Source organism: Coregonus lavaretus (assembly GCF_964263955.1).
Source record: "Coregonus lavaretus genome assembly, chromosome: 16".
Classification (NCBI taxonomy): Eukaryota; Metazoa; Chordata; class Actinopteri; order Salmoniformes; family Salmonidae; genus Coregonus; species Coregonus lavaretus.
Genome location: NC_140003.1, coordinates 21,721,692 through 21,782,639, shown reverse-complemented (window position 1 = coordinate 21,782,639; position 60,948 = coordinate 21,721,692). Strand labels below are relative to the sequence as shown.

The 60,948-nt window shown below is 43.5% G+C and overlaps 3 protein-coding genes across 3 annotated transcripts; 1 reads left to right on the top strand and 2 right to left on the bottom strand.

Annotated features, from left to right (window-relative positions):
- The first annotated feature begins 804 nt into the window (after positions 1–804).
- On the top strand, positions 805–4,468 carry fzd5 (frizzled class receptor 5). Its single transcript, XM_084180135.1, has one exon. The coding sequence runs from the start codon at positions 924–926 to the stop codon at positions 2,673–2,675; it is 1,752 nt and encodes a 583-aa protein (XP_084036261.1). The 5' UTR covers positions 805–923; the 3' UTR covers positions 2,676–4,468.
- A 115-nt stretch (positions 4,469–4,583) lies between these two features.
- Positions 4,584–19,969, bottom strand: LOC311143661 (cyclin-Y-like protein 1). The gene is made up of 10 exons (XM_084179531.1): positions 19,130–19,969; positions 11,515–11,595; positions 10,305–10,348; positions 9,400–9,500; positions 9,268–9,303; positions 9,054–9,105; positions 8,440–8,559; positions 6,538–6,704; positions 5,177–5,339; positions 4,584–4,956 (listed from the first exon to the last, which is right to left on the bottom strand). The coding sequence occupies exons 1-10, from the start codon at positions 19,254–19,256 to the stop codon at positions 4,843–4,845; spliced, it is 1,005 nt and encodes a 334-aa protein (XP_084035657.1). The 5' UTR covers positions 19,257–19,969; the 3' UTR covers positions 4,584–4,842.
- A 19,293-nt stretch (positions 19,970–39,262) lies between these two features.
- creb1b (cAMP responsive element binding protein 1b) lies at positions 39,263–49,796 on the bottom strand. The gene is made up of 8 exons (XM_084179374.1): positions 49,697–49,796; positions 44,023–44,135; positions 43,237–43,383; positions 42,919–43,019; positions 42,649–42,797; positions 42,134–42,316; positions 41,735–41,891; positions 39,263–39,517 (listed from the first exon to the last, which is right to left on the bottom strand). Exons 2-8 carry the CDS (start codon positions 44,125–44,127, stop codon positions 39,373–39,375), a joined length of 987 nt encoding a protein of 328 aa, XP_084035500.1. The 5' UTR covers positions 44,128–44,135; positions 49,697–49,796; the 3' UTR covers positions 39,263–39,372.
- Between the last annotated feature and the right edge of the window lie 11,152 nt (positions 49,797–60,948).

Below are 60,948 nucleotides of genomic sequence, written 5' to 3'. Positions count from 1 at the left end.
GCAGAGTGAGATATTTCGACTCGAGCGCAGTGAGATGTGTAGCGCAACACAGTGATACCTGCTAATATCATTGGAGACAAGTTTGGAAAACAAGTGCTGAAGTTTGGAATAAAAGGTCTTTGTGGTTCTCCAAGTGATACATTTGGTCGGACAAAGGAAAGCGTAACGAGTTTCCCAAACTTTGGAGAGAGAGGAGTCTAAACCTGTTTTCTTCCCCGACATTAGGACCCTGAGAGAGGCTGCATGAAGAGTGGATAATGTTTTTATTGGATTTTAATCTGGACATTATTTTCCTAAAATGTCCTCAAATTATTTCGCTTCCAACTGCTTTTATTGTATAGAGAGACGCGGTGACCGAGGAACGGGCGACTTCACCTGTCATGCGGAATACAAACTGTAGGAATAGGAAATTGTTTCTGGATTAAGCCTGCGGTTACAGTTGTTACATTTATTGGCGCGTGACCTAACTGCAAGTGAAGGGGAAATTAATTTTCAACTCATGTAATTGTAAAGCTTGGTGAATGATTTACAATTCGACCTCTCTATAGCCTCGACTTGGTGCTTTAGTCGATCTTTCGAAATCCTCCCAAAGTTTTAATTGATTCGTTGGATAAAACAACAGTCAACGTTTATTTAGATTTTTTTCCGGACCTTTACTGCATTTATAATCACCATGGTTCATTCGAAAGGTGCTCATGCGGTTGGAACAGAAACTTGCGGTCTGGAATGACATTTGTCGGTGATTTGTAGAACAGAGGACTCTGGACATGCTGCTGGAGCAATTACGCTCTCCTGGGATTTCATATTTCCGAGATGCAGTCATAAATTATAGGAAGAACTGAGCTGAGAAAATACTCAAGTCTACAGCACAATTTCAGTAATATTTCTACCTATATTTATTTCCGGAAATATCCCACTTTCCAATGGCGACCACAGTAAAACCCCAGCTATGCGGTGTCGTCCGTTGGCTGCTCGCGTTGCTCCTCTCCCAGCTGCCCCGGCTCGCGCATGCTGCCTCCAAGGATATAGTGTGTGAGCCCATCACGGTGCCCATGTGTAAGGGCATCGGATACAACCTCACCTACATGCCCAACCAGTTCAACCACGACACCCAGGAGGAGGTGGGCTTGGAGGTCCATCAGTTCTGGCCCTTGGTCCGCATCCACTGTTCCCCAGACCTGCTATTCTTCCTGTGTTCCATGTACACCCCAATCTGTCTGCAGGACTACAAAAAGCCCCTGCCCCCCTGCCGCTCTGTGTGTGAGCGGGCCAAGCGAGGCTGCTCCCCACTCATGATCCAGTACGGTTTTGAGTGGCCAGAGAGGATGAGCTGTGAGCAGCTGCCTCAGCTGGGAGACGAGACTCTGTGTATGGACCAGAACAGTAGCGAGACCACGACCCTCTCCCCTCTCTTGCCCAAACCCACCCCCAAAGGCACCCGCCGCAGGCAGCCCGCCCCCAAGCCCCCTGTCCCCCAGGAGTGTGACCGGGACTGCCGCTGTCGGGATCCTCTGGTGCCCATCAAGAAAGACGCCCACCCCTTATACAACCGGGTCCACACTGGCCCTGTGGATAACTGTGCTCAGCCCTGCCACCACCCTTACTTCTCCCAGGACGAACGCACCTTCACCACCTTCTGGATCGGCCTGTGGTCCGTCCTGTGCTTCGTCTCCACCCTGACTACCGTGGCCACCTTCCTCATCGACATGGAGCGCTTCCAGTACCCTGAGAGACCCATCATCTTCCTGGCTGCCTGCTACCTCTTTGTTTCCCTGGGCTATATTATACGACTAGTGGCGGGTCACGAGAGGGTGGCGTGCGCTGGGAGTGGAGACCAGCAGCACATCCTGTATGACACCACGGGCCCCGCCCTGTGTACCCTGGTCTTCCTGCTCATCTACTTCTTCGGCATGGCCAGCTCCATCTGGTGGGTGGTGCTCTCCCTCACCTGGTTCCTGGCCGCGGGCATGAAGTGGGGGAACGAGGCCATCGCTGGTTACTCTCAGTACTTCCACCTGGCTGCCTGGCTGATCCCCAGCGTCAAGTCCATCGTGGTCCTCGCTCTGAGCTCTGTGGACGGAGACCCAGTGGCGGGTATCTGCTACGTGGGGAACCAGAGTCTGGAGAGCCTGCGGGGGTTTGTGTTAGCTCCCCTGGTGGTCTACCTCTTCACCGGCTCCCTGTTCCTCCTAGCGGGCTTTGTGTCTCTGTTCCGCATCCGCAGCATCATCAAACAGGGAGGGACCAAGACGGATAAACTGGAGAAGCTGATGATCAGAATCGGATTGTTCACGGTGCTCTACACGGTTCCTGCTACTATAGTTGTAGCCTGTCTGGTGTACGAGCAGCACTACAGGCCTGGCTGGGACCAGGCTCTATCCTGCTCCTGTCAGGCTGAGAGACAGAGGCTGGGTCTGGGGCCCGACTACGCCATCTTCATGTTGAAATACTTCATGTGTCTGGTGGTGGGGATTACATCCGGCGTGTGGATCTGGTCCGGGAAGACCCTGGAGTCGTGGAGGAGGTTCACCGCTCGCTGCTGCCCCTGCTGGGCATCCAAGCCCACCGCACCCCCCTCCATGTACAGTGAGGCCAGTACGGCCCTCACGGGACACCCCAGTGCGGCCCTGCCACCAGGGTCCTACCACAAACCTGCCCTGCCCTCACACGTGTGAATGGGACCCTTGAGGGTAGAGGAGCCACGAATGCACGTGTCCAACGATAGCCCCCCCCTGTCCTATGTGTGACTGTGAACATGCCTCACCTGGACATTGGACAAGATGGTGACTGTGATAAAGCACCATACAAATCTCTGGAAGGAAAAGGGACAGAGGACAAGGAGATAACCAAGTAATTCCACAGGTTGCAAATACAACATTTATCGACCAACCAGCCTCACTAGCTCTTCTTCTTGGAACACACAGAACAGACACAAATGTGTTTTAACAGGAAAGAAATGGGACGTTTGTATCATATGAACACTGTGGTACTTCTGGTGCGCCTTGCTGCTTTGGTAAAGTACCACTACTTCAAAAGACCCACTAGAACATTCTCTCAGAGCGGGAAAATTGAGATGTGTTTTTATGTGTATAAACCAGTACTCCTGTCGATCTCTCTGGACCATTAGAGATGACTCACTATTTATTCCTGTATATATATATATGATGCTCTATAAAAGACTATGGATTGAGCTGGCCCAGAATGCCCCCATTATCCAGGGTATTATTCATTGTGGACACTGGGTCCGTAATGGGTGAAAACAAAACAACTCGAGGAACACTGATGAAAATATGTAATTTTTATTTTCAGCACGATCCCCAGTGATTTGAATCACAATATTCTGTATGAATCAAGTACATGTGTGGTGTATCTGTGGTATGGATGCGTTTGTATGCTGCTCGAGTTGAATCAATCAGTATGTACCAATGCACACAATATTTGCCCTATTCTGCCTGGTAAAATCCAGCTTGGTTGACTGGCCGGTCTGTGAACAACCTAGCCGGTCAGTTCAATAGTAGGATGAGGATCTCTAGCCCAACTGTTGACCAGTTGCTGGACTGGATTTATGAGGTAATTTGAGTATGGATGTGTAGCAGTGTACCAGTAAACGACAGTTATAAAGTCTATACTTTTCTCAGAGTACTATTTTCGTTTAGAAATCAATGTCAAAGGTAGCCTCTAAAAACCACATACCCCATAATAGCAATTGCAGTGAATTTAGTGCTTTGGAATAGCCTTGATATAGAACATGTTGTAAGCGGTTTGGAGGGACTACTGTCTGTCTGTCAGATCAGTCTCCCAGGCCAGAAGAGAGTAGTCTCAAAGTGCACCTGGCTTTCGCTCCTATGCCATTGTTACTACCTACCCCTAGTGGTACACACAGGAACTGTTCACACCAACCCAATCGTGAATTTATGTATCCCCTACGGCTCTGTATACATTTTCAATGACCGTGTCAGTACTCATCTTGTGAGTTTTACAAGTCAGAGGTTTACAAAAAAGGGCAAAACATTTCTGTTCAATGGTATCCTGCAGACATCAAAAACTGTCTTCTCACAAGGGATATACTGTCATCTATAGGAATTGTGGTGGACAGCCAGAGCATGGTTAACTCTGGGTGAACCAAAACCTTGTCCAGTTGCCGTTTTCTGCCTTTCTACTGTTGTGCTTGTCCAAGTTGTGTCGTGTGCTTCATTGTTTTTCTAATCAGACCAATGTGTAAGTGGTCCAGTGTCTGTCTGTTTAATTTATTAGCATGTTTCATCTGTGTGTGAGTTATACCCCATCATTTGTACATTTGCTTTGGCATCCTTCCTTAGACAAGTCTGGACTGCAGCTTTGTGTCTACTTAATTCTTCAAGAATGAAATGTCAGATTTAAAAAAAAAATAGATATTTATGAAAATGCAGTTCTCTTACTCTTGTTTCATTTGTCTCTGACTGGTAGAGAATAAAACTGTGGACCAATCTGTTTCTGAGTATGTGTCATTTTATGTAAAAATGTATGTTTTACTTTAGACAATGCGCTGTGCCACTCTTGCATAGTCTTGTCTCCACTCCAATGAAAGTCACAATGATTTGTTTCATGATTAGTGTTTATTTAAAAATACTCCACCTGCAAATGATTACAGAAAAATGTCACAGCTAGCAGCCTACATAGTAAGCAAAAAAAAACTAAAAACTAAACAGAAAAAGACTCAAGTCTCTTTTCTTTTCTCTCTGTTGTGAATAAGTTATTTTGCACAGGGTCTGGGATCCGGCATCGGAGTATGGCTGTCCAATAAGAGAACAGCGTTCGAGTGACAGATTTCCAATGAGAGAACAGCGCTGTAGTGTGGCTGGCCTATGAGAGTACAGCATTGGAGCGGTGGATGCCCACCAGGTTGTCAGCGCTTAAGGACCTCATGGCTGCTCGGCTCAGATCCTTGTACTTGTCCTCACACAGTCTGGAGATGGCCTGAACACACACACACACACACACACACACACACAGGGATGAGTGACTAGTCACTGTGGCTTCATACCTAATGCACTGGTTAAATTCCATTTTTACAATTCCTATGTCTCGCTCTACCTGCTACTATCTTTGACGTATTCTCCAACCTCTACTAATACCTGTAAGCTCCATCATAGCCCTCTCCCACCCACCACCCTTTTACTACCCCTCATTGCTGTACCTCCAGTTTCTGTGCCCTCTCGTTGCCGAGTGGCTCCAGGGGGAAGCTGAGGTTGTTGTCGTCGGCCAGAGAACGCAGGTCGAAGTAGTACTTGGCGTAAACACTGGCTGGAACATTGATGTTGAACTGCAGCAGCTCCAGGAAATGGCGCTCCATCTCGTTCCTGACACACACACAGACAGACAAAGAAACATCGTTAATATACACATTCCTAGTAAAAGTTGCTCTTAGGCACAGCTTTAGGATCAACCTCCCCAAATGGACCTTAGATCAGTGATAGGGGTATCTTTATCCACAGGTCAGCCCTCATAGGGCATCAGTCTAATCAATAGCAAATGCCACTTGTCTTTCCCTGGAGCAGCAAGGAGAAGGGTGCATGAGGGCTATTCACTCTAACTGTCCTGCAGTGAAGACCATACTGGCTCTCTACAGGTTTATCATGTCTCTCCCTGTACAGATCCCCTTCATCATCCTCATCACCACGACAATGAATAAGAGCTGCAAGCCGCTCACCACGGAGACAGCATCCAGGATGCTTTGTGGGAAAGGTGACATGAGAGGGCCAGGGTGGCTGAAGGCTGGGGTGTGTGTGTGTGTGTGTTTGTGTGTATTGGAAGGATGGTCTCCCAGGGAAACTAATGGAGCGGGCGAGGGCTGGGGCCATTATGTAGGAGCGGTGAGAGCCACTCCAGACCCTCCCTCCCCTTTCCTGCCACCACCTCACCCCGCCAATCCCTGGCCCTCGGCCCAGCTCACAAAGAGCACTTCAATGGAGGAGATGAAACTAGACTGCAGACCAAGTACACACACACACAGAAAAACATAAACACGTACACAAGTGCACACACTTAAAAAAACAAGAGACATACAACACACTCCACCCCAACCCACTCTAAAACCTACTAGAATGATGACCAGTAGTATAGTGAGGAGCAGCCTACTGATTGCTTTGAGATTGCCTTCTGTATACAACCTCACTCAGCCTCCCTGCCTCTCTCCCTCTGTAGTCTCCTCTCATTCTGATCCTAAAGCAGGGGCCCACATCACACAGCCCTGATCAGAGCTAGAGACTAGACAGGACTACTGCACCAGTCTACAGACAACAGCCCAATTAATGATCATCAGACCAGGGAGGGAAGGCGGCGGCGGTCTACGTCTGTTCTCCACGTCTGTTCTCCACCTGACATGACGACTCAAAATAATGACTACCAATGAGCCGCCTCCTTCAATGTGAAAAGAAGATATCTGAACCAGCACAGTACGGTTCAGGTTGGCACAATAGTGAGAAAAGGGTGTCTCCCCCCCCCCACACACAGTATTGTAATGACTCTATATAAGTGATATAACTGTGGCAGACGTACATGTCCTCCACGGTGATGTCTTTGAGGATCTGGCAGTAATCTACGTTCCAGACAGCCTGGTCATCCCACACCTTGGAGGCCAGCAGGATGGCTCCCAGTACGATAAGCTTCCAGTTACACGGACAGATGTCCATCTCAGCGTAGGTCAGCAGACGCTCCAGGTACACCTGGTGAGGTAGAGGGGTCAGAGATGTTAAGGTATGCATGTGCTGATAAACCTGTGGTGGCTATTTCACTTCAGAAATGTGATTGGCACAACAAAGAAAATCAGTAGGCACAATCAGTGGGTAACGGCATGTTATTGATGATATGCAAATGTGAGTAATAGTACTAGACATGCTTGATTTATTAGGACCAATCACACTGTAATAATCAAATGCAGGTCTACTCTATTCATTGATATAAGGTTCTGTTCACTTGACTTGCATTGACGATAGCTCAGCCTTCAACACCATAGTACCCTCCAAGCTAATCATTAAGCTCGAGGCCCTGGGTCTGAACCCCGCCCTGTGAAACTGGGTCCTGGACTTCCTGACGGGCCGATCCTTCCTTCACTGATCCTCAACACAGGGGCCCCACAAGGGTGCGTGTTCAGCCCACTCCAGTACTCCCTGTTCACCTATGACTGCACGCCTCCAACTTAATCATCAAGTTTGCAGACGACACAACAGTAGTAGGCTTGATTACCAACAATGACAAGACAGCCTACAGGGTGGAGGTGAGGGCCCTGGCGGAGTGGTGCCAGGAAAATAACCTCTCCCTCAACAAAACAAAAGGAGCTGATCTTGGACTTCAGGAAACAGCAGAGGGAGCACGCCCCTATCCACATCGACGGGACCGCAGTGGAGAAGGTGGAAAGCTTCAAGTTCCTCTGCGTACACGTCACTGACAATCTGAAATGGTCCACCCACACAGACAGTGTGGTGAAGAAGGCACAACAGCGCCTCTTCAACCGCAGGAGGCTGAAGAAATTCAGCTTGGCCCCTAAGACCCTCACAAACTTTTACAGATGCACAATTGAGAGCATCATGACGGGCTGTATCACCGCCTGGTATGGCAACTGCACCGACCGCAACCGCAGGGCTCTCCAGAGGGTGGTGCGGTCTGCCCAACGCATCACCGGGGGCAAGCTACCTGCCCTCCAGGACACCTACAGCACCCGATGTCACAGGAAGGCCAAAACGATCATCAAGGACATCAACCACCCGAGCCACGGCCTGTTCACCCCGCTATCATCCAGAAGGCGAGGTCAGTACAGCTGCGTCAAAGCTGGGACCGAGAGACTGAAAAACAGCTTCTATCTCAAGGCCATCAGACTGTTAAATAACTACCACTAGCCGGCTACCACCCGGTTACTCAACCCTGCACCTTAGAGGCTGCTGCCCTATATACATAGACATGGAATCACTGGCCACTTTAATAATGGAACACTAGTCACTTTAATAATGTTTACATACTGCTTTACTCATCTCATATGTATATACTGTATTCTACTGTATTTTAGTCAATGCCACTCAGACATTGCTTGTCCTAATATTTATATATTTCTTAATTCCATTCTTTTACTTTTAGATTTGTGTGTATTGTTGTGAATTGTTAGATACTACTGCACTGTTGGAGCTAGGAACAAAAGCATTTCGCTACACCCACAATAACATCTGCTAAAAATGTGTATGTGACCAATAAAATTTGATTTGCTGTGCTTTGTCAATGGTTTCTATTATTCTGCTGCCCTCTGGTGGTACATTAGTGCAGATGCAGGTTAATACAACAATACCTAGTGGAATATATATCTACAGTATCCTTTCACATTTGTTGATTAATCATGTATTAGCTGCTGATACATGGGTGTATTATGGGTTTTGATTACGATTGTGTTGTTAATCACTGGACTGGACTCACCAAGGTGACGATGGCACACTCTGCAGTGAGCTGTGCAGCGCTGAACAGAGTTCTGACAAAGCGGTAGATGAGTTTGTGCTCGGGGTCTGTACGAGAGTAGTCATCTGGAACCTGCTCTCTCTGAAGGGAGAAGACAGTGTTAGACACAGATACAATATACACCAGTGGAGGCTGCTGAGGGGAGGACAACTCATAATAATGGCTGGAATGGAGTCAATGGAATGGCATCAAACCATGTGTTTGAAAATATTTAAGTAATTTCTCAATTTAGGTGAACTAACATCAAACCTAATGGGTTTATGCCGAGTTTCCTACTAGCTAAACTAAATCATATTCAATCCTCCTGCAGTGGTGTGTTATGCTGAAGTTGGAGCTAAAGGGGCACTGGTCTGGGCTATAGCATACAGTTGCAGTGTAAGGTCTAGAAGGGAGTGAGGAGACTAGCTGATGCGAGATATTGATGTAGACAAGGGCAGACACACCAGTACTGCCAACAGTACATCCACTGCAGACCTCTGTTTGGATGTAAACCTATATTAGAAGCTATTCTTTGGAATACATAAGATTCTGCAAACCCAGAGTGGATTATGGCAAAACTGGAACTGCCCACTCACCGATAAGGGGTGCATCTTCTCATCGAAAATGTCCAGTGACCTGTCGGAGTCCCTGAGAAAGACAGAGAAAGAGTGTGAACACCTCTACTATGAACCACACTGTCCCTAACCCCAATTCACAGACATTTTGCCAGGCCCAGAGACCACCAACGGATCCATAATACCTTCTACCCATGTACACTCAAACTGAACAAGTCATAACACGGCCACTCACCTGTTTTTAATGTGGTAGTATATCGCTAGTGTAACACTGGAAGAGGAGAAAGACAGAATTCATTAGAGCAGTGTTCAACTAGAAAAAGGTACATTTCCTGTATGTGCATATATGAAGGAAGTAGGTACCCACCATTTTATCGTGTTTTTCATGTTAGGCTGGCTGACCGTGCTGTCATCTATAAAGATGGTGGAACAGGAACTGTACTTCTTAGAGAGAGGGCCAGGAGAGGTCTGCAAAAGGAAATGTGACATTCAGTGGAAGTTGTCTTGGAAGTCAGACAATGCTCTATTGAACCCTATCCCTTTGAGGTAATTGATGCAAACACTAGCCTGTGGTGGCCATAGCCAAATAATTACATCACCAATTGGTTGCAGTCACTCCTGACAAACTACTTCCAAGGTAAAAGGTTTGGTTTGAAATGTGGGTGAACTAGGCTATGTAATCTTGGGTCAGGGTAGTCACTCTATAATACAGAGCTGTAGTTAAGGCAGGACAGTGGACACACATAAAACCTTCATACCAGGTCTCCTGTTTAATTGTGTTTGTCTTCTAGCTGACTGGACACCACAGCCACTTACTACAGGGGCTACAGTCTGTTCTGTTCACCACAAGCACATAGGCTACATGAACACACACACACACACAGAGTAGGGTATTTGACCAGGTCAAAAAGGCTTGGCACTTAGCTAGTTTCCACAGTGGGGGTATAATATTATAGAAGGCAGAGTAAACCAAGGTAAACAGGGAAGCCATAACACCAGCCAACCCTCTGCTCAAATCCTAGAAAAGCTGACCAATCAGAGTTACATTTGCATATGTATGAATTTGGTGTTGTCCTCCACAGAGTCGGGACACTAAATGTTTTGGTGTCTCATCTGCCAGAGCCACAGTGCATCCGATGACCCCAGGTGACAATGACAACATACAGCTAACTCTGGAGCATGTGATGAATGCAAGCTCACACACACACACACACACACTTCACATAATTGTCATTGGTTGACACAATCTCAACCTAACCATTAAATACTTACATGACCAACATGGTTTATGTGATTGCTTTTCCTCTTGTCTCGCACTGGAAGGAAAAAGAAAATAGGCCATGTCAGACAAAACAGTCAGGGAAAGCATGAGTAACAGTCACATTGAAAGGGAAAGCATGAGTAACAGTCACATTGAAAGGGAAAGCATGAGTAACAGTCACATTGAAAGGGAAAGCATGAGTAACAGTCACATTGAAAGGGAATGCATGAGTAACAGCCACATTGAAAGGGAAAGCATGAGTAACAGTCACATTGAAAGGGAAAGCATGAGTAACAGTCACATTGAAAGGGAAAGCATGAGTAACAGTCACATTGAAAGGGAATGCATGAGTAACAGCCACATTGAAAGGGAAAGCATGAGTAACAGTCACATTGAAAGGGAAAGCATGAGTAACAGTCACATTGAAAGGGAAAGCATGAGTAACAGTCACATTGAAAGGGAAAGCATGAGTAACAGTCACATTGAAAGGGAATGCATGAGTAACAGCCACATTGAAAGGGAAAGCATGAGTAACAGTCACATTGAAAGGGAAAGCATGAGTAACAGTCACATTGAAAGGGAATGCATGAGTAACAGCCACATTGAAAGGGAAAGCATGAGTAACAGCCACATTGAAAGGGAAAGCATGAGTAACAGTCACATTGAAAGGGAAAGCATGAGTAACAGTCACATTGAAAGGGAAAGCATGAGTAACAGTCACATTGAAAGGGAAAGCATGAGTAACAGTCACATTGAAAGGGAAAGCATGAATAACAGCCACATTGAAAGGGAAAGCATGAGTAACAGCCACATTGAAAGGGAAAGCATGAGTAACAGTCACATTGAAAGGGAAAGCATGAATAACAGTCACATTCAAAGGGAAAGCATGAGTAACAGTCACATTGAAAGGGAAAGGATAAGTAACAGTCACATTGAAAGGGAAAGCATGAGTAACAGTCACATTGAAAGGGAAAGGATAAGTAACAGTCACATTGTGCTTATGAGAGAGCAAAGGAGAGTCACTTACAGTAGCCTAAGTATCATCTCTCTACATAGCGTGCTAGAGCAGAGACATTGGTGGTGGAGAGGGCGAGTTACCGCCGTACCAAGTAGCTAAAGTGCATAAGACGAGAGTGTGAGACGTGTGCCGTATGGGCTCTCGTGACATCATGATCATGTCTCTTGTGTGATGATGTGATGCGAGCAGAGTAGATTACTTACACTCACAGTCTGTCTGGGACTTGCTGAGGAAGATGGTGCTGGCTCTGGCATGGTCCGATGGGTGGGACTCCTGGGCCAGTTCTGGAACACACAAATACACCATGGACCAATACAAAACAGAGTAGATAACTGCCTGTGTAAACTATCTTAGGTCACCTGAGGCCAGTGAGAGGAAAATGAGACCTGATGCTCCATAAATGACTAAAATGTAAATGTAATACAGACAGTACAGTGATCTGTACAGGACGTCACTGAAACAATTGAACCATTCCTGTACTGCCGTATCTGGGATGAATGCATGCCATTACCCAATTAGATGAATGCAAATGTGTGTAGGAAAGCCAGGCTATGTAACCAAACATACTCTTGGACAGCAGCATTGCATACTAAATGACGCAGATCGATTTCATGATCTCATTTGCAACCACACCACATAACGGGTTCACTACACACAGGTTCAACGGTTAGGCTTAGCAATTAGACACCCTGAACCAACCATAATGAATTAACAGCTGCCTCTCTGTCTGGGATTGTGAGCCCCTGGTCTGGAACGTGGCAGGCAGGGCCAGGGGGTATCAGGTCAGGTGGGTTGGCTTAGCAGAGCCAGCGTGACCCCTGCCCACTCAGGCTGTGGCTCTGTGGCTGTGGCAAGGGGATGGTGGTATGGGACTGGCAGGGAGGGGGCAACAATGAGGCCTTTGTCTGGGGTCGCTGGAGAACACTGGGTCCTCTCTCCTTAAGCTCCACCCACACTGGCCAGCATGCTGAGAACCAGAAGGGGGAGCAGAGAGGAGGGGTGCCCGTGCCAGTCATGCCTGCCCATCTGCAGACATGCTACCGAACAGAGTGTGTGCTTTGCAGAGCATAGAGAAGCATCATGGACAACTTGGACCAACCGGTAATATAAGCAATTTTACATTACAATAGGCCTTTAATCTGTTACATTCACTGATAAAATGGACTCAATTTGACCACTAAAAATTATATCTGCCACTCTGCAAATGGTGGCCCTCAAGAGCTTTTGACAGTGATTTGGTGGTCCCTGAAACAGAAAAGGTTGGGAACTGCCAAGGTAGACTAGGTTACAACACAAAACTTCTGCCACTACCTATCAGATAAATGGCACTCAGATTAGAGTATGTCAGACACCATCATGTGATTACTGCATCCTAGATAAGATCCCAGCCACACAGCTCCTCCCTCCACCAATCACACCCTGACCTCTGCATGGACTGGAGTCTTCCTGCCGGGGAATCCAATGCACGCTGAGCACTGTCTGTGCCCATCATGGTATTTCTGTACTGGCTCTACTGCTCCAGTTTAAGAGGTGTGCCACTGCCATGTGATGCCAGGGAATGGGATGTGGAGTGGAGTTGGAGCCAGGCGGGCATATCTCAACACTAAGGGGGGCAAGCCGTGGTTGGCATGTTACCCACTACTGCAGTAGTAAGCCTATATGAGAATCTGCCATGCCCCTGGACCTACTACTCTGCTGCAGTAGTGGGTATAGGTCTGGATCATAACCAGTTTTCATTCAAACTGGATACAGGATTACTTCACTCCCCCCCCAGGACACTTGTTCACGTTGTCTATAGGTTCTGCACGTGTGCTGCACAAAAAAAAAGTCCCTGATATTCACACCTCTACTCAATACAACACATTGAATTTAAACTTCACACTTAAGTGTTTCCCCTAGGATTTTTTTCAGCAGCAGTGGCAAAGTTAGCATGGGGGGTGGCAGGGCGTGGTAGTGGCCAATGGCGCAGTCTCCGAACGCAAATTTTAGAGGCCCTCCTCTTGGCCGCAGGCCCTCCTCTTGACCTCATGCGGTCTCTTAGACAAATTTCAGTCAGGTTTCCGACCTCACCACAGTACTGAAACGGCCCTGATTAAAGTTTTAAATGATATACGGCTGAATACTGATTCTGATAAAGTAACAGTTCTGGTTCTATTAGATCTCAGTGCAGCATTTGACACTGTCGATCATGGAACACTTATAGATAGGCTGGAAAAGTGGGTAGGACTCTCCGGGACAGTCCTTGATTGGTTTAGATCTTATCTAGATGGCCGGAGTTACTTTGTCACCATTGGTAATCATGAATCTGATAGGGTGGCTATGACATGCGGAGTTCCACAGGGATCAGTTCTCGGACCGATTCGGTTTAATCTCTATATGCTACCGCTGGGCCAAATTTTACAGAACAACAACATTAACTACCACAGCTATGCTGATGATACTCAAATATATATGGCTCTCGAACCGTATGACAACAGCTCAATAGACTCTATGTCACTGTATAGAGCACATAAATACCTGGATGAACCAAAATTGTCTACAATTAAACCAAGATAAAACTGAGATTATTGTGTTTGGCAACAAAAATAAACAAGTATTAGTAAAGAGCTGGATTCTAGGGTCCTTAAAACCAGCGATCAAGTGCGTGTTCTGATAGACTCAGACCTCACATTTAACAGTCATATCAAAGCGGTCACCAAAACAGAATTCTATCATCTAAAAAATATAGCCAGAATCAAAGGCTTGGTGTCCCAAAAAGATCAAGAGAAGCTCATCCATGCTTTTATCTCTAGTAGGGTTGACTACTGTAATGGCCTCTTAACAGGACTCGTGAAAAAGACTAAAAAAGCTGCAGCTCATTCAGAATGCAGCTGCTAGAATGTTAACCAGGACCAAGAGAACGGAGCACATCACTCCGGTTCTTAAATCTTTACATTGGCTTCCAGTCAGTTACAGAATTGATTTCAAAGTGGTGCTTTTAGTTTATTTATCTTTGAATGGTTTAGGACCCGAGTACATGTCTGATATGTTTGAAGAATATAAACCGAGCAGGGTTCTTAGATCCATGAACACAGGTCAGCTAGTAGAGCCCAGAGCCCAAACTAAACACGGAGAAGCTGCGTTTAGCACTGATGCTGTACACAACTGGAATAAACTACCAGAAGATCTTAGATGTGCCCCAAACGTATCCATTTTTAAATCCAGGTTAAAAACACTTATTTTCACGTGCCTACGACTGAGCACTTAAACTTAACCACACTGTTTAGCCTTATAGCTTCCTATGTTTTTATTCGATTTTTAATCTTTATATGTTTTTTTTATTATGATGTTTTCATTATTTTTGATAAACATCTTTGTAAAGCACATTGAATTGCTTCGATGTATGAATTGTGCTATATAAATAAACTTGCTTGCTTCAAATTGGTGAATATCGACGAAAAGTGGCGAGTTTGCATCCGTATCACTATACTTAGGTGCCGATACAATTTGTATTACGATTCTATAGGTATTATGATTCAATACTGTGATTTTATTGGTCCAAACATTGATCACCATATGTCTGCTGCAGAGAGACAAGAGAGAGCCATGAGAAAACAACGTACTGAAAACAAATTGGCTGCCTATTTAAAATGAAGATGAGAACAAGTTATGAACAAAAAAAAAATACTGGGAGCTTTGGTGAAGGTACAGTCAACTAGTGCAAAAATAATATTGCGATATGCAACTATCGATTTTTTCCCCCCCATCACTAGTAATCAGCCATCAAGTAAGAACGATTATAGGCTTCTTTACTGTCTCCTTGTGCAGAAATGTGCGTTGAGCCCTAGGCTCTAGGTGGAAGGGATAGCAGTAGTAGACAGGCAGGCAGAGCAGACAGCATTAATAAACGCTATATTGATTATTAGGGCCATTGCTGCAGCTGTAGAGGAAAGTCCTTGCTGTGAGATCAATGGCCTATTGGCCTTCACAGTCCAGACAGCAGGATGGGTGGGCTGCCTGAACCAGGGTGAGCCGGCTGTGATGGTGATGTAGTCTATTATGCTCCAACGTGTCTCCGGCGCTAGGCCGAAGATGAAGAGCGCAAGTCTCTGAACATGGTGACTGCGCTCTAAAACGTTTCATTTCCTGGCTCTCACAAGACAGACAACACTTTGGCATGAGTGGCCCTTATCAGGTGATCTCCCCTCAGTTCAGTCTACACCTCTTTATCCTCCACATACAGCTGGTCCTAGACCTGTGATGAAAAGCTGGAGGACTGCCTTTATAATAGTGCTGAGCGATTAGCGCTTTTTGAGGTCGGTTCGGTTATTAAAAAATAATCAAGATTTTTTATTTCGGTTTCGATAATTGTTTTTAAACATTAAATGCACTATGCATTATGTGTGTTGAATGCTGTAACACAGAATAAAACAATGAATACAAGTCCCATGATGGTAGTGACTGCCCTACCCATGACTGCTTATCACTTATTAACCATCAGTTATTCACATTTCTTTAATAAAATATTTCAGTTGTGTATATTACATTTGTTTTATTTGATAACTTTATTATTTCATTCCAAGTCATCATCTCATCTCTATAGAGCTGCTGCCTATGCTGTCTGACAAAATCCCTATTTTAGTAGTTCAAAGTAAATAAAGCATACTTTTATAACTGCTGAATACCAACTATCAATCACTTAGATAATGTATTTTCAGGTAAAGATACCTCACGAAAAAACTGCTCTCTTGATCAAACATTCTTCTGTCTCTTATGTAGCAGGCGTAAAAGAAACAGACCGGACAAGTTTAGCAGTGCATTGGATTATGGTCATTGTAGTTAATTATCACGTTTCCTGCACTAATCTATGTAGAACATTGGCCTGTTGGAAACCACAACTCCCTACTACATCACACCGTTTGAGCTTGATCTGATTTATCTCTAGAGAAACTGCAGCACACTAAGCTCACAGAAAAAAAGACGAACAAAATGGAATTCAAATAATTGAACCAAAGTCGGTCAATTAGTTATTTAAAAACCGAAAAATAACCAACATTTCGGTTAATCGCTCAGCACTACTTCATAAGGACACAAAGAGGGACTGACCATCTAACTCTGACCCAGGGTCAGCCTTACAACAGCTGGGTCCACCACACTAGGCTTAGTGCTAGTAGACTGGCAGGCCCTCTCTCTCTGGAGTCAGAAATAAACCAGGGGAGCTGGGGAGTGGGGAAAGTGCTCTCTCAAGGGAATACCTCCGTCTGTTACAGTAGGGTGGGTGAGGGGTTGCAGTGATCAGTGGATATATCAAGGATTCCTTCATCTGTTTATGGCAATGACTGCTAAAACAAGACATCCTTGTAACATTGCTGCAATTCTTCTTTCATGAGGAGGATATCCCAAGCTGAAAGGCAAGTAATGAAATCACATGGGTGTCATCCATAGACACAAGGGGTCTTACACTCACTGAGGCTTAAAATAGTTATACTGTAGCTACATAACACTGCTTCTCAGAGAACAGTGTTCATAGTATTGGTTTTAAACAGCTTTTCCACTTGTATCTGACGTGTGAGTGAGTGAGAGAGAGAGAGAGAGAGAAGCAGCTGTCCTGTGGTATTATGTCGTCTGGATGCAAGGGATATCTGGGAGATTTGGGGAATAGATTCTTGGGGGGTCTCTGCCATACTCCACCAGCCAGCCAGAACATTTTTTACATTTTAGTCATTTAGCAGACGCTCTTATCCAGAGCGACTTACAGTTAGTGAGTGCATACATTTTCATACTGGCCCCCCGTGGGAAACAAATCCACAACCCTGGTGTTGCAAGCGCCATGCTCTACCAACTGAGCTACAGGGGACTACACGCAAATGGCACCCTATGCCATAGTGCAGTACTTTTGACAAGGGCCCATAGGGCTCTGGTAGTACACTAAATGTGGTCCTTTGTAGCTCAGTTGGTAGAGCATGGAGCTTGTAACGCCAGGGTAGAGGGTTCAATTCCCGGGACCACCCATATGTAAAATGTATAAATGCATGACAAAGTCACTTTGGATAAAAGCATCTGGTAAATGGCATACACTCACTAGCCAGTATATTAGGTACCCTCATTTACTACTGGGTCAGACCCCCCCCCTTTACCTCCAGAACAGCCTGAATTCTTAGGGGCATGGACATGTTGCTCAATTGGTATCAAGGGACCTAACGTGTGCCAGGAAAAGATACCACACACCATTATATCAGCCTGTACCGTTGAGACCAGGCAGGATGGGGCCATGTTGTAGATACTGGAAGCAGCGCACCTGGCACAGACAACCATACCACACTCAAAGTTGCTTAGGTCACTCGTTTTGCCCATTCTAACGTTCAATTGAACAGTAACTGAATGCCTTGATGCCTGTCTGCCTGCTTTATATAGCAAGCCACGGCCACGTGACTCACTGTCTGTAGGAGCGAACCATTTTTGTGAACGGGGTAAACCTAATAAACTGGCCACTGAGTGTGTATTATAATAGGTTATGCATCCCAAATGACACCCTATCTATCGCCTGACTGGCTGAGCTAGCTGGGCTGTGGAATGCCCTCATCACTGGGATCAATGGTGGTGGCAACACCAAAGTTGAGCTCCTCTGCTCTCAACCAATGGGGGGCCTGAATGGATGAGTGCATAGTGCCTGATGTTGGCGCAACAGGAGGTGTGTGGCTGTGTGTGTTTACCCCAGGGGTGCAACACCATGCAGGGCCTAAATCAACAGTAGTAAAACAAAAACTGTAAACGACCAGTGTTTAGATCAAATACCCCTCCTTCACAGGCAGCCTCATCACACCTAATTTTATGTGCATGTAATTCAATTGGCTACAGATCTGAGGGAGGTGTATGAGAAATAGTGTGTTCAAAAGACTAAATGGGTGTAAAACTTAAACCGGAATATTGTACCTTTAGTATCTCTACGGCAGCAGCTAATGTAAATGTGCATTTGGAGGATGTAACCTGACAGGCGATGTATTGAAGTTACTGCAGGTAACAATTGAGAGCATCCTGTCGGGCTGTATCACCGCCTGGTACGGCAACTGCACCGCCCGCAACCACAGGACTCTCCAGAGGATGGTGCGGTCTGCCAAACGCATTACCGGGGGCAAACTACCCGCCCTCCAGGACACCTACAGCACCCGATGTCACAGGAAGGCCAAAAAGATTATTAAGGACATCAACCACCTGAGCCTCTGCCTGTTCACCCTGCTATCATCCAGAAGGAAAGGTCAGTACAGGCGCATCAAAGCTGGGACCGAGAGACTGAAAAACTGCTTCTATCTCAAGGCCATCAGAATTAAGTTGCCATCTCTAGCACATTAGAGGCTTCTGCTGCCTATTGAAATCACTGGCCACTTTAAGAAATTGAACACTAGTCACTTTAATAATATGTATATACTGTATTCTATAATATTCTACTGCATCCCAGTCCATGCCGCTCTGTCATTGCTCGTCCATATATGTATATATTCTTAATTCCATTCCTTACTTAGTTTTGTGTGTATTGGGTATATGTTGTGAAATTGTTAGATATTACTTGTTAGATATTACTGCACTGTTGGAGCTAGAAGCACAAGCATTTCGCTACACCTGCAATAACATCTGCTAAACACGTGTGTGTGACAAATAAAATGTGATTTGAGGTAAAGGCAGAAGACAGGAAGAGAAGAGGGCTAGGATCTCTTATCTCCTTGGAGGTGTTCAGATACAAAACAAGAACCTGTAGTGCTTTTGTATTTCTAGTAAGCACAGTCAGTCACAGTGACATTCTGTTAACATTTCCAATCCCACTTATGCGGGCGTGACACCTACCGTCAGGCACCTCTCTATCGCTAATGTGCTGCAGGTACGGGCCGGTGTCGTCACTCACGTCCGCCAATTGCCTTGGTAGTTTTGGGCTCCCCTCCGGGGACACGCAGCATGCTATCGTATTCCCCATTCCACACTAGGGATAACCTCAATACTATTTTACATCCAGCGTAGTGCAAAATTCCTTAAAAATCAAGGATGCTTGCTAGCCTTAACTACCAACATACGCTTATGATTCAGCTTTAAAAAAAAATAAAAAACGTCTAGAATGAAAACAGAGAAATGCTTAAATTATAAACAAAGTTGCTGCCAAGGAATATCAATAATTTGCACTTCTGCTCGCATGTGCTCCTTCCGCCCCATCCATTAATCAGATTGCTGGCTGTGCAACAAAAATAAAAATCGATGTTTGTTCAAGTATGCTACATTATTTACATAGAGTAAAAACAAGGTTGCTCGCTTAACTCCAGAAATAATTTGTAACACCGAGGTCATCAAGAAGCTGTTTAAACCCGAGCAATACAAGTGGTTGCCCATTCATCCATTGAACATTCCTTTACATACAAAGTCAGCTAGCCAGCAAGCTAGCTGTTGCAGCAACGGAACATTGTCTGTAGGAGCGATTAACTAGCGACCTAGCTAGTCCCTTTAAACAATATAACAACTACTCCACGCATACGCAACTAGTTTCCAGCCGTCGATCCCAAATAGTTTCCAAACAGGGATTCCCAATTGTCCGAGGTAAATTTGATCTCTCACGCCAGTCCCTTCTTTGATTCCCCACCCGCCAGTTCTGCGTACCGCTCCTCGCCACCACCGCCATCTGTTCCGAACACCACTACCTGGAATGCACAGTTGTTCCAACCACTTACAGAATTCCTTAAATTACTATTGGGCGTGTAATCAAAACGAGGTGAATTTCTCAATGGTCATGGGTTCAAAAATGTGTCAGTTGAAATGAATTCTGAACAATAAATATATTCAGAGCACACATCTTCATCCTTATTAGTCTTTAAAATATGAAGAATGAAGAATAACAGTCTCCCATCGTTCAATGGGCGGATTCGATCATTCTGAGCCGCGGGACACCGGTCCATGGCCCGTGACGTGACCGGGCAATGGCGGTGAGGCATGAGTGCCCTTCTCAAATCGAACAGTAATCTGCGTCGCTTGGTCATGTTGTCAACAAGGCAGCATGGTGCATCGTGCAGAATCATAAAACATATATTTTCCATAAAATATACACTCACCGGCCAGTTTATTACTAAAACGAATGCAATCAACTTTCACCCTGTGCAAAACACGCCAACCGAGCGCCCGAGACAGATTAATCGAATCCCCTCATTGTACATGTCAATCAAGTTATTCCACCCATATAAGGACAACCTCTTGTTTAATCGTCCATTTGATTGGATAAAACCAAGGAAAAGGCCGTACCTCAATTATTCTTACAGAAACAGTGCCTTTATATTGAGCTCTTCATTCTGAACATTTTACAATTCTAATTAGAAGACGCACAGGTCAGAAATTATACACACAGGGTTGATACCATTTTGATTCTGCTGCAATTTTCAAATATCACTGTATAAATGGACATACAATACCATATGTAGCTATCAGAAGAAACTCAGGCAGAGTTACAAGTGGGCCTTTGAGTTGGATTAAAGATCCTAATTGCGTACTGTTGTTTTGATTGATGTCACTTGTGTGTAATATCATCTGGGATCAATTGATTCTCTATACCATTGTCAACCCAGCTATTAACCCTAAGAGCTTCGTCAGCAAGTCTGTATCTAGACAATGATGTACGTGATTAATGACCAGTGTTTGGGAAGATATTCTGAAAATATAGTTTACCAAACTACCAATTACTTCACACTGGAAGAAGTTAAGCTGCACTAAAGCTAAAAATATATATAGTTCACTACATCCAAACGACTTTGTGAAAAATTATCAAATGTAAATCTGAAATGTTATAGACGACAAATTGCAATAACTAAATTACAAATAATTAATAATTTAGCCTATTAAACACAAAAACGATTTTCAAGTGAGAATCAGGAAGGTTTAATGCCGAAAAAGAAAGGACATTATTGCCTATTTTACCCATATTTTCTAATTATTTTGCCAAAAGAGTAGTGTAGTTCCAGTAGTTAGCTACACCACTACTTGACAAAAAAAAGTGATTAACTACTTAAATTATTTCTAAAGCGCTTTTCATTATACAAGAATAATTGCATAGTGCATAAAATAAAAGTTAAAATAGAAAAATAGTAAGAAAACAACAAAGCAAATATATATAACCATATCATAAAGATAAAGATGAGTCTTAAGGCCTGCTTTAAAAGCCCCAACAGTCTGAACAGCCCTGAGATTGTCAGGAAGGGAGTTCTAAAGGCATGGTACTGTACGTGGGAGGAAAAGTCACCGTCCCCCATTTTTAGGAGCTGGGTCCTGGGTGCATGAAGCAGTTTTGCGTGGCTTGACCGTAGGATGCATGGAGGTTCATAGGGGGAGAGTAGATCTGACAGTTTTATATATATATATTTTACCTTTATTTAACTAGGCAAGCCAGTTAAGAACAAATTCTTATTTACAATGACGACCTACCAAAAAGCAAAAGGCCTCCTGCAGGGACGGGTGCTGGGATTAAAAATAAAAATATAGGACAAAACAAACATCACGACAAGAGAGACACCACAACACTACATAAAGAGAGACCTAAGACAACAACATAGCATGGCAGCAACACACGACAACACAGCATCCACATGACAACAACATGGTAACAACACAACATTGCAGCAGCACAACATGGTAGCAGCACAAAACATGGTACAAACATTATTGGGCACAGACAACAGCACAAAGGCAAGAAGGTAGAGACAACAATACATCACGTGAAGCAGCCACAACTGTCAGTAAGAGTGTCCATGATTGAGTCTTTGAATGAAGAGGTGGAGATAAAACTGTCCAGTTTGAGTGTTTTTTGCAGCTCGTTCCAGTCGCTAGCTGCAGCGAACTGAAAAGAGGAGCAACCCAGGGATGTGTGTGCTTTGGGGACCTTTAACAGAATGTGACTGGCAGAACGGGTGTTGTATGTGGAGGATGAGGGCTGCAGTAGGTATCTCAGATAGGGGGGAGTGAGGCTTAAGAAGGTTTTATAAATAAGCATCAACCAGTGGGTCTTGCGACGGGTATACAGATATGACCAGGTTACAGAGGAGTATAGTGTGCAGTGATGTGTCCTATAAGGAGCATTGGTGGCAAATCTGATGGCCGATTGCTAAAAAACATTTAGGCGCTCGAGAGCACCCTTACCTGCCGATCTATAAATTACGTCTCCGTAATCTAGCATGGGTAGGATGGTAATCTGAATCAGGGTTAGTTTGGCAGCTGGGGTGAAAGAGGAGCGATTACGATAGAGGAAACCAAGTCTAGATTTAACCTTAGCCTGCAGCTTTGATATGTGCTGAGAGAAGGACGGTGTACCATCCAGCCATACTCCCAAGTACTTGTATGAGGTGACTACCTCAAGCTCTAAACCCTCAGAGGTAGTAATCACACCGGTGGGGAGAGGGGCATTTTTCTTACCAAACCACATTACCTTTGTTTTGGAGGTGTTCAGAACAAGGTTAAGGGCAGAGAAAGCTTGTTGGACACTAAGAAAGATTTGTTGTAGAGCGTTTAACACAAAATCCAGGGAGGGGCCAGCTGAGTATAAAACGGTATCATCTGTATAAGACTGTATCATCTGGGAGGCAGGTCCTATGCCATTTAGGGCTTTGTAGACCAGGAGGATACTTTTTAGGTCAATTATTTGAGGGACAGGTAGCCAATGGAGGTCAGCAAGGATGGGGTGATGTGGGCAGACTTTTTTGTTTTGAATGAGTTGTAATTTATCAATTGAGTTTGCAGGCAGGCCCCCAAGTACTGCATTCCCATAATCAATTCTGGAGAAAACGAATGTATGGATACGCTTTTCTGCGTCAGAAGAAGTGAGAGAGGGTCTTAGGCAGGACATTTACAGATGTGACTAATGTGGGCATTGAAGGAGAGAGCAGGTTTGAATTTCACACCCAGGTTGGTGATGACTGAGGAAAGGGGGGGTGATGTGGCCATCTATGGCAGGGTGGATGCTGCAGGGGTTGGTGATCAATACATTGCCTCTGTATTGCTGCTGTTGAGTTGGAGGAAGTTGTTCTGCATTCAAGACTTAACCTCTTCCAGACAGTTGGACAAGGTTGACAGAGCAGATGTTGTGTCAGGCTTGGTTTTAATGTACACCTGTTTGTCATCTGCGTAGCAGTGGAATTGGACACTGTGCTGTTGGAAGATCTGGCCAAGTGGAAGCATGTAGAGCAGGAAGAGAATGGGTCTTAGCAGCGACCCTTGTGGTACACCGCAGGTTATGGTGGACTCCTCTGTCATGGTTATGGTGGACGTCTTCAGATCTTGCCTCACCGAAGGTGACATACTGCTTGCGATTAGAGAGGTAGGAGGTGAACAGATGGCAGTGTGCTCTCTGAGGTGCTGCAGTACAATGGTGTGATCTACTGTGTTAAAAGCAGCACTGAGATCCAGAAGAATCAAGATGGTGGGGGATCCTTTATCTGCAGCCATGAGCAGGTCATTAACAGCCTTCACCAGGGCTGTCTCAGTACTGTGCATTGGTCTGAAGCCAAACTGGAGAGCTTCATAAAGCTGGTTAGTGCTGAGGTGTGAGTGAAGTTGAGTTTCCACTATCTTCTCTAGGACTTTAGATATAAATAGGAGGTTGGAAATAGGTCTGTAGAGGAGGTCTGGGTCAAGGGATGTTTTTTGAGCAGTAATTTTGAATAGTGACGGCACCTGCCCAGTGTGGAGGGACTTGTTGCACAGATTTGTTCCAAACTGGATGAGAGCAGCTGAGCATGTTTTGAACAGTGATGTTGGAATAGGGTCGAGGGGGCCACTGGTAGTTTACATGTTTTAGATGTGTTCTAACACAGCAGCAGGTGAAACCAGAGCAAAGTCACATAGAGGATGAGCAGATATGGGTGGTGGGGTAGGAGCCAGAGTGGGGTTAGATTTGGAGGATACAATGTTCTCTCGGATGGTGTTAATTTTAGCCTTGAAGAACTCATGTTTGGTAGTTGCTTTGGGAGGGCCACAGTCTGTAGGGTGGAGGAGGTGACTGATAGTGGAAACAAGATCCTGGGATTTCCTGGGTTGTTGTCTATCATGGCAGAGTAGAAGGTGGAGTGGGCTGCTTTTAATGCTTTGAAATAGCAAGCCTGGTGGTCTTTATAGGCCTTTAGATGGACAATTAGGCCAGTACTTCTCCACAGATGCTCTAGCTTGCAGCCATGGGTCTTCATCAATGATGTACTGTATATAAACCCTGGATTGCTGATGCTATGTATCGGCTGTTGAGAGGATTTGAAGCCACCAGTCGGCCATATTGGCACTCCCCAGTAGGAGCAGTCCATAGAAATGAATGGAATTCTATACTATTTCAATTAAATGTTTCAAGGACAAAATTAAATATATTTAAGTATTTTTTGTTGTTGTAGTGGGGACAGTAACATTTGTACTCTATAATTTTAAAATATATATATATATATATATATATAAAAAACAATATATATATATATATATATATGTTTAGCTCACATAATATAATGATGTATTCCTTAAGGTGTCTGTAATAGAATAAACATGTCAAAAACAAATGTAGACATTAATAAATGTAATTCTATAGCTTCCAACATTTTTACAATGGTGGAGGAGTACCAAGATTGCTGCGTGGTGGCTTCAATACAGTGCCTCCTGTCAGTCATTCAGGGTTTATACACATCATTGGTCTTCATGCTACGCAGCTCCTCTGTGAACCATGGGGAGGACCATTGGAAGGATACTTTACGTGTTTTTTCAGGGGCAAGGCTGTTTATGGTCCTTAGAGTGCTGTTATACAGGTCAACCATCTCATCAGGGGTGGACTCATAACAGACAGCTTGTAGGGCAGGGCAAACAGACTCCTGGAAGATGGACGTGTCAAGGTACTTGATGTTTCTGAATTTAATAGTGCGCTTTAATAGGCTCATTGTAATGGCTGGAATGGATTTTTTTTATTTAATTTTAGTCATTTAGCAGACGCTCTTATCCAGAGCGACTTACAGTTAGTGAGTGCATACATAATTTTTTTATTTTTTCATACTGGCCCCCCGTGGGAATCGAACCCACAACCCGGCGGTGCAAACGCCATGCTCTACCAACTGAGCTACATCCCTGCCGGCCATTCCCTCCCCTACCCTGGACGACGCTGGGCCAATTGTGCGCCGCCCCATGGGTCTCCCGGTCGCGGCCGGCTACGACAGAGCCTGGATTCGAACCAGGATCTCTATCTAGTGGCACAGCTAGCACTGCGATGCAGTGCCTTAGACCACTGCGCCACTCGGGAGTAAAATCAATGGAACAGACTCAAACATGTGGTTTCTGAGATGACAAACCAGCACAGGTGTAACCATACTGACTAACGAGTTGACACCAATCAGTGCGCCCCACGTGCTAACATCCAACCTCAATATATAAATGGAAAAACCAAAGCCAATTTCTTTGAAAAGTACCCCACAGGCTGCTCAACATTGTTATCATCTTTCTGTAGGAGCACAGCGTCTGCTCCTACATCGCTGGCATCTGTTTACAAAGCAAATGCACAACGGAAATCCGAAGCAGCTAGCACTGGTGCAGAGTCCAAAAAGGTCTTTGTCTTCTCAAAAGCCTCCTGACAGTCAGGGCTCAAACAGAAAATGGACTTTCGGACTGATCAAATCTGTAAGTGGCGCAACAACCTCGTCAAAGTTCTAGCAAAAAGCCCAGTAGTAGCCAGCCATTCCCAAGAATCGGCGCAGTTCCTGGCGAGAAGCTGGCACTGGAAGGTTATTGATGGCCTCCACTTTTGCCAGGACCGATCAGACTTTCCCTTGTCCCACCACCTTCCCGAGATATTTCACTGTTGCTCTGGCAATTTCGCTCTTTGACAGGTTAACTCTCAGGTTGGCAGCTGCGAAACGCCTGAACAGACTCCTAATATTCGGAAGGTGTTGGGGCCAGGTGGTGCTAAATACGACCACAGCACCGAAATATGCCTCCGCATTTTCCAGGTCACGTAGCACAATGTGCATGAGCCTTTAAAACATGGCTCCAGCATTTCGTAACCCGAACGGGAGACGAAGGTACGAAAACAAACCATCAGGAGTGACAAAAGCAGACAAACTCTTTGCACACTCAGTTAGAGGGACCTGCCAATATCCCTTCAGCAGATCGAACTTGCTAACATACTTAACAGCGCCAACACGTCCACACAATCATCAACCCTGGGCAAAGGGTACGAGTCCAACTTAGTAATGGCATTGAGTTTCTGAAAAACGGAAAACAAAAATGCAGAGACCCATCTGCCTTAGGTACTAATATACAGGGTGAACTCCACAGACTGTTGCTATGTTGTGCAATGCCGTGCTCAAGCATGAACTCCAGCTCACTGCGGAGCTTCTCTCTCTTTGCAGGATTTACCCGATAGGCATGTTGTTTGATTGGGGCAGAGTCCCCAACGTCAATGTCATGCTCTAGTACATTTGTCTGAGTTGGCATATCTGAGAATAAACCCTGACATTCTAAAGCATTGCAACAATGTTGCCTTTTTCCTCCAGAGACAAGTAAGACATCAAGTTCTTCAAGAATCTCAGAGTTACTCATCCGCCCACAGGCACAGGGTGTATTTGGCTTTCCTTGTGGCTAAAGGCAGAACGTCACTACAGGTTTCCACCGACTTCTCCGCCCGATCATAATGGGTGAAGTATGGTTTCAACATGTTGACATGACACAGCCTGGGTTTTCTTTTGTAATCCAGATGACCAATCTTTTTCACTATAGGGTAAGGGCCTGAAAAGCGAGCTTGCAACCGTGACCCCAGAACGGGCAACAAAACCAGGACTTGGTCACCCACATCAAAAGTGCGGCTTCGGGCCTTTCGATCGTACCAAACTTTCATTTTCGTTTGCACCTTCTCCAGATTCTCACTGGAAAACTCACAGGTGTGGTGCAATCTGTATCGAAAAGAGCTAACGTGCTCCAAAATATTTGCAGTGCAACAACCTCTCTCTCAGCAAGCTCAAAGGACCTCTGACATGATGTCCAAACACATGCTCATTTGGACTAAAACCAAGAGATTCCTGAACAACCTCCCACGCTGAAAACAGCACAAGAGGGATAACACCCAATTGCTGTAGCAGTGGCTGGAAGACCTTTGACATGATATTCAAACCTTTGTCCGATTGCACTGCTTGCGGAAGCCCAAACGTTGAAAATAATTTCACCAGGGCCTTAACAACACAGGGAGCTGTGATTTTCCTCAGTGGAATGGCCTCAGGGAAACGAGTGGCAGCGCACATGATGGTCAAGAGAAACTGGTTACCACTCTTTGCTTTGGGCAAAGGACCAACACAATCCACCAGAACCCTGCTGAAAGGTTAGTCAAAAGCAGAAATAGGCTGCAAAGGTGCAACTGGTTCAACTTGGTTCGGTTTACCCGTCCACTGGCAAACACGACAGGATTTATAGTGAGACACAACATCCTGTTTCAGACCAAGATACGGTCATATGCCATTTCCTCATTAGAACACCATCGCTGTCAAAGTAACCCCCACAAACTCCTCTGGACGTATCTCAGCAAAAAGAGGGGAGAGGGAAAGATCTTTACTCTATTCAGCAATCAGCTGCTTCCTAGACATAGAGTCCTACAAACTCACTCACCTTTGGGGTTTTCAAGGGAAAGGTCAACTCAGGAGGTTTACCGAAATCAGGGTCATCCATAAACGTCTCAGACAGATCGACAGATCGACCATGGTGGGATCCTCCTCAACACTAGACTCGCTCCCGGTGACATTCTTAGACATTGCACGTGTAACGGGACATGCTGGGAACACTCTACGGTACTTTTCTGATTATCCATCAGGTTCCTCTACTCTGGGTTCCTTACAAATGACAGGATTTGGCACAACCTTCCCTCCAGCCAAATCGTTTCCCCAAATAAATGAGACCCCCGTCACCGGTAGGCTAAGCCTCACTCCAACGAAGTTCAACATTATACAAAGGAACTTCCATGAAATCCATCTCTACGCCTGTAACCAGTTGTTGAAGTGTCAGACAAAGGCAATACACCCTCCAAAATGAAGGACTGGGCTGCCCCAGTGTCTTATAGTATCTTCACCGGCTGCTTAACAGCATCACCACTCTGCAGAGACATGAACCCGTCTGAAACAAAGGGTTCATACACATCTGATCCAAATCTTGTTTAGGAGATACACCAGTCACAACCAGAGACGTAATGGGCTGGAGTGCTCCCACAAGAAGAAACTGCTTTTTCTCTCTCTATTTTTTCTGTTTCAACTTAGGACACATGGCGGTAATGACAAACTGGCGGATACAAAAAATCTGTTTTGTGCCAATCTTTATCTTTGGGCACTGTAGAAAAGGACTGAAACCTCGCAGTAGGAGGTGACTTCTCTGGATTGCTTTTTGCGTAGGGATAACTACTGGGTGCTTTGTTTGTGAAGGTAGTTTTATGTGTCAACACAAACTCATCTACAAGAACTGCAGCTTTCTCAAGAGTGAGATCCTTGTGCTCATAAATGTAGGTAGTAACCCTTTTCGTGAAGGCAATTTTTGAACTGCTCGAGAAGTATGAGTGTCTTTAAATCCTCAAAGTCCTTGACCTCTTGTGAACCACATCACCGATCAAAAAGATAGGCTTGTTCCCTTACGAACTCAACATGGCTTTGTGATTCCGTCTTTTGTAATTTACGGAAGTGTTGTCTGTTGGTCTTGAGAGATGTGGAGGGTTAACACCTTTAGTTGGCTCTCCCTATTTGATTTCTAAAAGAACAATCCTTTATCTGATCTTACCTGTTTTCATTTTGCTCCACTTTTTGGTTTGCTTCCTATCTTTAAGTTTGGTGTGGGGTTTTAATTTTGTTTGCCTGTTCTTAGGCAAATTTAGTGGGCCCTCATAGTGGGTGTCTTTTATGTCACAGTGGTAATTGCTAGTCAACTTTCAGTGGAAACCCCAGTGAGTGTCTTTCAGAACTCCTCTTAGCTTGACCTGCTAAAAACAACAATCTTAGCTACCTTGCTAGTAGCTAAGCTAGCTAATGAACAGATTTCCAGTCCCAAAGAGACAACTACAAAAATACAAAAACACAATTGCAACGAAATATCAAATGCTATATCACTTGAATAATGAATAATGAATCAAGTCCTGGTCTAATTTCTATGTTTCCTAACCTCAGATACAGAGACCTGTGAAAGCTGCTAATCCCTGTCTGCGGGTGAAGGTCCCAGAGAAAGTCCCAAGTCCTGGAGAGCCTGAAGGGTATATCTTCAATGGGTTATATATGCTAGGTTTACTGTTACAATTGGTTGTAAGACTACTAAAATACTGTTAAAAGTAACAACGCATAGACCTAGAACATGCATGGACAACCTTGCTCTTAGAGATCTAGCTCCTGGGTGTGCAGGTTTCTGTTCCAGCCCTGACATTCTGCTTATTATTTGTATTAGACACTATTCATTTAACTATTCAATCATCTCTTGTTTTGGAGTAAGATGAATGTCTATACCCACTAACCATTTACACAGGCATTCTTTGTATAATATGAAATAAAATGTTGATTCTTTGATTTAAGTACAGTGAGGGAAAAAAGTATTTGATCCCCTGCTGATTTTGTATGTTTGCCCACTGACAAAGACATGATCAGTCTATCATTTTAATGGTAGGTTTATTTGAACAGTGAGAGACAGAATAACAACAAAAAATCCAGAAAAACGCATGTCAAAAATGTTATAAATTGATTTGCATTTTAATGAGGGAAATAAGTATTTGACCCCTCTGCAAAACATGACTTAGTACTTGATGGCAAAACCCTTGTTGGCAATCACAGAGGTCAGACGTTTCTTGTAGTTGGCCACCAGGTTTGCACACATCTCAGGAGGGATTTTGTTCCACTCCTCTTTGCAGATCTTCTCCAAGTCATTAAGGTTTCGAGGCTGACGTTTGGCAACTCGAACCTTCAGCTCCCTCCACAGATTTAATATGGGATTAAGGTCTGGAGACTGGCTAGGCCACTCCAGGACCTTAATGTGCTTCTTCATGAGCCACTCCTTTGTTGCCTTGGCCGTGTGTTTTGGGTCATTGTCATGCTGGAATACCCATCCATTTTCAATGCCCTGGCTGAGGGAAGGAGGTTCTCACCCAAGATTTGACGGTACATGGCCCCGTCCATTGTCCCTTTGATGCGGTGATGTTGTCCTGTCCCCTTAGCAGAAAAACACCCCCAAAGCATAATGTTTCCACCTCCATGTTTGACGTGGGGATGGTGTTCTTGGGGTCATAGGCAGCATTCCTCCTCCTCCAAACACGGCGAGTTGAGTTGATGCCAAAGAGCTCGATTTTGGTCTAATCTGACCACAACACTTTCACCCAGTTCTCCTCTGAATCATTCAGATATTCATTGGCAAACTTCAGACGGCCCTGTATATGTGCTTTCTTGAGGAGGGGGGCCTTGCGGGCGCTGCAGGATTTCAGTCCTTCACGGCGTAGTGTGTTACCAATTGTTTTCTTGGTCACTATGGTCACAGCTGCCTTGAGATCATTGACAAGATCCTCCCGTGTAGTTCTGGGCTGATTCCTCACCGTTCTCATGATCATTGCAACTCCACGAGGTGAGATATTGCATGGAGCCCCAGGCCGAGGGAGATTGACAGTTATTTTGTGTTTCTTCCATTTGCGAATAATCGCACCAACTGTTGTCACCTTCTCACCAAGCTGCTTGGCGATGGTCTTGTAGCCCATTCCAGCCTTGTGTAGGTCTACAATATTGTCCCTGACATCCTTGGAGAGCTCTTTGGTCTTGGCCATGGTGGAGAGTTTGGAATCTGATTGATTGATTGCTTCTGTGGACAGGTGTCTTTTATACAGGTAACAAGCTGAGATTAGGAGCGCTCCCTTTAAGAGTGTGCTCCTAATCTCAGCTCGTTACCTATATAAAAGACACCTGGGAGCCAGAAATCTTTCTGATTGAGAGGGGGTAAAATACTTATTTCCCTCATTAAAATGCAAATCAATTTATAAAATTTTTGACATGCGTTTTTCTGGATTTTTTTGTTTAGTGTATTTTTTGGTCATTTAACATTCCCTGTTTGTCTGTTTTATTTGTTTGTCACTCACTCTCATTTTGTCTGATTATATTGCACAGATTTGCAGCTGCAGTTGATGTCCTTGATCATTGTTATGGGTGTAACAATCCCTTTATGGCTGACCTAGGATCAACCCCTGTCCACAACAGCACTTCATACCTACAAAGCAGCGTACATTATGGGCTAGGGTAACAGTACTTTAGTTCTCAGGGCGGGTGACATCACCACATGATGGCTACTAGGTCTTTGCCTCACTTTGTCTTTCCTTGATTACTCGCATCCTACCTCCTCACCTGTATTGTCTCACAACTGTATTGGAGGAGAAGGTGCAAGGTCCCTCCCCTCTGACCTATCCTTGCTCTACCCTTTTGGTTACAGTGGATGTGAGATTATTTATGACATGCATGCCATATGCAGACATATGATGAGATTAATATTAGCCTCGTGGGCATGTTCAATGCACTTGTACATTTGGCTTGTCATTTCTATACTGACACAGGATTAGCAAATCCTCACACATTGTTTCCATTTTGTTGAGATGTTTTCTCCATTTGAAATGAGACTATTACAAATAGGAAACACACTCAGACATCTGAGATTATTTATGTGTGTGGCACAGACGGCCTGAGGCACCTTAATTGGGGAGGACGGGATCATAGTAATGGCTGGAACGGAATTAATGGAATGGTATCGAACACATCAAATACATGGTTTCCGTGTGTTTGATACCATTCCATTAACTCCATTCCAGCCATTATTATGAGCCGTCCTCCCCTCAGCAGCCTCCTGTGGTGTGTGGGAATAATTTGCTAATAACTTGAAAGAAAAGAAAAGGCTGATACTGGTAAGATCAGTGTGTGGGTTTTTCTTTTTCATTAGACAATTAATAAGGCTAACCATGTAGAAGGATACCAGATTTGACTTCTACAGCTACTGTATATGCCGTCATTTTATTTATTTATTTGTATTTCACCTTTATTTAACCAGGTAAGCCAGTTGAGAACAAGTTCTCATTTACAACTGCGACCTGGCCAAGATAAAGCATAACAGTGCGATAAAAACAACAACACAGAGTTACATATGGGGTAAACAAAACATAAAGTCAAAAAGTCATTAAATGGATTAGCGCAAGCCCTAACCTTGTAATAATAATAATAATAATAATAATATGCCATTTAGCAGACGCTTTTATCCAAAGCGACTTACAGTCATGCGTGCATACATTTTTTGTGTATGGGTGGTCCCGGGGATCGAACCCACTACCTTGGCGTTACAAGCGCCGTGCTCTACCAGCTGAGCTACAGAGGACCACAGGTAATGAAGGTAGGCCTTAAGGATGACATGCACAGGAGAGAGACATTACTAGCAAATATCACTATTATGAGGGTGTGCAGAAAGGAATATTTTAAAGTTATTTGATTTAATTTCAAAATATATTACCAGTCAAAAGTTTGGACACACCTACTCATTCAAGGGTTTTTCTTTAATTTGACTATTTTCTACATTGTAGAAATAACACATATGGAATCATGTAGTAACGAAAAAAAGTGTTAAACAAATCAAAATATATTTTATATTTGAGATTCTTCAAATAGCCACCCTTTGCCTTGATGACAGCTTGCACACTCTTGGCATTCTCTCAAACCTTTGACTAGTAGTGTACATGTTGCTTGAAATAAAGTTGCAATTTGTTTGCTTCATGTATCATCCTGGTGTAATTAGTATGCAGTTCAACATTATCACCATAAGGTGTCGGCGCTAGCATTTGTACTATAGTCTACTGTAGCTTTACAATGTAAACAAACCACTAGCTAGGTCAAGTAACGTGAGGTCGATAATACATGCCTAGCACAAGCTAGTGGTTCATTAAAACTACAGTATATTTCTTAATTGAAACTAAGTGAGCTATACACCTGCGTAAAATATAGTTGTGTTTTGGAGGAAGTAGATGAAGAGCTAGGAGAGACAGATTGGTGAGGGGGGAGAGAGAGGTTGATAGTGGGGTAATTACTGCTGCTAACTAACTTTTGATGTAAACAATGTGGCCGTCAAACATTGGACTCGTATGCTAGCTACATTTAGTTTAGTTATATTGTTGGCTGTCGTGAGAGAAATTAATCTATCTGGCTAATAAGGTAAGCTGATCTTTCTCTACCTTCACATCATGCTAGCTCTGTGGTTATTTGCTGTGCTCGCCAAATGTAACACCACCAGAGCAAACGGATAATAACTGGGAAATAAACATTGTCTGATGATTTTGTTTAGTGGATCTGGTAGCAACAAGTCAATTTGTGTATAAAACTTGTTTGTTCCGTTTTTTGGTTGGATTAAGAAATACAAACTAGCTAGCAAATATGGTGCGCTGCAGTGCTGGATGTTTACTGGGGACCCTCTTGATTGCGCGTGCATATAGAACATGTTATTGTTTTGACAGTTGAAAAGGTCTATAAAATGATGACAAATAAGGCACTTTGAATGCAATTTATTGTGGCATAAATGTTTACAAAAGAGTGATCCAATGTGTTACATAGCGCTTTCAAAACGTCTATCTGTCCATGGCCATGGGAAGATGTTTTGGGGGAGGGGTGCTGCTCCACTTGTACAGGAGTAATACAGGTCTAGTGCACTTAATATTTTTATTCATCAGGGGGGTGCTGCAGCACCCGCAGCACCCCTACTTCCTGCGGCTATGTATCTGTCTAGAGTGTGGATCTTTTAGCACTTTAGTTTAATGCTGTTCACAGACAGTATATACAATGGACTGACACACAACTGGAACACAATAAAACCTCCCCTAACAGGATTACATTATGTACAATAAATGGTATTTAAAGATTACAACTTGTAAAATTGCCAATATTCAAACAGGGCACAAAAGTTTAGAAAAAGGTTATTGTTCAAAGTTTGGCTATTACAGTCTGTTCATGCAAGAAGTAAAGCCAGGTTATGTACCTCAAAATGGTACAGAAACCAAACCACTGTAGGCTATTGGTATTTGTTTATTCATTCAGCTACTTAAATTGAAATAAATGCTAAATAAACAAGCCTATAGGCAAGTTTACCTCTTGGTATCTTCACTGGTATTTTGCCAAGGTTAATTCATCTTCTGTTCAAGCAATCCTGACCTACTGTTTTGAAAGCGCCATTGACCTGCTCTGCTCTGCTCAGATAATTTGTTTTCCAGAGCCGGCAAAGCTGAGGCTCAAGGTGTGCTGTGTCAAATGGCATCCCCTCAGCATGAATCCATAATCTACCCTAAAAAAGCTCTGCTAAGAGATTACCTCTGCAATTTGTCATGCTTGGATTCAGCCGCACAGATGACTTGTCAAAGCGTCTGTATAAATTGAAAGAGCAGGGCCAGGACAAAGTAATGATCCATACGACTCAATGGATGGCTTTGCCTTTTGCAAGCAACAGAATAACAAAATTATAGTGCTACCCTTGCACAATGATAATCAGAAACACTACTTTCTGTGACCGTTTCACCCAAACCCAACCCACTTTTCTTTTTACAATATCATTCACATAATATGATGAATGCTGTACATTATAAACAGTCCTTTAATGTAGAAAAATAAAGCAAGCAGAGTGACACTGGATTGACTGAATCTCAACGTACAAACACAGTAAAAATACAAACCATTAACAAACTTAATTAGGATACTCTATACCCTCACCCCAACAGCAAACTGAAAACTCAAGAAGCTATGCTTTGTTATATGTTTGATGTGCATGAGATGAATCTGGGTATTCACATTGAAGATACATTCCAATTCGTTGATTTGTTTTTCATGGTTCCACCAGGATCAAAATATTTAGATTCCTGATACGTCCTCCTGAATACAAAACGACTAACAAACTAGGATTTTGGTACTGATTATTTCCACAAATAATGTTTTGTATTAAGATATTACAGGTTTGGAGTTGGCTGAACCATGCATTTATTTCACATTCAACTCAGGAATATTCTAGTGTCTAAAATTAATTATTATTCATAAAGTACAAAGAATAAAAATGTAGGAACAAATGCATTTACTGTACCGTGACATTACACATGACAATATCTAACAACAAGGAAAAAAGCTATTGTTGCATGATGGTGTTGCTGCCTAATATGGGGGGGGGGGGGGGGGGTGCTCTGTGATGAAATACATTTATAGTTAGCATGTTACAACATTCGCTAGAGGGTTTTACAACCACTTAGGGATCTCAGTCCTCTGTACATACGAGTGGTGTGGCAGGCAGAATCACATTTATTTATTTGCCAATTACAGCTAAATGAAACCCAGAGCAATAATTGAACTAATATATATTGTGGGTCATAATAGCTTCCAACAGGCTGTTCACTCGCCTGTCTCAAAGTAAGAAATGTTCCTTTCCTTTCAAAACCTAAAGATGAGCAGAGCACCCTAACGCATTATGAGGAGTTTAAAAAAGGCCTTTTTCTTAAATAGCTGCCGACATTGTAATAGACCTGGTAAGCTAAAGGAATACAGTGAGGGAATTTTTTTTGTCCCACTCCTCTTTGCAGATCTTCTCCAAGTTATTAAGGTTTCGAGGCTGACATTTGGCAACTCGAACCTTCAGTTCCCTCCACAGATTTTCTATGGGATTAAGGTCTGGAGACTGGCTAGGCCACTCCAGGACCTTAATGTGCTTCTTCTTGAGCCACTCCTTTGTTGCCTTGGCCATGTGTTTTGGGTCATTTTCAATGCCCTGGCTGAGGGAAGGAGGTTCTCACCCAAGATTTGCCAGTACATGGCCCCGTCCATCGTCCCTTTGATGCGGTGAAGTTGTCCTGTCCCCTTAGCAGAAAAACACCCCCAAAGCATAATGTTTCCACCTCCATGTTTGACGGTGGGGATGGTGTTCTTGGGGTCATAGGCAGCATTCCTCCTCCTCCAAACACGGCGAGTTAAGTTGATGCCAAAGAGCTCCATTTTGGTCTCATCTGACCACAACACTTTCACCCAGTTCTCCTCTGAATCATTCAGATGTTCATTGGCAAACTTCAGACGGGCATGTATATGTGCTTTCTTGAGCAGAGGGACCTTGCGGGCGCTGCAGGATTTCAGTCCTTCACGGCGTAGTGTGTTACCAATTGTTTTCTTGGTGACTATGGTCCCAGCTGCCTTGAGATCATTGACAAGATCCTCCCGTGTAGTTCTGGGCTGATTCCTCACCGTTCTCATGATCATTGCAACTCCACGAGGTGAGATCTTGCATGGAGCCCCGGGCCGAGGGAGATTGACAGTTATTTTGTGTTTCTTCCATTTGCGAATAATCGTACCAACTGTTGTCACCTTCTCACCAAGCTGCTTGGCGATGGTCTTGTAGCCCATTCCAGCCTTGTGTAGGTCTACAATATTGTCCCTGACATCCTTGGAGAGCTCTTTGGTCTTGGCCATGGTGGAGAGTTTGGAATCTGATTGATTGATTGCTTCTGTGGACAGGTGTCTTTTATACAGGTAGCAAGCTGAGATTAGGAGCACTCCCTTTAAGAGTGTGCTTCTAATCTCAGCTCGTTACCTGTATAAAAGACACCTGGGAGCCAGAAATCTTTCTGATTGAGAGGGGGTCAAATACTTATTTCCCTCATTAAAATGAAAATAAATATATAACATTTTTGACATGCGTTTTTCTGGATTTTTGTTGTTGTTATTCTGTCTCTCACTGTTCAAATAAACCTACCATTAAAATAATAGACTGATCATTTCTTTGTCAGTGGGCAAACGTACAAAATCAGCAGGGGATCAAATACTTTTTTCCCTCACTGTATACATGTATATATATTTTAAATACGTTAATCTATATTGGTTTCATATTATGCATAACAATTTTCTTATCAAATCCATAGAAATATCATAGTAAAATCTACACATGCTGTAGGCTCCATGTACAGTAATAATATCAAAAGAAAAATAATCAATATGTAATACAATATGGTACTACTTTATCCTATCATAAACAGAATATAAAGTATCTCTGTCTGTGATGTTGGAAAATGTATCCCAAGTCCTACATAAACCTACTAACATATTGTTAATGTAATCATATATGTACTGTATGCATGTACAATAGTCAACACACTGTAAATATGTGTATGCATGTATGGCGGAGATTACAAATGTATCTATTCCAGCAAGATTTACTTGGGTGAATTTAATCTCAGATAATTGCATTAACCTATAGAGGGCTATGTGGTGTGTACTGACAACTTTTTCTTATATTCAGACATGAATGTGTTTCCTTTAGTAGTTATATGGGATCCATATTCCACCACCACCTAGCAACAGCCCAAATCTTTAGAGCATAACAAAAGTAGCTAAAATCTCAGATATCAAAATGTAACGAAAAAAAGAAAACACCCAAGACACTTGAAATGGAAGATTAATCCGAGTTGATCGGTTATACTGATTATGGAGGTTTAACCCAAGCACTGAGACCGAGAAAACAACATGATCTGATCTCATATGATCTACTGTGCAGGGCCCGTTTTCCCGATAGCGATGGAATTTAGGCTTACCAGTGTTTTAACGATGCATCTTTCCTACAAATTGCCGAAGATGGCATTTACCCGCTCTGCTGGTAAGTATTTTGCTCCGCTCTACACATACAGGGGTAATAAAGGCCTAGTGCACTAATTTGGTTTATTATATATTTTTTGTCATTTATCAAGGGGTGTTGCAGCACCCTCAGCACCCTTACTTCCTGCGGCTATGAATATTAGGCTGCAAATATTGAGGCGGCTTAGTCTAATGCTTACCCAATAACAAATGCACTAAATCACAGATTTGGCACATCATTGAGCACATGTTAGGCTACACATCATTAAATATATTGAGACAAATTACAGACAGTAGCCTACAAGTAGCAAAATATAACTCAATTGACTGAACATTAAATGTATTTCAATATGACTGAAATAGGCCTATATCCTACTGTTTATATTTTAATGCAGTCATCTCGGTTTTCATTTGAAGGATATTTTTATAAATTGTTTGTTTGTATCAATTACAAAGACATTGGCAACTTTGTATTTGTAGTCAACTTTGTTCTGAAGTTATCGGCGGTCACAGACAGACGGCTAAACCATGTGATGTTTAGCGGAGATCTTCTGTATATAAAGGAGGACAAAAAAGCATCTAACGACGCACTGCTGTTCTAAGAGTGGTCTGAGGCATGCTTTAGATAAGAGCGCTTTCAAGTGCAACGTTAATAACGATGGTTTTGGGAAACAGCTCGGAGATTTAACAATGCTCCTACGAAGGTTCTAACGATGAATTTAGCCTTAAGATGCTTTTGGGAAACCGGGCCCAGAGCAATCTAATATGTCTTAACTGACTCCAATGCCAGGGTTCTGGAGGCTACCTTGACTTCCTTGTCTTGACTTCCTCTTGGACATTCAGACACTAACCCTCTTGTTAGATTGGCTAACCATTGTTAGTGAAGACTTAAGAGGCTTCGGGTTATAAAAAAATTACTGTAACGATGTTGGACGTCTGTGACTTCCCAGTAAACAAACCCCAAACAAGACAATTGAATAGTGTAAAAGAGTTAGTGTTATGTTTCACCACATTATCCCTGGAACCACAACTGACGAATGAATCCTCATCCTTTCAGTTCTGCGGTGGGATAATATTGAGAGAAGTTGGGAGAGGAGAAGAAAGATGAAAAGGTGGATAACAAGTGAGCGGGAGAAGAAGGAGTGGAAGCAAGAGGATGTGAGAGAGAAGACAGGGTGAAAATGGATTGGTGGATGGGAGATTGGGGGACGTATGGGCTGGAGTGGTCGTGTTTACTACAAAACTACAATTCCCACAAAGCACTGTCCATCACTAATCTCCTGTCCATCAATCCATTTTCATTCTGTCTTCTCTCTCACATCCTCTTGCTTCAGATGTCATGGGTCATACACGTAGGCCATTGCTTGGCAGAGTCTCTGTACAGGTCTGTAGGCAGTCTGATGCCCGCTGAATAGGACAGTTGGACTATTATGGGGTATTTTGGAGCTACTCAGATTTATGGCAGTACAGGTCTTTAAGTGCTTTCAGTTCCTCTATGAGGGTTTTGTTTTGGTTCTCCAGCACGGCCACGCGGTTTTCCAGACACTTGACATACTCCTTCTTCTTCCTGCGACACTCGCGGGCCGCCTCTCTGTGACACAACAAGGACCAAGACACAGTCAGGGAAACCTCTGGCTATTGGCTCAGCTAGCTTGGGATGGTACACATCATCTTCTCTAGAGCAGCTTCTAGTTTTGTGCCAACATCTATCAAACTGCTCAACTCTTGAAGTTTTTCTTTATTTGTAAATATGTGTATACAGTATCTCACAAAAGTGAGTACACCCCTCACATTTTTGTAAATATTTGACTATATATCTTTTCATGTGACAACACTGAAGAAATGACACGTTGCTACAATGTAAAGTAGTGAGTGTACAGCTTGTATAACAGTGTAAATTGTGGCGGCAGGTAGCTTAGTGGTTAAGAGCGTTGTGCCAATAACCGAAAGGTTGCTGGTTCTAATCCCCGAGCCAACTAGGTGAAAAATCTGTCGATGGGCTCTTGAGCAAGGCACTTAAGCCTAATTGCTCTGGATAAGAGCGTCTGCTAAATGACAAAAAATATATAGATATATATTATTATTTTTTGCTGTCCCCTCAAAATAACTCAACACACAGACATGAATGTCTAAACCGCTGGCAACAAAAGTGAGTACGCCCCTAAGTGAAAATGTCCAAATTGGGCCCATGTAGCCATTTTCCCTCCCCGGTGTCATGTGACTCGTTAGTGTTACAAGGTCTCAGGTGTGAATGGGGAGAAGGTGTGTTAAATTTGGTGTCATCGCTCTCACACTCCCTCATTCTGGTCACTGGAAGTTCAACATGGCACCTCATGGCAAAGAACTCTCTGAGGATCTGAAAAAAAGAATTGCTGCTCTACATAAAGATGGCCTGGGCTATAAGAAGATTGCCAAGACCCTGAAACTGAGCTGCAGCACGGTGGCCAAGACCATACAGCGGTTTAACTCAGAACAGGCCTCGCCATGGTCGACCAAAGAAGTTGAGTGCACGTGCTCAGCGTCATATCCAGAGGTTGTCTTTGGGAAATAGACGTATGAGTGCTGCCAGCATTGCTGCAGAGGTTGAAGGGGTGGGGGGGTCAGCCTGTCAGTGCTCAGACCATACACCGCACACTGCATCAAATTGGTCTACATGGCTGTCGTCCCAGAAGGAAGCCTCTTCTAAAGATGATGCACAAGAAAGCCCGCAAACAGTTTGCTGAAGACAAGCAGACTAAGGATATGGATTACTGGAACCATGTCCTGTGGTCTGATGAGACCAAGATAAACGTATTTGGTTCAGATGGTGTCAAGCGTGTGTGGCGGCAACCAGGTGAGGAGTACAAAGACAAGTGTGTCTTTCCTACAGTCAAGCATGGTGGTGGGAGTGTCATGGTCTGGGGCTGCATGAGTGCTGCCGGCACTGGGGAGCTACAGTTCATTGAGGGAACCATGAATGCCAACATGTACTGTGACATACTGAAGCACAGCATGATCCCCTCCCTTCGGAGACTGGGCCGCAGGGCAGTATTCCAACATGATAACGACCCCAAACACACCTCCAAGACGACCACTGCCTTGCTAAAGAAGCTGAGGGTAAAGGTGATGGACTGGCCAAGCATGTCTCCAGACCTAAACCCTATTGAGCATCTGTGGGGCATCCTCAAACGGAAGGTGGAGGAGTGCAAGGTCTCTAACATCCACCAGCTCTGAGGAGTGGAAGAGGACTCCAGTGGCAACCTGTGAAGCTCTGGTGAACTCCATGCCCAAGAGGGTTAAGGCAGTGCTGGAAAATTATGGTGGCCACACAAAATATTGACACTTTGGGCCCAATTTTGACATTTTCACTTAGGGGTGTGCTCACTTTTGTTGCCAGCGGTTTAGACATTAATGGCTGTGTGTTGAGTTATTTTGAGGGGACAGCAAATTTTCACTGTTATACAAGCTGTACACTCACTACTTTACATTGTGGCAAAGTGTAATTTCTTCAGTTTTGTCACATGAAAAGATATACTCAAATATTTACAAGAATGTGAGGGGTGTACTCACTTTTGTGAGATACTGTATATAGCCTGTGATTGCATAGAATGCTTCCAATCCTTTATACTGTACATGTTTTGAGTTCTATGTTGTGTCTTATCACTACACAAAGTAATTGGAATTGATGATCTTGGTTACACTTTACTTAATGCAAACAGATATAATGCTTTACTACTTGTAGCATGTATGAGCCCTAAAATGGCTTATTATAAGGCTTACAGGTCTTCACAGTAGACCATAACCAAAGGGAACCTCACTCTGTCCTTACCTGTTCTTCATGAGTCTAACCTCTCTCTTGCGGGTGACTTCTACCTCTGGGCCCCCCTGGCCAGACAGGGCAGGGGAGGAGGCCATGACCACCCCAGGGGCAATGGTGCTGGTGGGGGCCGTGCGTATCTGGTAGGCCTGCACATCTCCTGACGCAGCTGAGGAACAATGGAAACGATCCAAGTGGTCAAATATGGAGCCATGTGGAATATTATATTCACTGTGTGTTTGAGATATACTACATTTCAGTTATACTGTGCACAAACACTGATATGCAAATGAAGATTAGCAATTATGTGCCTCTCCCTGCTCAAACTGATCCCCTCAAACACACCGATTGACACACCGATTGACAGTGTGTGTGTTTATCCATATCAAGAGGTAAGGCACTACCACTCACCTTGCACTACCACCTGGTTGCTGGGCACCAGGATCTGCTGGCCGTCCGAGGTCTGAGCGTACTGCAGGATGGTGGTGCCCTGCTGGGTGGCTGCAGCATTGGTCATAGTCAGGGTCTGCAGTCCCTGGATCCCGTCTGTTCCGTTATTGGCCAGCTGGATCGCACCGCCCTGGGTGATGGCGACTGGGAGAGGAGAGGGAAGGGGAGGGAAGGAGAGAGAGAAAGAGAGAGAGAGAGAGAGAGAGAGAGAGAGAGAGAGAGAGAGAGAGAGAGAGAGAGAGAGAGAGAGAGAGACAAGGAGGCAAATAGAGAGAGGCAGAAACAACAGAGAAAGAGGGCAGACAAAGAGAGAGTGAGAGAGAAGGAAAAGAATAAGGTTGTAACATTAGCAACTAAACATCTTGCTTAAAATACCCTCTTAAATTACCTCTGTCAGTGACTGAGAAAATAACTTTTGCTGCTCCGATGACCATGACATTGTTGAGTAAAAGAACAAAGGGTCAAACGTGACGTACTGTACTGGCCACTGCTGGTCTGGTAGATGGGGCATGATGTGGGCATGGTAACCGTGGTGATGGCGGGCGCTGTGTCCTCCTCCGACTTCTCTTCCTCGATCCTGGGAACCCCTGGGGTGTCACCTGACGACAGGTCATTCAGGATCTTCCTGTTAGGGTTAGAGGTCAGAGGGCAGGACGTCAGATCAACACCAAGACACACCTACAGTACTCACAGTACTGCATTATCACACACACGTATGGACACGACACACACACACCAAAGTGTACCTATATGAGGGGCGTCGTGAGAGGATCTCTCTGCGTTTCTGAGAGTCAGTCACACTGTCCACTGACTCCTGGGAGTCTTCACTCTCTGCTAGGGTGGAGATCTGGAAAAGTTCCATCAGGTGTGTTAGTGCTGGGCAAGAACAAATACTTGCATACACTGTATTTCTTCAACACCAGGATTGGTGATCATATTTGGTCTATTATGACCAGGTCTTGTTGCGGTCACAGTGAATTATTCTAATGCTAAGTTGTTGTAGCTAAGCTAAGGTTTTAGCTAAGGTATTTATAAATAAAGGTTAGATCAAAAGGTCTACTCACCTGAACAGTCTGGACCTGTGGTGACTGTATGACAGAGGGCTGAGCGGCCTGGATGACCCCGTGAACCTGGACCGTCTGACCGTTGGGCAGCTGCACCAGGGTGACCGTAGGACCGCTGGACGTGGCGTGACCTGCTGCCATGGAAACCTGCAAAGCATAAACATAATCCTGCTGTCCAGGGGGGACACACACACACCTATAACTAGAACCCCCAAGTTTCTCCTGTTCTGGAAAAACTTGGGGTTTTCTGGGCCCTACTACTTACGTTTATAAAATAGCTGTTTTCTACAATATTTTGTCTCTGTATGTGTACGTATTTACTGCATTTGTGTGGGTATGAGAATGAAACGGTAGTGTGAATGATGTCAATATGTACAGTATATTCTGTGACATCCTACGGTCTCCTGCTTGCATCAGCCTGGTCTGCTGTAGCTGAACATGGGGGGATAGATGACTATTTCCATGTCTTCCTATTTCTAGTACTACAGGGTCATGCTGACTACCGTCTCTCAGTGAGTCATACTGTAGATCTCTGCTGGGTGTGTGAAGTGTCAGCACAATCCTTTTCAGACAGTGAGTCTTCACAACCCTGTGAGGGACTGTGTCCAGTCATAGATGAGTCATATTGGCTGTCTTACGGCCAGTGGGGTAGTGACTGGTAGATGTAATGTGTGAGTGTGTTGTAATAGTGTGTGTGGTAGGGAGGCAGAGTAGGCTTACCTGTGAGTGGTAGTAGTAATGTGGTACTGTACTAGTATGTAGTATTGAGATGGGCCGGCTACTTACCTGTGCCAGCGTTGCTATCTGTGCCTGGGAGATCTGTTGGCTGTCTGTCTCTGACACTGCTGTGTCTCCTCCCTGATGAACCTCTGCTCCCGACTCCATGGTCATCGACTTAGCTGTAGGGGAAAGGGGAGAGGACGACATTAGGGTTAGAGAGGACTTAGATTGGACTTTCTGATACATTTTATGGATGTCTTGTTATGATCATCAAGGAGAAAATCTCCGTAATGCTGATGATCATTTCAGCTGGTTTGACCTGTTTTTTGTTGAGAGATATGGTAGTATTGTGCTTAGTAGTACTTTCTACTTGTACTTATTTTGAAGGATTCAATTTGTAAGTTGCTCTGGATAAGAGCGTCTGCTAAATGACGAAAATGTAAATGTGAATGATTCAACACAACAGATAGTTACCTGGCGCTAACTGGTATTTGCTATTATCATGTTAATTACCATGTAATAGCAGATTGTGAGCAATACATGTAATTAATCTACCTTCACAGCTCATTGAAAGGTAATCAGTGGAAAGTCTGTCTCTAGAATCAACCCACTCCGTGTCTGTTAGCTAAGTGTTTGTTTCTGCAAACTGACCACAGCCGTCCTTCCTTTTATGAATTGAGTAGCTAATAACTGAAACAGATGTGGATTATATGACTGCTTGTAACTGACCCAGTTTTATATGTCTTGTGTCACTTAAATGTGACTGGCAACATGATAGCTTGTACCTTCTCAGAAGTCAAGCAGGGCAAAGCCGCTTCTCACGGATGTGACTGAAAGGTCCAGTTTAAGTTGATAAGTTCTCAGGGCTATTCCTAAGCTTTATCATACACTTCTAAAAGTACATAAGAGCGTTGGGGCTACCCTTTGACAATGTGATGTCATTTTTGGGCTGGGAATATTTTAGCAATGTCCTGAGAAAGCTGATGGCATTATTATAAAGAACAAATGATTCCGTTCTGGCTGAGGAATACCTCGGAGACTGGCATACAGGAGTAAGGAAGCGACCCATTTCTAGGTTATGAACACACACACACACACATTTACAAGCATTTCGCTACACCCGCAATAACATCTGCTAAATATGTGTATGCGACCAATAACATTTGTTTTGACACACACACACACACCCCTATCCCCAGGAGAGGTCATTCATCTCATTGTGTAGGAATGCGTCACTTTCCTCCCTGCGGCTAGTGGGCCTAGCAGCTAGCGTGTGTTTGGTTGGGCAGCTGACATTTCCCTCCGGTCCTCTAGGACACCTTGTTCAGCAGAAGGCCTGTACATCCACCTAATGGCTGCCAAACATACCATGGCTGCACCTGAAATGGCATCCTATACCCTATATCAGGAGTCCCCAATAACATTCAGCCGTGGGCCGATTTTTCCTTGAGCAGATGGTCGGAGGGCCGGAACATTGTTATAAATAATTTGTACACTGCAAACTGACCGCAAGAATCTCAAACAGATATGGTATTTGACAAAAACAGAATCATTTCAAAACGTAATTACATTGGGATATGATCACATATGCCTTTCTATTTATGCGTGGGAATATTTCCTGGTGATTTTACAGTATTTTATGTCCAACAAAAATATATTTAAAAACGAATAATTTTTGCTCAGAAAACTTGGGGGGGCAAATAAAATAATTTGGCCCGCGAGTTGCCTATTGACCAGAGGCCCATAGAGCGCTCGCCAAAAGTAGTGCACTATTTACGGGATAGTGTGCTGACTTCTGGTCAAAAGTAATGCACTATAAAGGGGATAGGGTGCCATTTTGTACTCTTCCCATTTTCTTCCTTCTCTAGACCTTTAGGCTTAAATATTCTCTGATAGCTGCTGCTAAATTCCACAGAGTCCGACCGACTCAGACTTGGCAGGCATGCGCACAGCCAGAAACCCAATACCAACATTGGGTTGCCAGAGAATATTTCACCTAACAGGGATAGCTAGGACAGGACACACACACACAGGACAGGGCTCTCAGGCAGTCTGTGGCCACAGCCACATATGTGTTATGACGTTGTGGAGGGGAGGGAGGGCCAGCAGCCACAAGCCCTCCCTCAGTGGAAAAGCAGGCTCATGAAAGAGGTGCCTGGTGCAGGCACAGGGAGAGAAACAGCTTCATTCTCCCCTGCTAGTCAACTCATTTTTTTATCTTTCCCTTTTCAGAACCATAGCGAAAGAGCACAGCAGAATAACATTTGTGGAATAAAGCTATCAACCATGAGTGTAGCCTATATGTTTTGCCAATAATATTTTGGCAATGTGTGTTTTTTTATTTATTTTGTACTAAATAGCAATGCAACAGTACAAGTGCGTGGAATTATCAATCACTATTAAAGTCCCATTCAGATAGAAGGCAGAAATGAAAGCAAAGTGAGCTCACACACTGCCTCACAGTCGGTCACAGTGCTTAACGTCTCTCCGTGGTTTGATTGGTCTTACAGATTTTGCCCTCTTCAAAAGTAATTGGGTGTGTTCGAGCGGTAAGCCTAACGAAGCCGACTGTAGACGAAAGTCAGCGAGTGAAGTCGGGGGACGTGCAACTGCTACAGCCGAAAGTCGGACACTGATGTGGTTTTCCAACAGCAAGGCTCAGTGCAACATGGTAGTGTTGCCATTGTTTATTTTTAAAAAAAATCTCTAATTCCCATATCACACATTTGCAAACTGTAAATATACAGTACCAGTCAAAAGTTTGAACACACAGACTCATTTAAGGGTTTTTATTTATTTTTTACTGTTTTATACATTCTACAATAATAGTGAAGACATTGAAATTATGAAATAACACATATGGAATCATGTAGTAACCCAAAAAGTGTTAAACAAATCAAAATATATTTTATATTTGAGATTCTTCAAAGTAGCCACCCTTTGCCTTGATGACAGCTTTGCACAATCTTGGCATTCTCGCAACCAGCTTCACGAGGTAGTCACATGGAATGCATTTCAATTAACAGGTGTGCCTTGTTAAAAGTTAATTTGTAGAATTTCTTTCCTTCTTAATGCGTTTGAGCCAATCAGTTGTGTTGTGACAAGGTAGGGGTGGTATACAAAAGATAACCCTATTTGGTAAAAGACCAAGTCCATATTATGGCAAGAACAGCTCATATAAGCAAAGAGAAATGACAGTCCATCATTACTTTAAGACATGAAGGTCAGTCAATTCGGAAAATGTCAAGAACTTTTAACGTTTCTTCAAGTGCAGTCGCAAAAACCATCACGCGCTATGATTAAACTGGCTCTCATGAGGACCGCCACAGGAAAGGAAGACCCAGAGTTACCTCTGCTGCATTCTGCAGCGATACGCCATCCCATCTGGTTTGCGCTTAGTGGGACTATCATTTGTTTTTCAGCAGGACAATGACCCAACACACCTCCAGGCTGTGTAAGGGCTATTTTACCAAGAAGGAGAGTGATGGAGTGCTGCATCAGATCACCCGACCTCAACCTAATTGAGATGGTTTGGGATGAGTTGGACCGCAGAGTGAAGGAAAAGCAGCCAACAAGTGCTCAGCATATATGGGAACTCCTTCAAGACTGTTGGAAAAGCATTTCAGGTGAAGTTGGTTGAGAGAATGCCAAGTGTGTGCAAAGCTGTCATCAAGGCAAAGGGTGGCTACTTTGAAGAATCTAAAATCTAAAATCTATTTTGATTTGTTTAACACTTTTTTGGTTACTACATGAATCCATATGTGTTATTTCATAGTTTTGATGTCTTCACTATTATTCTACAAAGTAGAAAATAGTAAAAAATAGAGAAAAACCCTTGAATGAGTAGGTGTGTCCAAACTTTTGACTGGTACTGTATGTGTTTACATTATATTATCAATTGGTGAGAGAGAACCTCAAATATTACATTCAATTGTACATATAGACTTTATACATGAATCACTGCAAAGATGGTTCTGGTTTCAGTTACATCTTTGGTCACGTTCGCTTGGGTCAAACAAAAACACCCTAATGATTGGTTGACAATAGAGCCTCCCACAATGCAGGTGATGGCTGCAGGATGAAGTTGGTGAAGAGCAACTGCAGAAATCTGCAGTCAAAACTTCATGACCTTTGAGCACATGGTTTTTGTAGTTCATGCAGCCGCAAGTCGGCCCATTTGTATCCCCGTAATGCAACACACTTTGGAAGGCGGTGACCATCTGACAAAAGTGATCCGCTCGAATGCGCCCAGTGTCAGCATAGTTGCTATTGTTTATAAAAGTGTTTCTGTATAAATGTCTAAATTATATTTTCCATACCCTCATATCACACACTCACAAATTGAAAACATAAAGTGTGTACAATTAATTGGTTAGAGAGAGGTCTCCAATATCACATTCATTTGTATCCCGTCGCTTTAGAATCATGGCAAAGTTGGTTCCTGTTCCATTCACCTCTTTGGCCATGTTCACTTGGGTCAAACAAAAACACCCTAATGACTGCTTGACAAATAGTGCCTCCTACAATGTAGGTGATGGCTGCATTGTGCAGTTGGTGAGAAGCAACTGCAGCCACTTCATAAAAAACTGCATGACCTTTGATCACATGATTTTTGAAAAGTTCATGTAGTCAACATGTAGCAGCAAGTCAGACAATTTTTATAACCATAATGCAACACACGTTGAAAGACTTGACAAAAGTGATCTGCTCAAACACGTCCATTCAGTAGATCTGCTCCTTGACAAGACAGAGCCACATGGAGAGCAGCGACACCCCCTTTGTGCCATACCATACATAAATAGCTTACCATTGGTTTTACATTTAGTTCACGATAATTTCTGTGAACTTTTGAGAGCGATATGAAACATTATATCATGCCGTATAATAAATGAATATCCAAAATAGGCTTACCAAAAACTCATAGTGGCCTTATATGTTTGAGAATGTTTTGACTAGACTACACTTACATTACTTTATTTTGGCAAAAGAAACGACTAGAAGCAAATAGACAAGCATTACATGATGGGCCATATTATTGTAGGGACCCAGACATATGGATACATCATCCAAATTAGGGCACGTGTCTAGGCTGATGGTTTCTTATTTTAGAATAGGACTGCAAAGTAACAACCCTTCTCCCAAAGAGTTGGTTTGACTAGTGGACTAGGCCTACCCCTATAAATAAAATCGACATTTCTCATAATTTCTTATTCTGTTTTATGAAAACTAATACATCATTTTGCACTTTAAGAAATTAAGTTCAATAATACCCAACACATTTTCCGTACGAAACATTATTTAGCAGTTGAGTTTGGTTTATAGAGCCATTTTTTAGGCTACATAAAATCTAAGACGGCTCCCTTTGCATTTCTACTCTACAAGCGAGGGCTAGGCTGCTGCGCAAGAAGACCACAGCGCGCAAGTACCCTTCAATAGGCTATAGAAAGCAGAAAGCCTATGATTTGATCACAGGGCGCATTTGCTTGTAAAGTCTCATCACAGACTATGCTATCCAAACAAGCAACGTTCCACTCGATCCTGGCTGGCGGGCTAGCATACTCCTCATTCCCTGGCTTTTTCTACTAGCCGCAGCAGCCTCCCCTCCCTCCATGCCTGCATGACTGCCTGTAACAAGCCCGCCGCCATGATCTCTTTGTTCCTCCGGGATGAACCCGACCAGAATACAGTTTATGCGGGACGCGCCTTGTCTCTCTTCCCCTAGACACTAGTCTTCTCTTACCGATACAGACTCCCTCCGTCACTCCCGGGCCCTCGGAGCTCCACTTTTATTCAGGCCGACACGTAAGAGACCGCGTCAGGCTACACCTCCGTCGCGTCACGGAGAACAACAACACGGAGAACAACAACACGGAGAACGAGAGGGACGAAAATCAAATCGTCAGCGGCACCATCGAGAACGACCGAATGATGGGCGGAACAAGCCGAACAACTGACGGAATAGACCGAAGTTATCTCGAAAAATCGGCGGAAAGGAACGAACATTTATGCGCGATACAAGCGGTCATATTTATGTTACAAAGAGGCAGCGTATTTTGATACATTTAGCGAAGTTACTTTGTAACGACTAGCTGGTACGTGCCAACAAAGTGAAGGGTAATGTTACAATGTCGCTACCTGTGCTGTGTGTGTCCCAAGCTTATTATAGTAAACTAAAACTATTTATGAAGAAACAATTTAGTAAACTGAAATCAAATAATTAACACACCTATTTGAAAAACTAAAACTATACTAAAATGATTATACTGTATTTGACTCCAAAACGAACTAAAATAAAATAAAAACTATCATTAATTATTTTCAGTTTCAGTTTTTTTTCTCAACATTTGGGGCAAAAATCGAATGGGGTTTTCAATGGGGGTTTTCAAGCTTTTTTCCTAAAGGGTTTTTAAGCTTCTGAATCTGGTGGGTCACATTGAGATTTACTTGAATTCAAAGGTAGATTCAGCAAGATTGTGTTTCCACAAGCAGAGAGGCAGATATTGGTTGTATTCCCCTGCTCAGATGTTGCATGCATCATCTGTTGGCACCAGATTTCTATAAAATGTTGGTCATGTTCCTCTGCTCAGAAGTTTATTTTTATTTATTTATTTATTTTTATTTCACCTTTATTTAACCAGGTAAGCCAGTTGAGAACAGGTTCTCATTTACAACTGCGACCTGGCCAAGATAAAGCAAAGTAGTGCAATAAAAAACAACACAGAGTTACATATGGGGTAAAAAACATAAAGTCAGAAATACAACAGAAAATATATATACAGTGTGTGCAAATGTAGCAAGTTATGGAGGTAAGGCAATAAATAGGCTATAGTGCAGAATAATTACAATAGTATTAACACTGGAATGCTAGATGTGCAAGAGATTATGTGCAAATAGAGATACTGGGGTGCAAAAGAGCAAAATAAATAACAATATAGGGATGAGGTAGTTGGGTGGGCTAATTTCAGATGGGCTGTGTACAGGTGCAGTGATCGGTAAGGTGCTCTGACAACTGATGCTTAAAGTTATTGAGGGAGATAGGAGTCTCCAGCTTCAGAGATTTTTGCAATTCGTTCCAGTCATTGGCAGCAGAGAACTGGAAGGAATGGCGGCCAAAGGAGGTGTTGGCTTTGGGAATGACCAGTGAGATATACCTGCTGGAGCGCAGACTACGGGTGGGTGCTGCTATGGTGACCAATGAGCTAAGATAAGGCGGGGATTTGCCTAGCAGTGATTTATAGATGGCCTGGAGCCAGTGGGTTTGACGACGAACATGTAGTGAGGACCAGCCAACAAGAGCGTACAGGTCACAGTGGTGGGTAGTGTATGGGGCTTTGGAGACAAAACGGATGGCACTGTGATAGACTACATCCAATTTGCTGAGTAGAGTGTTGGAGGCTATTTTGTAAATGACATCGCCGAAGTCAAGGATCGGTAGGATAGTCAGTTTTACGAGGGCATGTTTGGCAGCATGAGTGAAGGAGGCTTTGTTGCGAAATAGGAAGCCGATTCTAGATTTAACTTTGGATTGGAGATTCTTTATGTGAGTCTGGAAGGAGAGTTTACAGTCTAACCAGACACCTAGGTATTTGTAGTTGTCCACATACTCTAGGTCAGACCCGTCGAGAGTGGTGATTCTAGTCGGGTGGGCGGGTGCCAGCAGCGTTCGATTGAAAAGCATGCATTTAGTTTTACTAGTGTTTAAGAGCAGTTGGAGGCTACTGAGGGATTGTTGTATGGCATTGAAGCTCGTTTGGAGGTTTGTTAACACAGTGTCCAATGAAGGGCCAGATGTATACAAAATGGTGTCGTCTGCGTAGAGGTGGATCTGAGAGTCACCAGCAGCAAGAGCGACATCATTGATATACACGGAGAAAAGTGTCGGCCCAAGAATTGAACCCTGTGGCACCCCCATAGAGACTGCCATAGGTCCAGACAACAGGCCCTCCGATTTGACACACTGAACTCTATCTGAGAAGTAGTTGGTGAACCAGGCGAGGCAGTCATTTGAGAAACCAAGGCTATTTAGTCTGCCAATAAGAATGCGGTGGTTGACAGAGTCGAAAGCCTTGGCCAGGTCGATGAAGACGGCTGCACAGTACTGTCTATTATCAATCGCGGTTATAATATCGTTTAGGACCTTGAGCGTGGCTGAAGTGCACCCGTGACCAGCTCGGAAACCGGATTGCATAGCGGAGAAGGTACGGTGGTATTCGAAATGGTCGATGATCTGTTTGTTAACTTGGCTTTCGAATACTTTCGAAAGGCAGGGCAGGATGGATATAGGTCTGTAGCAATTTGGATCTAGAGTGTCACCCCCTTTGAAGAGGGGGATGACCGCGGCAGCTTTCCAATCTCTGGGGATCTCAGACGTTATGAAAGAGAGGTTGAACAGACTAGTAATAGGGGTAGCGACAATTTCGGCGGCTAGTTTTAGAAAGAAAGGGTCCAGATTGTCTAGCCCAGCTGATTTGTAGGGGTCCAGATTTTGCAGCGCTTTCAAAACATCAGCTGTCTGAATTTGTGTGAAGGAGAAGCGGGGGGGGGGCATGGGCAAGTTGCAGCAGAGGGTGCAGAGTTGGTGGCCGGGTTAGTGGTAGCCAGATGGAAAGCATGGCCAGCTGTAGCAAAATGCTTGTTGAAATTCTCGATTATTGTAGATTTATCGGTGGTGATAGTGTTTCCTAGCCTCAGTGCAGTGGGCAGCTGGGAGGAAGTGCTCTTATTCTCCATGGACTTTACAGTGTCCCAAAACTTTTTGGAGTTAGTGCTACAGGATGCAAATTTCTGTTTGAAAAAGTTGGCCTTTGCTTTCCTGACTGCTTGTGTATATTGGTTCCTAACTTCCCTGAAAAGTTGCATATCGCGGGGGCTATTTGATGCTAATGCTGTACGCCACAGGATGTTTTTGTGCTGTTCAAGGGCAGTCAAGTCTGAGGAGAACCAGGGGCTATATCGGTTCTTAGTTCTGTATTTTTTGAATGGGGCATGTTTATTTAAGATTGAGAGGAAATTACTTTTAAGGAACAACCAGGCATCCTCTACTGACAGAATGAGATCTATATCCATCCAGGATACCTGGGCCAGGTCATTTAGGAAGGCCTCCTCGCTAAAGTGTTTTAGGGAGCGTTTGACAGTGATGAGGGGTGGTCGTTTGACCGCGGACCCGTTACGGACGCAGGCAATAAGGCAGTGATCGCTGAGATCCTGGTTGAAGACAGCTGAGGTGTATTTAGAGGGTATGTTAGTCAGGATGATATCTATGAGGGTACCCATGTTTACGGATTTAGGGTTGTACCTGGTAGGTTCGTTGATAATTTGCGTGAGGTTGAGGGCATCTAGCTTGGATTGTAGGATGGCTGGGGTATTAAGCATATCCCAATTTAGGTCACCAAGCAGTACAAACTCTGAGGATAAATGGGGGGCAATCAATTCACATATGGTGTCCAGGGCACAGCTGGGGGCTGAGGGGGGTCTGTAGCAAGCGGCAACAGTGAGAGACTTATTTCTGGAAAGGTGGATTTTTAGAAGTAGAAGCTCAAACTGTTTTTTATTTTTATTTTTTTATTTCACCTTTATTTAACCAGGTAAGCCAGTTGAGAACAGGTTCTCATTTACAACTGCGACCCGGCCAAGATAAAGCAAAGTAGTGCAATAAAAACAACACAGAGTTACATATGGGGTAAAAAAACATAAAGTCAGAAATACAACAGAAAATATATATACAGTGTGTGCAAATGTAGCAAGTTATGGAGGTAAGGCAATAAATAGGCTATAGTGCAGAATAATTACAATAGTATTAACACTGGAATGCTAGATGTGCAAGAGATTATGTGCAAATAGAGATACTGGGGTGCAAAAGAGCAAAATAAATAACAATATAGGGATGAGGTAGTTGGGTGGGCTAATTTCAGATGGGCTGTGTACAGGTGCAGTGATCGGTAAGGTGCTCTGACAACTGATGCTTAAAGTTATTGAGGGAGATAAGAGTCTCCAGCTTCAGAGATTTTTGCAATTCGTTCCAGTCATTGGCAGCAGAGAACTGGAAGGAATGTTTGGGCACAGACCTGGATAGTATGATAGAGCTCTGCAGGCTATCTCTACAGTAGATTGCAACTCCACCCCCTTTGGCAGTTCTATCTAGACGGAAAATGTTATAGTTGGGGATGGAAATTTCAGAATTTTTGGTGGCCTTCCTGAGCCAGGATTCAGACACTGCTAGAACATCAGGGTTGGCAGAGTGTGCTAACGCAGTGAATAACTCAAACTTAGGAAGTAGACTTCTGATATTTATGTGCAAGAAACCAAGACTTTTGCGATTACAGAAGTCATCAAATGATAGCGCCTGGGGAGTAGGAGTGATACTGAGGGCTGCAGGGCCTGGGTTAGCCTCTACATCACCAGAGGAACAGAGGAGGACTAGAATAAGGATACGGCTAAAGGCTTTAAGAACTGGTCTTCTAGTGCGTTGGGTACATAGAATAAAGGGGGCAGATTTCCGGGTGTTATAGAAAAGATTCAGGGCATTATGTACAGACAAGGATATGGAAGGATATGAGTAAAGTGGAGGTAAACCTAAGCGTTGGGTAACAATGAAAGAGATAGCATCGCTGGAGGCATCAATTGAGTCGGTCTCCGCGTGTATAGGGGGAGGGGCAAAGGAGCTATCTAAGGCAGGTTTAGCTAGGCTGGGGGGTCTACAGTGATATAGTACAATTAGAAATAACCGAAACAACAATAAACTAACCATGTTTGGGCTGAGGCTAAACATAAACAGGATGTAGTACCGTAAAAAGGAACAGTCCAGCAGATATCAGCTGTATAGCTGAGTTATCATAAGGTCCGGTGGTGAAGCACTAGTAAGAGGCCACGGCTAGCGTGTGCTAGCGGGCCAGGGCTAGCAGATGGATGGAATCTTCGTGGTTAACGTCGTAACCACATCAGACGATTTCGTCGGCAGACCAGTCGTGTAGGATCGGCGGGGCTCCGTGTCAACACTAGGTGGTCCCGTCCGGTTGACAGAGAGGTAGATAGCCGGGAGATGGGCGATGGGCCTAGCTCAGGATGATTAGCCAGACCACAGCGTCCGTTTTGTTGTAGCTGGCTGGTGGTAGCTAGCTGGTAGCGATGAATCCGGAGTTAAAGGTCCAGTGATTCAGTGATTCCGGCGGAAAAACTGATATGTTCTGGGTCGATAACGCGCTGTGCAGACTGGCCGAATATCCGGTGATCAATGTCCAGTGATTAAAATTAATCCCGCAGAAAAAAATCCAATGTTCTGGGTGAAACACCGCTAGCTGTGGCTAATAGCAAATAGCAAGTAGCTAGTTAGCTGGCTAGCTAGTTTCAACTGGAGATTCTAGATTCTAGATAAAGGTAAGTCAATAATAGAATCCGTTCCACATTGAGTGAGGCGGGTTGCAGGAAAGTATATCTTGTAGAAGGATGAAAAGTCTGATAGGGAAATATGTACGAAAAATAGGGTATTTACAGGCTATTTACAGACAGACGATAAAAACACAACTGCACTACTACGCCATCTTGGTGCCAATGCGAACGCATACCAGATCTTACAACGCCTGGATAGGTATATTGTGCATCAGCTAACCACATCATATGGTATAGCAGTCTTGTGCCCGACTGCACAGTCAATGACTTGGCATGCACCCATTGGTTGATGCATGCAACTTCTGAGCAGGGGAACGTGACCATGATGTGGTTAGCTAATACCTAAAATACCTATCCAGGTGTTGTAAGATCTGGCAGGCGTCAGCAACGTCTGAGCAGAGGACCTGCCCATTGAGATGAGCGCAATGCAAGACTTTTCTCTCACACAGTCACACAGAGTATCTGCACATGTGCACAGGCATGCTTTGGGCGCGTTTGAGTGGTAAGCCGAAAGTAGCCAACTGTAGACAGAAGTCGATGAGCAAAGTCGGGGGAGGTACATATGCACCGACAGCAAGTTGGACAACTTTTGCTGTTTCTTTTAACTATGAAGTTGTTAATGTTCTTAGCTTTATCCTTTGAAAATATACATGCGCATCTTCAATATGTACCCATTGTTCCTCTTTAGTGCATTTAACTATATGTCGCAAGTAAAAGCCTTGGGTAGCCAGTTGATACAATTCCAAGTCTGGAAGGTTAAAACCACCCTCCTTTTTATTCTATTAATTTTATTTGCTCATATAAAGTCTGTTATGAGCAAGTATACTTTTTTATATAATGTCTTCCATGGGGTAATTGGTATTAGCGAAAATAAATAAAAAACAAACTTAGGTAGCCATGCCATTCTAAAGAGGTTTATTTAACCTGTAAGATTTATGGGAAGATTATTTCATTTAATTAGATCTGCTTTTTTTGTTGTCACTTATTAAGCATCTTAAGTATTTAATATTTTTTGTGGTGCACTTAAAGGATTGCTGTAGATCATGAGTTATTATTTTTCCTGTTGCCATTATTTCGTTTTTTTCATGTTAATTTAATATCCTGAGATTTTTTAGAATTCTGAAAATATTTTTAGCAAAGGGGGCATTGAGTTTTCACTATTGGTCAGGTATATCAGGAGATCATCTGCAAATAAGTTTAGTTTATATTCATGTTTACCAATACTGATTGATACCTGTTACGTTTGGCTCCTGTCTAATTATTTCTGCAAGCGGTTCAATTGCCAGTGCAAACAGGAGGGGGGAGAGGGGACATCCCTGTCTTCTGCTCTGTTCTAAAGCAATTTCATCAGGTAATGTATTATTTGTGTTTATTTTTGCTTTAGGACATTTATACAATATTTGTATTACAGTGGGGAAAAAAGTATTTAGTCAGCCACCAATTGTGCATGTTCTCCCACTTAAAAAGATGAGAGAGGCCTGTAATTTTCATCATAGGTACACGTCAACTATGATAGACAAAATTAGAAAAAAAAATCCAGAAAATCACATTGTAGGATTTTTTATGAATTTATTTGCAAATTATGGTGGAAAATAAGTATTTGGTCAATAACAAAAGTTTCTCAATAATTTGTTATATACCCTTTGTTGGCAATGACACAGGTCAAACGTTTTCTGTACTGTTGCTGGTATTTTGGCCCATTCCTCCATGCAGATCTCCTCTAGAGCAGTGATGTTTTGGGGCTGTCGCTGGGCAACACGGACTTTCAACTCCCTCCAAAGATTTTCTATGGGGTTGAGATCTGGAGACTGGCTAGGCCACTCCAGGACCTAGAAATGCTTCTTACGAAGCCACTCCTTCATTGCCCGGGCGGTGTGTTTGGGATCATTGTCATGCTGAAAGACCGAGCCACGTTTCATCTTCAATGCCCTTGCGGATGGAAGGAGGTTTTCACTCAAAATCTCACGATACATGGCCCCATTCATTCTTTCCTTTACACGGATCAGTCGTCCTGGTCCCTTTGCAGAAAAACAGCCCCAAAGCATGATGTTTCCACCCCCATGCTTCACAGTAGGTATGGTGTTCTTTGGATGCAACTCAGCATTCTTTGTCCTCCAAACACGACGAGTTGAGTTTTTACCAAAAAGTTATATTTGGGTTTCATCTGACCGTATGACATTCTCCCAATCCTCTTCTGGATCATCCAAATGCACTCTAGCAAACTTCAGACGGGCCTGGACATGTACTGGCTTAAGCAGGGGGACACATCTTGCGCTGCAGGATTTGAGTCCCTGGCGGCATAGTGTGTTACTGATGGTAGGCTTTGTTACTTTGGTCCCAGCTCTCTGCAGGTCATTCACTAGGTCCCCCCGTGTGGTTCTGGGATTTTTGCTCACCGTTCTTCTGATCATTTTGACCCCACGGGGTGAGATCTTGCGTGGAGCCCCAGATCGAGGGAGATTATCAGTGGTCTTGTATGTCTTCCATTTCCTAATAATTGCTCCCACAGTTGATTTCTTCAAACCAAGCTGCTTACCTATTGCAGATTCAGTCTTCCCAGCCTGGTGCAGATCTACAATTTTGTTTCTGGTGTCCTTTGACAGCTCTTTGGTCTTGGCCATAGTGGAGTTTGGAGTGTGACTGTTTGAGGTTGTGGACAGGTGTCTTTTATACTGATAACAAGTTCAAACAGGTGCCATTAATACAGGTAACGAGTGGAGGACAGAGGAGCCTCTTAAAGAAGAAGTTACAGGTCTGTGAGAGCCAGAAATCTTGCTTGTTTGTAGGTGACCAAATACTTATTTTCCACCATCATTTGCAAATAAATTCATTAAAAATCCTACAATGTGATTTTCTGGATTTTTTTCCCTCAATTTGTCTGTCATAGTTGACGTGTACCTATGATGAAAATTACAGGCCTCTCTCATCTTTTTAAGTGGGAGAACTTGCACAATTGGTGGCTGACTAAATACTTTTTTCCCCCACTGTATGCACTCACTACCTGGTTATATTTTGAGAAAACCATCACAGAAATACAAAACAAGTATTGTGAATATTAGAAAGAGCTTGGGATGGTATCTAATTTCCTTATCATCCGGGTATTCATTCCTTGGACCATGTTGATCATGCTCAGCTTTGTGTAGGAGAAGTGGAATTTCGATAGCATCCTCTTCATCGGCAATAACAGCAAAAGTTGTCCAACTTGCTGTCGGTGCACATGTATCTCCCCTGACTTTACCCTTCTTTTTTCAAAAGTATGTACTATGTATGTATCCACCGTTTGTTTTGGCACACTAAGACACGTACTTTGCTTTATGTTTATTTTTATTTTATTTGTTAAATGTCTGCTCAGCCCTCATGCCCACACACTCTATATATACCAAACAAAAATATAAATGCAACATGTAAAGTGTTGAGCCAAGATAATCCATCCACCTGACAGGTGTGACATATCAATAAGCTGATTAAACAGCATGAGGGAGTGTGCTATTGACATGCTGACTGCAGGAATGTCCACCAGAGCTGTTGACAGAGAATGTAATGTTCATTTCTCTACCATAAGCCGCCTCCAACGTTGTTTTAGAGAATTTGGCAGTACATCCAACAGGCCTCACAACCGCAGACCATGTGTAACCACACCCGTCCAGGACCTCCACATCCGGCTTCTTCACCTGCGGGATTGTCAGAGACCAGCCAACCGGACAGCTGATGAAACTGAGGAGTATTTCTGTCTGTAATAAAGCCCTTTTGTGGGGAAAAACGAATTCTGATTGGCTGGGCCTGGCTCCCCAGTGGGTGGGCCTGGCTCCCAAGTGGGTGGGCCTATGCCATCCCAGGCCCAACCAAGGCTGCGCCCATAGATTAGGGCCTAATTTATTTATTTCAATTGACTGATTTCCTTATATGAATTGTAACTCAGTAAAATCGTTGAAATTGTTGCATGTTGCGTTAATATTTTTGTTCAGTATATGTAATGTATACAATAACTATGTATTTATACAATGATCCTCAAATTTGATGGAATGCCCATTGCCCTCATATGTTTTACTTGGTTCTTCAATGATAGACTGAATAGATAAGGTTAACTTTGATTCTATACAAGTAAAGAAACAAAATCCAACTTATCACATGGAATGTGCATGGGCTCCATGATGGTGAAAAAAAGCATATGGTTCTTGAACATTTAAAGAGATTGTCAGCAGATGTGTTTGTTTTGCAAGAGTTACATTTTTAAAAATGACAAATTGAACATTTAAAGAGGAACTGGGTTGGAGAGGCCTATACTGCCACCTACTGTAGTAACAGCAGAGGTGTAGGCATCATGATAAATAAGAATACATAATTTTCCCTTATATCCCAGCATATGGACCAAGAAGGCTGTTTTCTTATGTTGAATTGTACCTTACATGGTGAAAAATACACATTGATTTAATTGTATATCCCACCAGGGGCAAACATTGCGTTTTTAGATAGAATTTAAGCTATATTCGATCAAATCCAGGAGAGAAATATTATTTTAGCAAGTGACCGAAATCATACATTCGATAAGATTGACAGACGTAGTAATAAAAAAAGGCAGATTTAGGGAGCCTCCAAAGAGGCTGAAAAATGTCATCTCTATAAATAATTTACAGGACACCTGGAGATTACTATTTCTTTAATTCTCAACCTTTATAATGCTTTTGTCAGTAAGCATGTAAAGAACAGAATTTGATTCAATCAAATGAAGGACAAAACACTCACTGTACAGAAAAGGATTGGACTATACATGTACATGAGCTCACATGAGTTACTGGGTAAAGAATATGCCAAGCAATATTCCAAGCAGTCAAATGCACTTGGTATTGACCCCACGACTGGTGTCTGGGGTACTTGCTCATTAAGTGTCGGTTTCCCGGACACAGATTAAGCCTGAAAAATTGCCAGTGTAGAAATCCCCTACAATAACCCATGTGTAGCCTACAATATGTATTCAATTTTATTCACACTTAGACAGTCAACAAATTAGAATTTGTTTGGTGACAGTAACATTTAGATAAATACATTAACTATATTGTCGCAAGTAGGATATTTCATTTATTTATGTTAGAAATGTGGATCACATGTAGGCCTATGTAGCTAGATTGTAAGGATGTAAGGATAAAGATGTATTTAAGCTCTAAATAGTCATCCACCCAAAACGGTAAACATGCATTGATAACAACCAATGATAGGTGGCGACATCAACCATTTATGAGCATTTAGTGCCTTTTGCTTCCAACAAAACAGAAGAAGGTTGTCTCCCACAATGCTTTGGTTCCGACTTCAAGTTGCAGTTGGTGAGGAGCAACGGCAAACATTTCCAGTCAACTTGAGTGGAAGGTTCATGACCTTCGATCACATGGTTGTTGTAAAGGTCAAGCTGTCGACATCTAGTCACAAATTGGACAATTTTTATACCCATAATGCAACACACTTTGAAAGACAGTGACCAACGTTGGTCAAGGTCTTGACAAAAGCTTGAACGTACCCAAAGTGGTAGTTACTGGGCCAAAACAGTTGGACAACTGCCAAATTCTGCGAAATTCTCTAAAATGACGTTGGAGACGGCTTATGGTATAGAAATGA

Coding starts and splice junctions, on each gene's coding strand:
- fzd5 (XM_084180135.1), top strand. CDS start 924: ATGGCGACCACAGTAAAACCCCAGCTATGCGGTGTCGTCCGTTGGCTG.
- LOC311143661 (XM_084179531.1), bottom strand. CDS start 19,256: ATGGGGAATACGATAGCATGCTGCGTGTCCCCGGAGGGGAGCCCAAAA. Junction 8,560..9,053: donor AGAAGATGCACCCCTTATCG/GTGAGTGGGCAG, acceptor TTCTCCCTTCAG/AGAGAGCAGGTTCCAGATGA. Junction 4,957..5,176: donor AGAGGGCACAGAAACTGGAG/GTACAGCAATGA, acceptor GTGTGTGTTCAG/GCCATCTCCAGACTGTGTGA.
- creb1b (XM_084179374.1), bottom strand. CDS start 44,127: ATGACCATGGAGTCGGGAGCAGAGGTTCATCAGGGAGGAGACACAGCA. Junction 43,384..44,022: donor AGATAGCAACGCTGGCACAG/GTAAGTAGCCGG, acceptor TATGCTTTGCAG/GTTTCCATGGCAGCAGGTCA. Junction 42,317..42,648: donor GACCAGCAGTGGCCAGTACA/GTACGTCACGTT, acceptor CTCCTCTCCCAG/TCGCCATCACCCAGGGCGGT.